At 47.6% G+C, this 60,948-nt stretch overlaps 6 protein-coding genes across 15 annotated transcripts; 4 read left to right on the forward strand and 2 right to left on the reverse strand.

Moving 5' to 3' along the window:
* Positions 1-6,589: 6,589 nt before the first annotated feature.
* On the reverse strand, positions 6,590-12,009 carry lrrc57 (leucine rich repeat containing 57). Of its 3 annotated transcripts, XM_026152777.1 has the most exons (7): positions 11,584-11,786; positions 11,411-11,476; positions 10,064-10,324; positions 8,087-8,222; positions 7,569-7,837; positions 7,099-7,284; positions 6,590-7,014 (listed from the first exon to the last, which is right to left on the reverse strand). In XM_026152777.1, exons 3-7 carry the CDS (start codon positions 10,145-10,147, stop codon positions 6,973-6,975), a joined length of 717 nt encoding a protein of 238 aa, XP_026008562.1. In that variant the 5' UTR covers positions 10,148-10,324; positions 11,411-11,476; positions 11,584-11,786; the 3' UTR covers positions 6,590-6,972. The 3 variants fall into 3 exon arrangements, with proteins under 3 accessions (XP_026008562.1, XP_026008560.1, XP_026008561.1); XM_026152775.1 differs by lacking the exons at positions 11,411-11,476; positions 11,584-11,786 and adding an exon at positions 11,796-12,009; XM_026152776.1 differs by having other exon boundaries at positions 11,411-11,786.
* Positions 12,010-12,732: 723 nt separating this feature from the next.
* haus2 (HAUS augmin like complex subunit 2) lies at positions 12,733-19,660 on the forward strand. The gene is made up of 7 exons (XM_026151287.1): positions 12,733-12,838; positions 13,125-13,211; positions 16,901-16,999; positions 18,439-18,508; positions 18,626-18,758; positions 18,828-18,936; positions 19,478-19,660. The coding sequence occupies exons 2-7, from the start codon at positions 13,125-13,127 to the stop codon at positions 19,589-19,591; spliced, it is 612 nt and encodes a 203-aa protein (XP_026007072.1). The 5' UTR covers positions 12,733-12,838; the 3' UTR covers positions 19,592-19,660.
* A 645-nt stretch (positions 19,661-20,305) lies between these two features.
* On the forward strand, positions 20,306-25,690 carry srp54 (signal recognition particle 54). Of its 2 annotated transcripts, none has more exons than XM_026151286.1 (17): positions 20,306-20,420; positions 21,941-22,034; positions 22,446-22,543; positions 22,613-22,704; positions 22,784-22,868; positions 22,969-23,073; positions 23,167-23,233; positions 23,306-23,363; positions 23,477-23,627; positions 23,749-23,897; positions 23,978-24,078; positions 24,258-24,344; positions 24,422-24,495; positions 24,614-24,722; positions 24,816-24,986; positions 25,118-25,213; positions 25,364-25,690. In XM_026151286.1, the coding sequence occupies exons 3-17, from the start codon at positions 22,466-22,468 to the stop codon at positions 25,453-25,455; spliced, it is 1,515 nt and encodes a 504-aa protein (XP_026007071.1). In that variant the 5' UTR covers positions 20,306-20,420; positions 21,941-22,034; positions 22,446-22,465; the 3' UTR covers positions 25,456-25,690. The 2 variants fall into 2 exon arrangements, with proteins under 2 accessions (XP_026007071.1, XP_026007070.1); XM_026151285.1 differs by having other exon boundaries at positions 21,941-22,030.
* Positions 25,691-25,751: 61 nt separating this feature from the next.
* On the forward strand, positions 25,752-39,016 carry sec23a (Sec23 homolog A, coat complex II component). 3 transcript variants are annotated; one of them, XM_026151283.1, is made up of 20 exons: positions 25,752-26,311; positions 27,697-27,964; positions 28,055-28,112; positions 28,190-28,276; positions 28,353-28,589; positions 28,681-28,757; positions 28,845-28,989; positions 29,081-29,239; positions 29,375-29,490; positions 29,593-29,716; positions 29,810-29,890; positions 32,253-32,342; positions 36,531-36,637; positions 36,719-36,872; positions 36,950-37,027; positions 37,113-37,274; positions 37,426-37,512; positions 37,884-38,039; positions 38,245-38,310; positions 38,398-39,016. In XM_026151283.1, exons 2-20 carry the CDS (start codon positions 27,744-27,746, stop codon positions 38,485-38,487), a joined length of 2,295 nt encoding a protein of 764 aa, XP_026007068.1. In that variant the 5' UTR covers positions 25,752-26,311; positions 27,697-27,743; the 3' UTR covers positions 38,488-39,016. The 3 variants fall into 3 exon arrangements, with proteins under 3 accessions (XP_026007068.1, XP_026007069.1, XP_026007067.1); XM_026151284.1 differs by having other exon boundaries at positions 27,711-27,964; XM_026151282.1 differs by lacking the exon at positions 25,752-26,311 and having other exon boundaries at positions 26,323-27,964.
* On the reverse strand, positions 32,636-36,520 carry LOC113011669 (histamine H2 receptor). Its single transcript, XM_026151288.1, has 3 exons — positions 34,778-36,520; positions 33,554-33,707; positions 32,636-33,425 (listed from the first exon to the last, which is right to left on the reverse strand). The coding sequence occupies exons 1-3, from the start codon at positions 35,472-35,474 to the stop codon at positions 33,236-33,238; spliced, it is 1,041 nt and encodes a 346-aa protein (XP_026007073.1). The 5' UTR covers positions 35,475-36,520; the 3' UTR covers positions 32,636-33,235.
* An 8,070-nt stretch (positions 39,017-47,086) lies between the features above and the next one.
* tyro3 (TYRO3 protein tyrosine kinase) lies at positions 47,087-60,395 on the forward strand. 5 transcript variants are annotated; one of them, XM_026152411.1, is made up of 19 exons: positions 47,087-47,358; positions 48,696-48,882; positions 49,633-49,733; positions 49,811-49,981; positions 52,821-52,907; positions 52,999-53,114; positions 53,203-53,392; positions 53,850-53,992; positions 54,072-54,210; positions 54,300-54,423; positions 54,643-54,737; positions 54,849-54,944; positions 55,385-55,465; positions 55,548-55,640; positions 55,720-55,841; positions 55,919-56,028; positions 56,293-56,452; positions 58,730-58,866; positions 59,001-60,395. In XM_026152411.1, the coding sequence occupies exons 1-19, from the start codon at positions 47,295-47,297 to the stop codon at positions 59,422-59,424; spliced, it is 2,640 nt and encodes an 879-aa protein (XP_026008196.1). In that variant the 5' UTR covers positions 47,087-47,294; the 3' UTR covers positions 59,425-60,395. The 5 variants fall into 5 exon arrangements, with proteins under 5 accessions (XP_026008196.1, XP_026008198.1, XP_026008197.1 ...); XM_026152413.1 differs by having other exon boundaries at positions 53,203-53,383; XM_026152412.1 differs by having other exon boundaries at positions 48,699-48,882.
* The last annotated feature ends 553 nt before the right edge of the window (positions 60,396-60,948 follow it).

Here is a 60,948-nt window from a genome sequence, read left to right on the forward strand (position 1 = left end):
CATTGACCCAGCTTGGGCAGCGACAGCCGGATACAGTCCTCAGCTGGCTTCTTAATCTCCAGGGGTCCAGAGTCGGCCGGGGGCTGGGACCCAGCCTCTGGGGAGGCCCTGGAGTGTGTCACAGTCTCTGGGCTGGCCAGCTTTTGAGGACTGATTACAATATTATATGGTGTGTCTCTCTGCTTGACATGAACAGGTGAAAAATAGTTCTTTCCGGGTTGGATGGACTTAACTTGTTGTGCAGGAGGAGTTGGTGACAACGATGGCTGAATAGGTGATAATAAGGCGGATGAGTCTCTTGTCAACTGAGCTATTGACTGAGCTATGGATTGTAACCAAGTGTCTAATAGGTCTGGCTGTGACTGTAATGGGGGTGACGGTTGAGTGGCTAACTGAGCTAGTGGCTGCTGGGCAGCTAACTGAGCTACCGGCAGGGCAGCCGACTCAAAAAACACAGCCCCGGAATAAACAGACACACAGTCCAAAACAGAAAAAGGGTCCTTTTCACTCACCACAGCTGGCAGTTCCAAAGTCCTAGTCTTCGGCTGTGGGGTGATGCGCCGACGGCGCGATCGTCGCTTCCTCCCGGGCAAAACCTCCGGCGGGCCGGGCAAAACCTCCGGCGGGCCGGGCAAAACCTCCGGCGGGCCGGGCAAAACCTCCGGCGGGCCGGGCAAAATCTTCGCCGCCGGGCTGAGTTGGGAAGCGGTAGCGGCTGGTGGGTGAAGGTGCAGTTCGTTGAGTATGAAGTCCTGTGCGAGTGGGTGAAGAGAGTCTAGCAGCCAGGAGTGAGCAGAGATGAGCTGCTGTAGCCTGGCTTCTACAGCGCGGAGACACTCTTCCCCCTCATGCTCGAGCCATAGGTTAACCAACCTGGAAACAGAGCCAATTAGTTCCTTCCGAAGCTCCTCGGGAGGTGCGGATGCCGCTGGGTCCATGTTTGGTCGGCTCGTACTGTCACGGCTGGTGGAATGAGCCGTGTGGTGTGGAGGAAAGGGAGGACCCAAAATGCAGCAGTGACTGATGATACGAGTGATGTTTATTTACAAAGTGACAATGGCAGAAACAGGCAGTGAGGCATGACAAAACGACTGAAGAAACCTAAACTGGGAGAACTAAATGACAAACCTGAGACCATACAAAAGGGGTGCGGGGCAGAGACAGGAACACCATAGAACGCAGACGAGCCGACAACAAACACAGACCGACACCCACTATATATACACACACACACACACAAGGTAATCGGGTAATCGCACACAGGAGGGAAGAACAGCTGATCTGAATACACATGATGACTGGAGGACACAAGCTGAACACAATGACAACAGACACAGACTTTCAGAACAAAACAGGAAATCTAGAACCCGAACCGGACACAAGGGGGGAGGACACAGAATAACTAGAACAGAGGGAAATAATCACAAAACACAAAACGCTGGGTCAACGACCCAGGACCATGACAGAAACAGAGTAGAAATATTCTTTATTGTCCCTCATTGGGGAAATTGGCATGTTGTGAAGCGCTCCGACTGTTCCGGGAGAGCAGAAAAGTCCATTTACACAGAAGGAACGAATAAAGAACGAGAACGAACTGGCCAAACTTACAACATGAAAAAATGAATACTTATGAATAGCTTAGTCTGGGCCAAAGAAATGTGAAGCTTTTCTAAAGCGCTTAAAAGCAACAATAACTACTTACAGAAAATGGAAAAACTGCAAATACCAGCAGGATGTAAACAACTTATTGTGTTTGATGGTTATAAAGTCTAACAGGTACTGAGAGGAAGGACCTGCAGCGTGAGCGTCAGGCGTGGGGTGGAGACACTGCCCGACCCCCTGCACTGGGTTGACGGGGCATCCAAGGACAGAGCCGGCCTTCTTATCCAACCGCTTCCTCTCAGCTGTAGACGAGCTGCTGTTCCAACAGACAACACCACGAAGGTAAAAAAAAAAAAAAAAAAAGGTCTTCAGGAGCGCCCACTGCAGTCCAAAGATCTCAGTATCCTCAGCAGGTAGAGTCCACTCAACACTTCCTGTAACGAGCATCAGTGTTTTACTCCAGTCCAGTTTGTTGTTCAGGTGAACACCCAGGTACTTATTAGAGTCCACTATCTCAGTGTCAGTTCCCGGGATGTTCCCCGGTGTGGGTGTGGTGGGTGTGCAGAAATCCACCGTCACTAATAAAGCACATTATCAAACAAACAGGCTCGTTATAAAAAGCTTCTGGTGATCTATGAAGTGAACAGCTGATAAATGTTAAAGTCATATAGCTGCTTGCTAACACAAACATGCAATCAGCCAATCGCAGAGCAGCAGCTCAGTGTCACTCCTGTAAGAACAGGAACTGAGGCTGAGGTTCACACAGGCTGTGTCCCAATCCGGCGACCGCACGCTTGAAGTACACGCACTTCGTGGACTACGTATGGCGCGTACTACGAAGTGCGGAAGTGAGAGGCTTGTGAAATGGGTCTGGCCTGCGTCACGCTACTCAGGTTGCCTAGCAACCATGATACTAACAGCTGGAAACGTTTCATACAGCTTTGTGTGACAGAAATGAAGGAGAACAAAATGTTTTGTTGTTCGTTCATTTTTTTTATGACATCACTTTGATTAGTTGAGTATCTGAGGCTGAGACCACAGGACTGTGAAACATGATAGTTGGGCTTCATTTCTGTACTGAACAGTCATTTAAGATTAGTTAGTAAATAACAATTAGCTAATGTTGTTCATGAGACTAAAATCATCTCACTGTGGTAATGTAAATATAATATGGCCAATATTATAGTTATTGTCAGATTATGATATATTACAGCAGTGAACATGAACTCTGTGCCAAATACTGAGCTTCAGTAAAGATTCAAGTTGCAGCTATTTATATTTCCTGTCACCTTAAATCTTCACTCAAAGACACTCAAGTATCTTTGACAGTGTATCTATAGATGTATTATATATAAGAGACAAATGTCGTTCCTTCAGTATGCTGGCATTACTGAATTTGGCTCAATGCTTACATATATGTGTAAAAAGAAAATGTACGAGCTGTGATAACTGTGTCTGATAGAATGAAGAGTAGACTGATATATGAAATATTCCTTTATTGGGTGAGAAAATCAGACCATGTCATAACTGCTTTAAGTCATACAGAATAGATATCAGAGCCTTAAACAGGCTGACTTCTGCTAAATGGGTCAAACTGGGCAGAAAGTATCCGAACACATAACATCCTTATAGAATGTGATGTAACACTATAGATCAACTTACCTCAGAATATATAAAGCATATAAACAATTACAGCAATATGTATGTGAGGACTCAGGGCTGTGTGTCGGACAGGGTCGTCTGCAGCACGCGGGCCCCACAGGGAACGGTTCTGGCACCGTTCCTCTTCACCATCTACACTGCAGACTTCTCCCACAACTCCACCCAGTGCTTCCTGCAGAAGTTCTCTGACGACTCTGCAATGATGGTCCACTCCAGAGTTCTCCAGCTTGTCCTTCAGGACCATGGGAAGAATGGTGTTGAAGGCACTGGAGAAATCAAAGAACATGATTCTCACAGTGCTCCCAGCGGTCTCGAGGTGAGAGAGGGAACGCTGCATGAGGTGAATGACAAGTTTAATGTTCAGAAACCTAAAGTATGTATCAGCAGCAGAATGGAGCTAAAAATAAATGTTTGTTTCAGTTCTATGAAGCTTTGAGTATTTTGGATTAGTAGCACTGCTGTGTTTGTTGCATGCGGAGAGTTCCGCCGTTTAAATAATGCCACGGAGAATGACCGTTACCCCATCCCCCACATTCAGGATTTTTCTGCCAATCTCGCCGGAATGTCGATTTTTTCTAAAATTGACTTGGTGCGGGGGTATCACCAGGTTCCCGTGCGCGCCGAAGACGTTCCTAAAACCGCTGTCATTACCCCCTTCGGCTTGTTCGAGTTTTTGCGCATGCCGTTTGGCCTGAAAGGTGCCGTCCAGACCTTTCAGCGGCTGATGGATTCCGTTTTGCGTGGGCTGCCATTCGTTTTTGTTTATCTGGACGATATATTGGTGGCCAGCTGCTCAGTGAGCCAGCACGAGTCCCATCTGCGCCAGGTTTTCCAGCGTTTGGCAGCGCACGGCCTGATCATCAACCCTTCCAAGTGCCAGTTTGGGTTGCCTGTTCTGGATTTCCTCGGGCACCGCATTTCCGCTGAAGGTGTGGTTCCGTTGCCCGACAGAGTCCAGGCCGTTTCGGCTTTTCCGCGTCCCACGTCGGTTAAAGCGTTGCAGGAGTTCTTGGGGATGATAAATTTTTACAGCCGCTTTCTCCCCAGAGCTACCCACCTGCTACAGCCACTCTATGCTGCCTTGAAAGGTAAAACAGCCAAAGATCCGGTTGACTGGCTGCCGGAACACGTCTGTGCGTTTTCCGCAGCCAAGTCTGCGCTGGCTGACGCCGCCCTGCTGGCCCACCCGCTTCCGTCGGCGGAGATCGCGTTGACCACCGACGCCTCTGACGTGGCAGTGGGTGGGGTGTTGGAACAGCGGGTTTCAGATCTCTGGCAACCGCTCGCCTTTTTCAGTCGTACGCTCCGGGATGCTGAACGCAAGTACAGTGTTTTTGACAGGGAATTGCTGGCCCTGCACCTCGCGACACGACATTTTCATTTTTTCCTTGAGGGTCGCAACTTTACTGCGTACGTTGACCACAAACCTTTGACGTTTGCGATGTCCAAGGTCTCTGACCCATGGAGCGCACGCCAGCAGCGCCAGTTGGCAGTCATTTCAGAGTTTACCACAGACATTCAGCATGTGGCTGGTAAGTCCAATCACGTCGCTGACTGTCTCTCACGTGTGTTGGTTTCTCCGGTGTATGTCGGCATTGACTACGCTGCCATGGCCGCCGAGCAACGTGCTGACCCGGACGTCCTTGCCCTTCAGTCAACAAAAACGGGCCTCGTGCTGGAGGACACCCCGGTGTGGGACGGCGGTCCGCACCTTCTTTGCGACGTTTCCACCGGCCACCCCTGCCCGGTGGTTCCCCTTTCGTGGCGTCGTCGTGTTTTTGACTTGGTGCATGCCCTCTCTCATCCCGGCGCCCGGGCTTCGGTCAAGCTGGTCAGCGTCAGGTTTGTTTGGCTGGGTCTTCGCAAGACGGTGAAAGAATGGGCGGCGGTTTGTTCAGTTCAGCCGTTCCAGCCGTTTGCTTAAGCCCCGGGTCCTGGACTAGTTCTGCTGGGTGTTCGGGGGGGGGGGCGCATGTGTGGTGGACCACTAGAGGGCTCCACTCACACCCAGTGTATAGGAAGTATGTCCCTGTGTTTTGTGGCGCGATATGCGCAGTTGATGTTGGAGACGAATAAAGAAGGAGTGAGAACTGAGAGCTCTGTGTCGTTGATGCTTACCTCCACAAGCTCAGTATTTGACACAGAGTTCAGGCTCACTGCTGTAATATATCATAATAATCTGACAATAACTATAATATTGGCCATATTATATTTACATTACCACAGTGAGATGACTTTAGTCTCATGAACAACATTAGCTAATTGTTATTTACTAGCTAATCTTAAATGACTGTTCAGCACAGGAATGAAGCCCAACAATCATGTTTTACAGTCCTGTGGTCTCAGCCTCAGATACTCAACTAATCAAAGTGATGTCATAAAACATGAACGAACAACAAAACATTTTGTTCTCCTTCATTTCTGTCACACCAGCTGTTAGTATCATGGTTGCTAGGCAACCTGGCCAGCGCGACGAAGGCCAGACCCATTTCCGCGAAGTGCGCGTACTAGGAAGCGCTGCGGTCGCTGGATTGGGACACAGCCTGCCTGCCCATCTCATCCTCTGATGTGTCAAAGCTCAGATGGCCCCCTCAGTCACGGATCTCAGCCCAGCAGGATGTGGAGGAACGGGAGAGCCGTATTATTGATGCGGCAGCTCTCTGATGATGTCTGCAAGCAATGTTTCTACCAGTTTCTGGTGCAGGACACACCCGTTCTCTTTAACGGCGCAGCGACCCATTTGGGATCCCCTTTCCGGCGTATTGCTCGCGCTTCATAAGCTCGCATGCTTGGTGGGACGTCACCCTTTAACTGAGTTTTTATTAAAAGGAAGTGAAATTCTCCATCAGTAATAATAAAAGGTGTTTCTTTACCAAAGAATTTTCTCAGGTGGACCCGGGCGTCTGGTGGGAAGGAGAACCAATCAGCACGCAGGAAAAGAGAAGTTTGACTGCTTCCTAAATATGGGACGAGAGATGTTCATCTGACAGCTGGCACAGGCTGAGCAGTCATTAGCGCGGAGCTTAAACCACAGAGGGATTAACAGCCTTCTGCGTGTTAGTCTTCAGCATTTAAATAGACAGAAGAAGAAGACTTAAGATGAACTTCCTGCCGCGCACCGCACCTCAAAAATCAAACTTTACTGACTTTTCCATTACTGTCAGATCAGCTGGGCCAGTTAACATGAAAGGATCATTCTGTTTATTATTGATCATCTGATTAGGTCCTTCATTAGTAGTTTATATTGATTACAGCTGAGGAAACGGCTACTCAGACACAGAAAACATCTGGAAACTTCCAGCTGTTAACTCTTCACACACACACGTTTTGTTTTAGACGTCTTTAATAGCTGTTAATAATTAATAATCAATCAACCGGCTGCTGACATTTTACAAAGCATGTTTCTACAAGGTTAACTAAACACTTGCACTGTTTTCTCTGTCCATGACTGAGTGAACAATAAAGTTTGATGCAGTCAAACATGGCACCGGTCCTCTTCTTCAGTGTCGTGAAACCTGTCCTGTCTCCATGGTGCTCTGGAGGTTTGGATTTCTGGGGGGCGCTGTGAGGAGTCCCGGCTGCTGTAGTCTGGTTTCTAGCAGCAGCAGAAGCAGCAGCTGTGGGAAGTGCAGGGGTAAGAGGGGCGGAGCTTCAGCCGAGCCCACCTCCAGGTGAACCTCACAGATCCAGACTCTGCATTGAGGGTTCTCAGGCAAACTTCTTCTTTGTGGCCGTGAAACGCTCCATGTACTGAGGAGGAAACAGAGCGTCATCAGAGACCGCAGGAGGACTCGCAGCCTTGGACTCGATCTGGTCTCAGACCGCAGCACTGACCTGATCGTATCCCTCCAGGTCCCGGAGTTTCTTCACCTCAAACAGGTTTCCCTCCACCGAGAACAGGGACACCTGGGACTCGTTCAGGATGGACTGAGGGATGGAGGAGAGCTCCAGGCAGTTCTCCTCCAGGCGGAGGACCTTCAGACGGGGACAGCGGGAGACCTCCGCCGACACCACCGAGATCTGGACCGAGAATAGAGGACCGGGTTAGTACAGAGGAACAACACCAGACCCGGGCTGGGATTATCAGAACCTCCTTGGAAGTCTGTGGGATAGAAAGCTGTGGGAGACGTCATGGAGTGACCGATCAGTAATTATTGATAACTGATTGATTAAGCACCTTTGGAGAACTGTTGTTGTGGTGCTTTATAAGTAAAACTGATCTTTAATACTGGGTGAATTGACAGCACAGGGTCAGCCCTTCCAGGCTTTCCTCCTGGTTCTGGTTCTTTGGTGGACTTACAGACCTGGTTCTGGTTGAGGTTGATCTCGATGACCTGCAGCTCGGACACCTCTGCAGGGACGTTCTGGATCTTGTTTCGGGACAGATCCAGCAAGTCCAGCTGCCTCAACGTTCCGAGTCCGGAGGGGAACTCTGAAATCTGGTTCCCGGCCAGGCTGAGGGTCCGCAGGGCTTTGAGCTGGCCCAGAGTGGGGGGCAGCTGCTGGATCCGGTTTCCATTCAGACTCAGGGTCTCCAGCTTCTTCAGCTTCCCGATCTCAGAGGGAATCCCAGCTGAAAACAGAACCACAACACAACCGGGTCTCACAGGTCTGAGCATCGGGGTGGATCCGGTTTGTTCTGCAGCTAAACCGGATCTAAAGACATACAATCTGGGGATTTTTAAGTCGTTCCAACCCTAAATTAAACTAAAAAAAGCATCCAAAGAGAACAAATCAAATGCTGAAACAATAATGTGGTTGCTTTTTGCTTAGCTTTAAAACACAGGTGTAAAGGTATAACTGCTGCGGGTCGAACACTCACCGAGCCGGTTAGAGTTCAGCGTCAGACTCTTGAGCTGGGGGAAGTTTCCGATGGTGGCAGAAAGGACCTCTATCTTGTTCCCGGACAGATCCACCGTCCTCAGGTTGGCCGTGAGCCTCTGCAGCTCCTCTGGAAACTGAAAGCAGACCGAGACCAGGACAGGCAACTCAGGACAAGCGGGACAGGCGACTCGGGACGCTGTCTGTTTTGTATAGGTTAAGCTTGGTATGATCAGGCCCTGGGGTGTCACACTCTAATGGTGGCGAGTGTAGGGCTGCTCGATTATGGCAAAAATGATAATCGCGATTATTTTCACTGAAATTGAGATCTCGATTATTTGACGATATTTATTTAACAATAACAATGTATTGAATAATGACTTTAAAGATTGTCAAAAAATAATATAAAATAGTGTGCAAATACTGACAACAGTGCAAATGTTTGCAATATAAAAAATGAATGAAAAATGTAAACATCTATGTTTAGTGAACTTTGCAGTGTTGCTCTGTGGTGCAGCTACTACACCATAGCAAAGTTTACACACTGTGTCTACTTGATCCACGTCTGACTCCGCGAACCCATAATGTTTCCACACCACTGAAGTTTTCTTTACCTCTCTTTTCAACCAACGGCAGTCACTCTCCTCTCCAAATAACTTCTGCTTAGCTTTCCGAGCTTCCCTCGGGTCCTCTTAATTGTTGTGAGGCGTGTTCGAAATGCAGAGAGGTGCGCTCGATTTGCCACACGGAGCAGCGCAAGAGTAAAGCACGAGGGAGGGGCTAATAATCGGCTCAGTCATTTTTAATGATCGTTGAAAGCCCAGATCGTAATCGTGATTAAAATTCGATTAATTGAGCAGCCCTAGGCGAGTGTACGCCTACATGCTGCAGCTCTGAGCTCTCCAGTTCTGTGTGGTTTTTTTTCTTTGTCATTTTGTGTTTTTTGCTTTGTGATTTAGACAAAAACAAATGAGGAGGTGCCAGATAGCGATCCACAAGATGGACGAAATCGAACCGCAGCTGGCCACCAACAGACTTGTCTGAAACTGCTGTGTATCGATCATAACGGAAACACGGCTCCCGATGCTATCATCCAGCTACTGGACTGGACTCTCCATCATCAGGACCACATAAAGAGTCAGGAAAGAACCAAGCGGAGGACTCTGCATCGTCACACATAACAACTGGTGGACACACAGCTGAGTCCTCGACAGCTTCAGTTGCCCGGACTTATCCTCTGTCAAGTCGGCTGCAGAGCTTTTACAATAGTACACATAGCTCCTGTTGCTAAGGTCAGCATGGCTCTAAGCTGCACAGTACCAACGGATGCAGATACATCCGGATCGGGCCGTCATCATTGCTGGTGATTTTAACAACTGTTTAAAGACGGTTCCTGACTTCTCACAGTAGGTGGAAAGTGCCACCAAAGGGAAAAACACAGCAGGCCATCTTCTTCTGACCATGTGGACAGGATCCAGGATTCCTGACTCCCAGGAACCCACACAGGAGCATCTCCTGGACTGCCCACACCACCACCACGGTGAAGAAAGCTCAGCAGGCCCGCACTTCCTGAGGAGAAACAGGTTACAGTCGAATCCTTCAACCACTCCGCCATAGAAGGCCTGCTGTCATTGTATCACAAGCTCCTCATACACGCACAAAAATAGACTCCAACATAAAGACTGCACAAAAAAGTTACAGACCCAGCTCCCACCCCTTCAGCAAATCGCAGATAAACACCATCTGGGCAGGTGTAGAAAAGGTGATCACCTGCTGATTTATTCGTTTTTATACATGTGTGAACACGTTTCTGTGTGTGTTTGTTCTGCATCCCGGCGATACCACTCCAGTTTCATGCAATGACAGTAAAGGCTCTGAACTGAAAGGAGAACTGTCCAATCACAGGCTGCCCGGACTGAGACGTCTGACGCGTCAAACGGGTGTTTAAATCTTTCTGTGCATGTGTGAGTCAACTCACCTCCTGCAGACCTTTCCCCGTCAGCTGAAACACTCCCGTCTTCTGGGAGGTTTCAAGGTGAGACTTCAGCGCGCTGTTCCCCATCTGCACCCGCAGCCAGGTACCAGCCCTCCACTTGCAGGGCCACCCGAAGTCCTTCCAGACAGGCTGATGGATCAGCTGACAGCCGTATCAGCGCTCCTCCTCGTCAGCAGGTATTGATGAGATCAGACAGTGAATCCCTGCAGGTGAACAGTCTCTCAGGTGTCCTCGCTCACAGACCTGTGAACATGTTTGTGTTTATTTATTTTTATTTTTTTGCCTTAGATACCGAAATAGTATTTTAATTTACATCCGAGTCATAAAGAGAGAATATTTACAACTATAGAAGCAATTGAAACAATCACATAATCCGAAATAAGAAAAACAAACAAAACCAACAAACCTACAAACAAAAAAAACAAAAAAAAAAACCCAAAAAACCGGATGTGTTGGTAGGGGGTGATCCTATAAATATATACTCTCATACATCACAGTTATTGGTTTGTAAAAATAAAATCTGGCCTATGAGGCGTGATATATTTGACCCAGTTTTCCCAGTATGATGTAAATTTCTCCAGCTTGTGGTTAACAGAAGCTGTTATCTTTTCCATGTTATAGATTTCCATTGTGAATGTTTGTGTTTATTAGTGAGATTTGAACAGAGGCAGCGTGCAGATGTTTCACTCTGAAACTGAAGACTGAAGAACAAAGTGAATATTCAGAGAAAAGCTCTGCATGGGCTGCTGCTGAGCTCACAGACGTGCTTTGTCTCCACGTCCCGCAGCATCATGCCAACGTAAGGCTCCGAGTTTGGCTTGAAAACCCTGATTCTTTTCTCTAAGCGACCCGTCCTGACCTGAGCTGAGGGAAACAGTATCAATATCCACCTGTGCTGGGCGGCGTAGGATTTAAACTTTTTCCCATGTTGATGCACAGATGAACAGATCAAACACTCCCTGTGGATTAAAGGTGTTTTATAACAGAGAAGGCCTGCAATAACTCATTCACGTTAAAAATCCTCAGCTAACTAACATACAAACCATTAGCATCGTTAATAACTGCACTTCACCAAGCACCACGCTGACTCTGGCAGGCAGGCTTCCCTAAATTTACAACATTAATCTTCTAAATTTGCCGCTTTATCCCAATTTGACCATCAGTGGTCCTGACCCAGCTTTGTCAATAATGAGTGTGAGGGAAGAAACCGGACTTATCATTGGCTTTCTACAGCACACCCCAGTAATGTGTAAAATGCATTAGTGTTGAAGCCTGAGCTCAGTAAACGCACTTGTGGGAAAACCTCCTCCTCTGTAGTGTTAAACACACCTGGAGTTCTCCACGGTCACCACAGGGGCCGCCAAATCCCCCAAACTGAGGCGTTCCAGATCAATGCTGTGGCAGCAGAGAGGGGCTTCAGCTTTAAGGTGGACTTTAAGAGGTATTTAAGGTGGTCAATTTCTTGCAGCGGGGCAACCTGATGCACACCCACACTCACACACCTGTCTCTCTAAAGCAGGCTAACGCTCACCCTTCAGCTGTCACAGGAGGTAAAGGTGAGTCACGTGTTCACCTGAGACCTGAGAGGTGACACACTCACCGTCAGCAGCCTAATCGGCCCCAGTCTCTCCTCACTGTAAACACACTGTAAACATTGATGCCACCGCCACCCTGCTAACAGTTGAGATAACCGGAAACGGCTCTGTTTACATACCGACACAATGTCGCCCTTTGACCCCAGTGTGCAAGTGTCGCGTGTCCAGGTGCTGTGCTTAAATTTATCCGATAAAAGGACAAAAAATAAAGATCAGTAGAAAAGTGAAGCTCGGAAGCCGCCCTGACTCTGCGCTCCTGCTTCTTCTTCTTCTTCTCTAATGAAAGTCCCGCTCAGGGCTGCAACGCCGCCACCTGGTGACAGACGTCACTGAAATCCTGAACGACTTTCTTCTTGTCATGTGACCTCAGCAGGGTGTGACGTCAGATTTTGGTCCATGATTAGGCAGAAAGAGACGTTAGTTAGTTCCATCCAACATGTACATTTCAAGATTCTGCGACATTGATAGAAAATGTACCTTTTGTATAACTGAACTTGAAAGTGTTACTCATTTGTTTTATGGCTGTTCATATAGTGCTACATTTTGGAGAGAGCTTGAAAATTATATACTGTGCAAGACAACATACGAAATCAAAATTGAAGAGAAAAACATTATCACTTATTTTGAAACTAAAGGAAAAAAATATGTGCCATTGTCAATCTTTATATCTTGTTAGGGAAATTCCATATACATAAATGTAAATTTCAAAACTCAACCCCATCATTTAATTTGTTTTTGATTGAAATTGAATATTATTTAAAATCTCTTAAATTAACTTCCAATAAAAAAGGTTTATCATTGATTGAAATTCATTCAGAAATGTTTAACAAATGAGCTGTCACGACTTTCAAGTACTAAATTATGAAGTCTGTCACATCCCCCCCCCCCTTTTTTTCCCCTTTATTTATTTGTCCTTCTTATTTCATTGTACTGTATATTGTTACTTTTATTTGCCTTGTATGTCTACTGTTCACGCTGAACTGGAATGACTGGCTGTTCACTTTGTAATTTCAATAAAGTTTGAGAAAAAAAAAGATCTCTCTGGATCCTGAGGGGTCGCTGTTGCGGTCAGCAGCCGCCAAACGTTTTCGCTGAAGAAGAGAAACAGCAAAAACAAACGGTCGGGCGGGCAGCGGTGAGGTTCGGTTCTTCGGTTTTAACGGTAAGAAAAAGCTGGTAACCGACACTAGACTGTGTTTAACCGACCGCCAGAGGCAGCTGAACGGTGCCGGTGTGTCCGTTAAAAAAAGCCTTTTAAAGCTGCTTCAAAGTCCGTTTAAAAATGTGGAGATTTAGTTTGATGGCGCTTGCCTTCACACGCAGAGCTGTGAGCTGGAACCCAACAGGGTTCTGGTTCGGATAGATCCGGTTTCAGGTTTGAACACCTGGTCCAGGTGAATATCAGAGTCTGAGGCTGGTGTGGTTCAGGTGACGTTCCTGTCTTTCAGATGCATCAGTGGGATTTGTCTCCGTTCTCCGTGACTCCAGCTGCCAGCCTGCTTTCTAAGTGTGTCTCCGTGGGAGCACTGTCTCAGGTAAGGACACGAACAAGTGTTTAGGAGGCTGAGGCGGTCTGTCAGAGCAGCTTTACACTAGGGCTGCACGATTTTTTGGCTTAGAATTGAGATCACGATTCTCTTTTCCAGTATAAATATTTATTGCACTTATTAACTGCACATCAACTTCGTAACAGTTGAGACCGAACATAAAAACAATAAATAAACATTAAAAATAACAAATGTCTCACGTTTTGTTGTCGCCGCTAAATGTTGTACTGCTTGAAATTCCGTCTCCACCGTTGCTCGACGCTGCGTGTATAGAGCAGGTAGTGCAACAATAGAAAAATAGTTGCGGGACGGCACTGTGTAGCGTTTGTCTAGGGTGTTGATCATTTTCCTAAATCCCTCGTTTTGCACAGTGTTGATGGGAGCCATATCTTTGGTCAGGTCATAAGTAATAGCCTCCGTAATTTCTTTGTGCCTGCGGGAGTTCGACGGGTATAGGGAAGCGCTGTATAAGGTTCCCGTTATTGATGTTTGGGTGGTTGACCGGTGTTCCAGATCTACTGGCGTTTAGATCAACTGGCGTTGGTCGAACAGATGTGTGGCAGTCTTGCGTTTCAGTAGCTCCTACCGACAAACCAGCAAAAAAAAACGCCAAATGTGTCATCTGTGACACTTGTGAGGTTATCTCAAACACACTCCGTCAGTCTTGATGCTGTTGAACAACAAAATGTATAAAAATGTGGCGAGTTTACCTGGTGATATCCTCGTGCGCGACGCGATCGCGAAAACAGCAAACAAGTAACACCACGCCAATGTTGTTCACAGGACAGCAAGAGTAAACGATCGGGAGACTCTTGTCGTCGTCATCGTTCCCCTCGCACGGTTTATTTCTCCGAATTCAGCGTTTTTGCTTCACAACTACAGCGAGCAGTTTACTTTGTGCGCTAACATGGAGTCGAGTCAACCAGCGCCACCTCTGGCCAAGTGCCACAGCCTACAGCCAGATCAACCTGTGACACACATCTGCACCACGTTTGAATCAGTGTCATGCACATTTGTACCTTTCAATTGTGTCTGTTTGTGCGTCATGCAAATAAACCTTTGAAATGAATGAAACGATATCATATATTCCTTATTGGCCTACATTTGTACAAAATTCCAAATTATATACACAAAGTCATAGACATCACCACTCCAATTGGTCATCATGATTTTGATATTCTCTTTTTCCATAACAATGAAATACACCTTGGACAAATATGACACATCAATATTTCATTAGTGTTGTAACATCACATCCTGTAAGCATCGTTTGTCTGTGTCTGTTCCCTGGAAATTAATATTTCCAGCCAATATAGGCAATTCATCAACATGGCTGGAGTTATATACAGTCTGTATAAGTGTGGTTAATCTAATGAACATTTGTAAGGAGATGGCAGTTACTGTGAATTCACAGCAGTTACACAGTGATTAGTAATAAACAGAGCCAGTGAGAGTGAGTGGATTTAAGAAAGTCAGTGACTCAGGTGTGTTGCTTGGTTTGTCATCTGTTTGTGAGACTGGAGGAGACGTAGAAATCCTTTGTTTTAAATCTTAGTTAGGAAGATTCCTGTTTGAAAACAAGCACTTTCTGTGAGGAATGCAAGAAGTACATCTGCAGAAAGCACACAGTTACATTCTGTCCATCATGTGGACAAAATTGAAAATGTTGAGCATTGAAAAACTGAGAACGTTGGGCAAGTTCAAAATACGTGTTTGTAAGAACGAAAAACCAAATTGTTCCTACAATAGTTATGGAAAGTCTAACTGTTGTATGTCTGTGTTCTACATGTTTATCTGATGGGAAAAAAAGTTGCTATTGTTTTATTGCAGTTTTTGGATAATTCTGAGTGGATTTACACAGTATGGATCTAAATGACCTGCAACAAAATCAATGTCAATTGTTTGTTCTTCAACATAATACAAGGGTTAATTTCCAAAACTTGCTTATGATCTTCAATTTGTAGCAGATCCACTATCACACAGCAGCTGGAGCAGTCTCCAATGGAGGTCAGTCCACTACTACCATAGCCTACTACTAGATTAACTTGTGACACATCTGCACCTGCTGCTATGATCACATTGAGTAGAGGCTGAGTGGCTGCACTTACCCCTGGTACATCCAAATCTGCCCACAAACATGTTGACAGGTGCAATGGCAGCAATGTGGATTGTCAACACTAAAAACAATCAGTAAGCAAAGACAACAGGGATCACTTTTTTCTGTTTATTTAGCACCCACAACATTTGTCCACAACACTGTGTGGTACCACTTTCCACAGAAGGTGCATTCAATCTGCAAGATTGAATGAGATTGTCAGGGTCATTGTCTGACTGTTTATTACTAATCACCTGCAGTACATTCACAGTAACTGCCATCTCCTTACAAATGTTTATTAGATTAACCACACTTATACAGACTGTATATAACAACCAACTCTGAAATGTTCGTTTGCAGAGGAAAGACACAGGCAGACTATGCTAACGACATGTGATGTTACAACACTAATGAAATATTGATGTGTCATATTTGTCCAAGGTGTATTTCATTGTTATGGAAAAAGAGAATATCAAAATCATGATGACCAATTGGAGTGGTGATTTCTATGACTTTGTGTATATAATTTGGGATTTTGAACAAATGTAGGCCAATAAGGAATATATGATATCGTTTCATTCTTTTCAAAGGTTTATTTGCATGACGCACAAACAGACACAATTGAAAGGTACAAATGTGCATGACACTGATTCAAACGTGGTGCAGATGTGTGTCACAGGTTGATCTGGCTGTAGGCTGTGGCACTTGGCCAGAGGTGGCGCTGGTTGACCCGACTCCATGTTAGTGCACAAAGTAAACTGCTCGCTTTAGTTGTGAAGCAAAAACGCTGAATTCGGAGAAATAAACCGTGCGAGGGGAACGATGACGACGACAAGAGTCTCCCGATCGTTTACTCTTGCTGTCCTGTGAACAACATCGGCGTGGTGTTACTTGTTTGCTGTTTTTGCGATCGCGTCGCGCATGAGGATATCACCAGGTAAACTCGCCACATTTTTAAACATTTTGTTGTTCAACAGCATCAAGACTGACGGAGTGTGTTTGAGACAACCTCACAAGTGTCACAGGTGACACATTTGGCGTTTTTTTGCTGGTTTGTCGGTAGCAGCTCCTGAAACGCAAGACTGCCACACATCTGTTCGACCAACGCCAGTTGATCTAAACGCCAGTAGATCTGGAACACCGGGACGGATTTTCTCCTGTCACTCTCTCGTCATCCCTGACGTGCTCTCCGTTGTTTTTTCCCTGCTAATTTTAGCATCACACGGCACCGCTTCTGTATCACGTGGTATAAGGCTCCGCCCTTGTCATTTGTTGAGCAGGAAGAGTGAGCGCTTGTTTTCATGCAGATTACGTCCCGGATCAAAATGCGGTACAATCGTCGTCGTCTTTTTTTTTTGTTTTGTTTTTTTTAATCGTTGTCATTTGAAAATGAGATGCACATAAGTATGAATCGAGATCGCGATTTTCTAACGATTAATCGTGCAGCCCTACTTTACACGGTTCAGAGGTGTCTGAGGACAGGTTCAGATCTGAGTGAGAGTTGACCTGTGTGATCCGGTTCTGATCCAGACTAAAGCTTGTGAGTAAAATCTGAATCTGCTTCTGTCCCACCTGTCCTCAGGAGGAAATAGACTCCGCCTCCAATGGTACAGGCCCCGTCTTTTCCTCTCATCTGCAGGAGGCTGAAGACCAAATCAGAATGCAGAAGCAGCTGGATGAGGTATGTGCATGCAGCTGTCTCGGGGATGTGCTGGGACGTTATGTCAGAGTGCAGAGCCCCGCCTGCTTCGATGCCTGAGCCGGATGTCGGCCAGATCGGATTTTTTAATTTTCTCAGGAGAAACGTTGTTTTGCTCTCCTGCCTGCAGCTCAGAGTGAATGATGTCATTCCTGAGGGATTCCTGAGGGATGACATCATCCCCTCTAAGCTGACTGCAGTCTGTCACGCTCTGTCACCGTGAGAGACAGCCTCTGATTTGGGCCTAGTGCTGATGATGAGCACAGTCGTCATGTTTTTAAAGGCAGACTAAGAACCTCCACGGAGCAGCTTCGTGGATCCTGGTGTCTCTGATTGGCTGCTCACGGCGCCTTCACTTTGTTGTTTTCCTTTTCTAGTCGTGGTTAGCTAATTAAACTTTGGATTGTGTATCTTCTGCATTTTCTGAAGAAACTGCAGTGTGGATGCTGATAGCTGAATGTTAAGTTAAAAATGTTAAATAAACTGAAAAATACAGAATTTTTCACCTGAAAACAAAAGTTCAGAACTGCTGAAAGCTGACGATCACAGAGAAGAAAAAGTTGAAAAGTAGCCGAACATGTTTAAAATGTGCATTTGAAAAAGCCGAGTAATGACAAAAGAAAATTTAGAGTCAGAAAACATCTGAACGAATGTTAAAAGTTCAAAAAGTTTGAATCTGTTTGTTTTGAGAGTAAGTTGAATGAAAATTTGAAGATTCTCCCATTGAAATAGATTGTAAACTTTTGTTAAATAAAGTTGAATAATTAAACAAATATAAATGTTAAAGATGAGAAAAATACAAGTACACATGGTGGTTGAATGGTTTTTCTAAGTTGAGCGGCGTGAAGGAGATAGACGGCGAAAAACGTATGGAAGATGAAAAGTAGAAGAACAATACCGTGGATGCTTAATCAGCATCCACACTAATTACTAACTAGTCCCCTAACGTGCTGTAAGTCCCTCCTCTTGGCTTTGTAACTATTCCTACATTTCTGCAGCTTTCAGACTCATTCACAGGTTAATGAAACCAGTAGCTAGTTTTGTATCTTGTAACTAGTCCTGTGCATCACAGCGGGTCTATGCTAGCATCTCCACAGCAGCAGTATCGCTTTATTAATAGATTCCTGTTTTGTACGTTGGCGTGCTCGGTGTGTCATTTATGAACACGTCTCACCAAACGCTTCCCATCGCAGAAACTCTGATTTGAGCACTGACGTCTTAAGCGCGTCGACTGCGGGCGGTGACAGGTGTGCGCTCGCTGTGGGTCCGGTCAGGAGAATGAGATGCTGTTGTGTGAATGAAACAGCTTTACCTGCAGGAGCTGTGTTAAAAAGACAGTGACTGCACCGGGGCTAGAAGTCATGTGACTGTGTCAGCTCACGTAAAGGTGTTTGTTTCCTGTTTGCTTCCTGTTCGTGCAGATGCGGCTGCGGCTGGAGCTGCTGCAGGTCGACGAGCAAAGCGCCGATGTCGCCCACAGCTTCCACCTCGGTGAGTCCAGGTGACGTCATCATCACATTCGAGGGGTCGATGTTTTTAAACCAACCTTCACTCCAGACCTTATTCTGAGCCACGCCCCCTCTGATCAGGTGCTTTTGTGTCCTGCAGCTCAGAGGTTCCAGATGCTGCAGATGCTCGGGGATCATATGCAGGAACTGCTGAGAGAGCAGAACAGTCTGAGGCAGCGACTCATGAAGCCGCTGGCTTGCACCAACCTGCCCGTGCACGCTCACCTGCACAGGTAATGCCTGATGCTCAGTGTGATTAAAGTGGTCCGTGGCACTCTGTAACGGTCTGTGGTGTGTTTCAGGTTCATGGTGGAGTCCCTGAAGCTGATGATGGACTTCATTGAGACTCTGGAGGAGAAGCTAAGCGCTGCCGACAGCAGGACCGCAGCCAGAGACCGTCTCGCTCTGCTGGTCAGTCACACGAACTCACTGGTTTGGGGATGGCAGTAGGCCACGCGGTACGCAGACAAACTAAAGCCGTGTGCCACTGTTCATTTGATACACCTGAGAGAATCTGTGTGTACCAGACTCCATTCACAAAAACAGGAAATTTACCTGAGAGAACAGGTGAGCTAGTGTCACCCTGAGGTCTGAACTCATTAGTTTGGATCATCACAGTCGAATGCAAACGTTTGTTTTCTGTGAGCTAAAAACCGATGTTTTATGAATGGAGTCTGGTGGGTTTGACATCAGCAATGTGGGGTATTGTACAGAAATGGGTCAGAGACGGGAGGCGGGGCTTGACTGAAAAAACTCTTTGTGCGATGCAGCATCAAGCTTTATTGATAAAAACAAATTAGTATTGTTGACTGGGCTCTTCTCTTGGCTCCGCCCTTGGCCACCTCCCTGTTCATGGTCATTTCCTGTCAGTCTCTCACACACTGAATAGCATCCTCCGATTGGCTGCAGAGTTCATCCCAGCTCAACTGTTACCCCTCTCTCTCTCTCTCAGGACTCCTCGCTCGCCCAGCTGCTGATCCAGGCCTCAGAGATGGAGACTTTGTCCAGTCAAATTCTTCAGTGGAAGTCAGTTGATGGATGCAAGCTGGTGACCTCTGACCCCTAACCTTCATCATGTGTTGCACTTTGAATTTATTCTAGTAAACGTTTGCAATAAAATCTTTCACATTTTCCATATGCAGTTTCTGATTGGTTATTCAACACAGAAACAAGGTAACCTTTGACCTCTGCCTTGGTTTCAAAATGAGAGCTGAAACTCTGAGCATGCAGGAAGGTGTGGGAGGATCTGATCGGTTGTAACTGAAATGCATGTTTAAGCTGTGTGAGGTCATTGGGTGTGGGCATGTGATCTTCCTACCTAAAAACAAACAAACAAACAAACAAAAAAAAAACGTGAGGGGGCTGAAGTTTCTCAAAGAGCCTGCACTGATGCTGCATAGGTAAAAGTGGACAGGTGAGGCATTTGTGGTGCAGACAGGTGTGTTCAGAGGGCTGCACTGATGAAATCATGATGCAATGATGAGATCATGGAACAGGCTCAGGTGGTTATCCACAGAGCCCCGCCCCCTCCTGTACACGTTTTTAAGTGTGGTTTCTGTCCGTCGTGGGAGCTGCTCACAGATCAGCTGATTTAAACCTTTAACGTCCATGTGGCTCGGTGTTACGCGATGACGCCACTACAGCTGCATTCATTTTAATCAATTTTAAACTAAACCATTATGGAAAAACTTCTAATAGACAACAAATTAAAGGGAAATGAAACATCTGATGTTCTGAATAAAGTTGTTGTTTTTTTTTGTTTTTTTTTTTTAAATAAAGCCTGAGTGCTTCCGGTTGGGCTGGTGGAATGACGCGGTGTTTCCGGTGTTTTGGATAACGCGCCTGTGGTGGAGTCTTGGTCCTGCTGCCGTTTAACGAGCACACTCACGGACACGGTAAGACCCGCACCTCTCTCCGCTCCCGCGAGGCTCGGTTCTCCGTACCGGGCCCGCTGCCACGGCCGGAAGTACGTCTCTATCCGCGTGAGCGCACCGAGCTAACAGAGCTAATGCTAGCCGCTCGGTCCGTGCTAACTGTAAACAGCTGACGTGTTATTCGATAAACAGGCGATCGATCCGCGCGACTATCGATCACGTGATGAGGAGCTGATCGATGTTCTGATCAGTTCTGTGTGATCGGACAGGCCGAAGGGGTGAGAGGCACCGGTGAGGGCCCGGGGTCCCGCTCGGGTCATCCAGACCTCCACCTGAGTCCAGAGAGCCGACGTGAGGGGCCAAACGGGTCACCGAGAAGCTCCATGGAGGGGTTTCCTTTAATTTGTCACCTCCTGGCTCAAGCGTGAACATGTGTTCAGCTTCACATCTGATTGATCGGTGGCTCCAGGCAGCTCCTTTCAGATATCGGAACACAAAGAAAGGATCGACCCCAAAATCACAGATCGTGCGTCCGTGTACTGAACCAGGTGTGAGGACAGCCAGAGAGCTATGCAGGGGGCTGTTTTCCGCTCTTAGTGCCGGAGTCTCAGAGTTGCTGAGATGATGAAGCCCTCCATCAGCTGTTAGAAGCCATGAGACAGAAGCATTGATTGGACAGGCTGGGCAGCGTCCACGATGATGACATCTCGACCATCTCAAATTTAGCTGCAAATCTTGTGCTCCAGAGTTTGAACGTTTATGAGTGCTTCAAATATCAAAAACTTTCCAGGATGTTTTTAAAAACTTCCAGCAGGTTTCTTCACAACTGTCCTCACGGCTCATTCTCACCATCAGCATGAACAGCATCTGTAACCTGGGAGTTTGGCAGTTTCCAGATGTTTCTATAATTATCACTTAAAGCAGGGGTGTCAAACTGCAGGCCTCGAGGGCCGGTCTCCTGAAACTTTTCCATGTGTCCCTGCTGCAACACACCTGAATAACATTAGTAACAAGACTCTATAGAGCTGCATGCTGAGGTGGCAACCCCACCTCCACTCAAGTGAAGTAGTGCTTGGAAAAATGTACGTCTAAAAGTACTTTAAATGCATCGTGTTCATTCATGAGCGCCTGTCAGGTCTTGCTAATGACCTACTTGTGTCATTCAGGCGTGTTGCAGCAGGGACAGCGGCCCTGAGGACTGGAGTTCGACACCTGTGGCCTACAGCATTATTCTGTTAAATATGTGCATCATTTTCATTTTGAGAGCTGCTGCAGGAGTCTGAGGATTCACTTTAAATCATTTCATGCATTCAGATACATTTAACAAAATCCACAGCTCGTTCAGGGTGAGCGGGCGCAAAGGTCGAACTCAGAGCCAGTCTGAAGTGAGCAGAAACGATATGAACGAACGATCTGAAGTTTTGCAGTGTCTGATTTTTACAGTGAGCTTCGGGCGCTGGTTCAGATTTCAGAGTGGATGGTCTTCATCAAGGATAAATCTCTCAAATCTGAACAACTTTTATTTTCTCTCCTCTGGACAGGAAGAGTGAGGCTGCCACCACCACCTGTCAGCTGACTTGCTGAGCACGCTCAGTAGGAGGGGTACCCTCCACAAAACTCTGATTAACACAGTAAGTAAGTGACTTGATGCATGCTCAATCATCCAGGTGAGGAAGTCCCAAAAAGTTGATTCTGTTCATGTGGACGTAGCAGCCGATCCCTACTCCCCATGAATGGTACTGATGGTCACCGATCAATCAGTAGTCATGACAATTCAGGATGATCATTAACATGATTAATGATCATAAACTGACTTCACAGCCTGTTGTTGGTCAGTGGTGCAGATGTGCTGTTTATAAGGTTGGAAACTGACGAAGTCACCTGATGATGATGAAACGTTTCTCCCACTGAAAACATCCTGATGAACAGAATCAAGTTTTTGGGAGTAAGTGTGTAAATGTCACTGACTCCTCTGCAAGTAAACCGAGATAAGAAGTGGCAGCGTGCCGCACACAAGCACGCCGTGACCACACTTTTTATTTTCAGGTCTAACTTGGACCGCCATCATGGTGCTCGCCGACCTGGGGAGGAAGATCACCTCGGCGCTGAGGTCACTCAGCAACGCCACCATCATCAATGAAGAGGTGAGTGGGTCGAATCTGAGCGCCCAGCTGACACCGCCATGGTCTGTGACTCACCATATGTGTTTCCAGGTGCTGAACGCCATGCTGAAGGAGGTGTGCGCCGCTCTGCTGGAGGCCGACGTCAACATCAAGCTGGTCAAACAGCTGAGAGAGAACGTCAAGTGAGTGTGATCGTCCTGATCCCGGCGTCCGAGTGTCCCGTCCAGGTGTGCTGAACTCTGCTTGTTTTTGTCCCTGCAGGTCTGCCATAGACCTGGAGGAGATGGCATCGGGTCTGAACAAGAGGAGGATGATCCAGCACGCCGTCTTCAAGGAGCTCGTCAAGGTCAGATCGTCTCGCTGCCAATGCTCGATCAGGTTAAACACCAACAGGAAGTTGTTGAGTCTAACCATGCAGTGTGTGTGTGTGTGTGTCATGTGACCAGCTGGTGGACCCCGGCGTGAAGGCGTGGACCCCCACTAAAGGCAAGAACAATGTCATCATGTTTGTCGGTCTGCAGGGCAGCGGAAAAACTACGACCTGCTCCAAGGTGACCCACACTCACCTGTCATAGACCCCCCCCCCCCTTACACAGGCCCCGCCTCCTGCTGTGTTCTCACTGTGATTGGTGTGTTTCCTGCAGCTGGCATATTACTACCAGAGGAAAGGCTGGAAGACCTGCCTGATTTGCGCCGACACTTTCAGAGCAGGTTAGCGTCACTTCGTAGACTCACTTCCTGTCAGTCACATGACCGCCATCATCATCTCCTCTCCTCTCTCAGGTGCCTTCGATCAGCTCAAACAGAATGCCACCAAAGCCAGGATCCCCTTCTACGGCAGGTGAGTCTCGGACAGGCGGCGTCCCTGGTGTTACCTCTGGGTGATGAGTTCAGGGATCTGCCGAACGTGTGTGTGGTGCATTCACGTACCTCCTGACTGTCCGTGCTCCTCAGTTACACAGAGATGGACCCGGTGGTGATCGCCTCAGAGGGCGTGGAGAAGTTCAAAGCAGAGAACTTTGAGATCATCATCGTGGACACAAGCGGACGACACAAACAGGAGGACTCGCTGTTCGAGGAGATGCTGCAGGTCTCCAATGCTGTGGTGAGTCCCTGAACGCACCACCTCAGGTGCAGTCCTGCTAAGTAGAGCAACAGGAAGTGTTTGTGTGTGAAGGTGCCTGCCTGTTCTGGACTCAGGTGTGTCCCTGGTCCTGTTTCCGTAGCAACCCGACAACATCGTGTACGTGATGGACGCCTCGATCGGGCAGGCCTGCGAGTCCCAGGCCAAAGCCTTCAAAGACAAAGTGGACGTGGCGTCGGTCATCGTCACCAAACTGGACGGGCACGCCAAAGGAGGAGGAGCTCTGAGCGCGTAAGCCTAGCGTCCTGTGCTGCATGATGCTGTCATACGACTGTTACGGTTTACCTTCTTCTTCTGCTGTTTCCTGGCAGTGTGGCGGCCACACGCAGTCCCATCATCTTCATCGGAACGGGCGAGCACATCGACGACTTCGAGCCATTTAAGACGCAGCCGTTCATCAGCAAGCTGCTCGGTAAGCACGCGCCAGGGGGAGGGGCATATGCACGGACGCACGCTGAGCGGCTGTCATTGGTGGACTAACTGATTACAGTTAGTCCACTTTTTTTTTTATTTTTTTTTTTAATTTGACTGATTCTGGATATTTGAACTGAGCCGTTTCCATGGAAACCTGTCGACTCCTCTTCCTGTCAGGAATGGGTGACATCGAGGGCCTGATCGACCGAGTGAATGAGCTGAAGCTGGATGACAACGAGGAGCTGATCGACAAGCTGAAACACGGTGAGACGGCGAGCACGCCACCCACACTGCACTCTGGGTAACCTCACTAATCTTAACCTTTGACCTCTGACCCGCAGGCCAGTTCACCCTCAGAGACATGTACGAGCAGTTCCAGAACATCATGAAGATGGGCCCCTTTGGACAGATCATGGTACACACTCACCTGAAACTCACCTGAAACTCACCCGAGGCTGAGAGACGGCTTGATGACTGTGTGTGTGTGTGTGTGTGTGTGTGTGTGTGTGTGTGTGTGTGTGTGATGCGTTCAGGGTATGATTCCAGGCTTCGGGACAGACTTCATGAGTAAAGGCAACGAGCAGGAGTCGATGGCTCGACTGAAGAAACTGATGACCATCATGGACAGCATGAATGACCAGGGTAACACGCGCGCGCGCACACACACACACACACACACACACAGCTGGTCCTGATGGATGACCCGATGTCTCTCCACTCTCTTGGGTTCTGCAGAGCTGGACAGCAAAGATGGAGCGAAGCTCTTTAGCAAGCAGCCCAACAGGATCCAGAGGGTGGCCCGGGGATCAGGGGTCGCCACCAGAGATGTCCAGGAACTCCTCACCCAGTACACCAAGTTCGCCCAGATGGTCAAGAAGATGGGAGGCATCAAAGGACTCTTCAAAGGTACCGACACCTGCTGAGGGGGTCTGAGAAGGTTTTCAGGAACATGTGAGAGGTCAAAGGGAACTGAGCGGGTCTGCAGGTGTACAGCGTCCTGCCACTGACGTGTTTATGGCGTGCTCGCTGTGTTTCAGGAGGAGACATGTCCAAGAACGTGAACCCGTCTCAGATGGCCAAATTGAACCAGCAGATGGCCAAAATGATGGACCCCAGAGTCCTGCACCACATGGGTAAGACCAGAACCCAGACCCAAACACAGGTTTGCTCGCCTGCAAGCGTCCTGGAGAGTAACACCTGTGTGTGTGTGTGTGTGTGCGTGTGTGTGTGTGTGTGTGTGTGTGTGTGTGTGTGTGTGTGTGTGTGTGCGCGCTCGCACGCAGGCGGGATGGCGGGACTCCAGTCGATGATGCGTCAGTTTCAGCAGGGCGCCGCGGGCAACATGAAAGGCATGATGGGATTCAACAACATGTGACCACCAACCAATCTGCTGCCTTATCTACAGGCTCCGCCTCCAGACAGTCGGAGGGGTGGGGCTTAGAGTTACCTGTTCTCTGCTGCTTTCAAAGAGAGGGGGAGAGGATGTTTCATTAATTTAAATGTGTAGGATGAAAATGGAGTGTCATGATTGGACGAGCTAATGATGATGATGATGAAGATTAGTGATGTATTTTTGGTGTTTAATAAACGTTTGTATTTACACCATTTTACACCTGCTGTGTTTTGTTTGTTTGTTTGTTTTTTCACACAAGTAGTAAAGTCTGGGATTTTCAGAATAAAATCGTACTGTTTGCTTTGAGTAAAGCTGTAAAATAAATAAAGTGAGTTGTAAAAGTTTTCAGTAGAAAATAAAATGTGAGGTAAAAGTTTGAGTTTATTCCAGGAACTTTTAATTCAGTGAGAACAGGAAGTGTGTGGGCTGTTCTTCAGCCTGTTTAATGATGATTAATAAAAATATGAAGACTGAACAGAGACGTGACTGAAAACGGTATCAGAATTCAGGTAATAACAGGTAATAAATAACGGGTAATAAACAGAAGAGTGGCATCTGGTTTGGGTGTGAAGAGTGCAGACCCTGAGAGGTTAGAGCGGCTCCTCCCGGGCTGTGGGTCAGAGTTTCTCAGGTTTCAAGTTAAAGGTTGTCACAGTGAGATGAAACGGATGAGTCCTCCGGGCTGGAGCTTCATTGCGCCGCCCCTCTCGGGTCTGGTTCCGGGATTTCTGTCGGAGTGAACCCTCTGCCTGCGTTTTTCCTCTCTGGGTCTTGACGTGGCGGCCGCCATATTGTTTTGCTGTGTTGTCAGTGGAGAGCGGCGGCAGCTTCAGCAGCGGTGAGTCTCGTTTACCTGGAGCACGGACTCACCTGGGCCTGGCAGAGCTCCAACCTCAGCTGGCCTCTGTCCAGCCACCTGTGCTCGCGTCCCGTAACTGTCACCCGTGTGACGTCAGTGTCGCAGTTAGCCGTTAGCTTGAGTTAGCTGCTGTGTGATGTTGAGAAAACGGGGCTGACTTGGTGTTTGAGTCCTCGGGTTCGGCTCCAGGTGTGCCGACGCCAGCAGCTACCTGTGCCACACGGCTCCTGCTGTCACACACCTGCAGGTGTCCCACAGGTAGCTGCTGACGTCAGTTTTTTTTTTAAGTGTCGCAGGCGCAGCATCTCTGACCTGCTGGACTTTAAATCCTGCAAAGGTCGCGCAGAGTCGGTGGGTGCCGGTGAGGTCACGTGTTTAAGAGTGGCACTGTCTTGATGATGATGATGATGATGATTCTGGGATGAAGCCTCAGATTCAGGTGTGACGTTAGAAACTCTCCCATAGTGAGACCAGAGCATCCAGCAGGACCACAGGGACCCGCAGCCCGCCCACCAGACTGTTCGGTTTTTGTAGGATTTTGTGTTCGGCTCGTTTTCGCGGGTCTCTGCTGGAGCAGCAGCTGGGTGTTCATTTCTCGGAGTTTCCTGCGAAGTTCGGCCTGAGCTGGACTCCATTGTGAGCATCGGGGCTGGTAGCTCAGTGTGCATTTTCTGCAGTTTTTACAAGAAATGAAGGCTTTCTGGAGCTTTTTCAGTTTAAGAGTGAAGTCTCACTGACCTTTGACCCCATATCAGCCTGTTTGTGTCAGCATCAACCAGACTAGGGAGAAACTTTTTTTCTGATTTTAATTCTTTCTGTTGGTTCGTTCTTATTATTGTTATTGTTGTTGTTGTTTGTGCTTTATGAAGGTTTAGCAGTGACTCGTTTTTCTGCAACGTGTTCAAAGAACATAAAATCATTTCAACGTCACCATAAAAATCCATCTCGCAGGTTCAGGCACTGCCTGCTGTTTTTCTCTTTTAGTAACTGCTCACCTGGAGCTGTGCCTGTCTTTGGGTGTGATTTTTCTTACCTTTGAGACTCACCTGTGTTTATGTCTAGAAAGTAGAACCAGTGAGAATGTTGGTTGGGGGGACAAGTAAAATTGCTACCTGGTCGCATATAAACATGGACACCTGTTTGAGATAAACACCAGGATGACATCGCCTCTCACAGGTGTGTCAGTCTGGTGAGAGATAAAGCCTCACCTTTGAAACGGTGACGCAGGTGTTTGCACGAAAACATCACTTCAATCCGAACCAACGTAACTTTAGAAGAAAGTGGGCGGGGCTTATTCCCACGCTGCCAATATCACTGCACTACCCTCACACTGCCCACCCCCCACCCTCTCCTCCTCTCATCAGCTTATACCCAACAGTGTGACCCCCCCCTCCCACTTCCTGGTGGTTCCATGACGACCTTTCCAGAGTACATCGCTCAGAATGAGGAGCGCGACGGCGTCCGTTTCAGCTGGAACGTGTGGCCGTCGAGCCGGCTGGAGGCGACCCGGATGGTGGTGCCGGTGGCGGCTTTGTTCACTCCGCTGAAGGAGAGGACCGACCTGCCCCCGATCCAGTACGAGCCGGTTCTCTGTAGTCGCGCCACCTGCCGCGCTGTACTCAACCCACTCTGGTACGCATCACAGCCTCCAACACTCACCTGTCCGCCCACCCTTTACCTGTGTGCCCCGCACTCATCTGTCTGTGTGTTTGTAACTTTCAGCCAGGTGGACTACAGAGCCAAGCTGTGGGCCTGTAACTTCTGCTACCAGAGGAACCAGGTGAGTGCCGCAAGCCCCGCCTACCTGTCAGGTGTTCCGGGTGTCACGGGTGGAGTCTGACCTTGTCTCTGTCTCAGTTTCCTCCGTCCTACGCCGGGATCTCTGAGGTGAACCAGCCTGCCGAGCTGCTGCCTCTGTTCTCCACCATCGAGTATGTGGTTCAGGTGAGTCCTGAGGACAGGTGAGACAGGTAACGACCGTGCCGTCAGGTGTGTGAGCCGCTGTGCTCTTTGTCCCCAGAGGGGCCCTCAGATGCCGCTGGTGTTCCTGTATGTGGTGGACACCTGCATGGAGGACGAGGACCTGCAGGCGCTGAAGGAGTCTCTGCAGATGTCGCTGTCTCTGCTCCCGCCCACCGCGCTCGTCGGACTCATCACCTTCGGACGCATGGTTCAGGTGCACGAGCTCGGCTGCGAGGGTATCTCCAAGAGCTACGTCTTTAGGGGGACCAAGGATCTGAACGCCAAACAGCTGCAGGTACGTCACCTGCATGTCCCTCTGGGGTGGGGCTGGGGGCTTCCCGAGCGTCAGAACTCAGGTGAGTTAACAACACCTGTGCTTCCTGTAGGAGATGCTGGGTCTCACCAAACCTTCGGCCGCTCAGGGACGAGGGCCGCAGGCGGCGCCACAGCAGTCATTCAACAGGTGAGCCTCCTGTGAGCCTGAGTGGGTGTGGTTTAAGTAAAGGTGCTGTCACAGCAGCGGCATTCCTCACTGTGAATTTTCCTGCAGGTTTCTGCAGCCGGTGCAGAAGATTGACATGAACCTCACCGACCTGCTGGGGGAGCTGCAGCGCGACCCCTGGCCTGTGACGCAGGGCAAGAGACCGCTGCGCTCACTGGGTGTTGCCATGTCCATCGCCGTGGGGCTTCTGGAGGTGAGGGGGCGGGGCTTTAGGCAGACAGAACATGGCGTGGATGTCTCAAAGACTTTGATCATCGGTTTTGTTTGTGTTCTTTTACCCACAGTGCACCTTTCCCAATACTGGCGCACGCATCATGACCTTCATAGGCGGCCCGGCGACGCAGGGGCCCGGCATGGTGGTGGGAGACGAGCTGAAGACGCCGATCAGGTCCTGGCACGACATCGAGAAGGACAACACCAAGTTCATGAAGAAGGCCACCAAAGTGAGTGCACGCCATTTACAGACCATGTGACCCGTTTTTTTTACCTGATTATTTTCATCATTACTTTATCGTTCTTTAAGACTTTTAATGGTTGTTGTGAGCTTTGCTCTCGTTGTTCTGATCGCTGGCTCACAGCACTACGAGTCTCTGGCCAATCGAGCGTCCAGCAACGGTCACATCATCGACATCTACGCCTGTGCCCTAGATCAGACCGGCCTGCTGGAGATGAAGTGCTGCACCAACTACACCGGGTACACACACACACACACTCACTCCTGAACCCTGTCAAAGGCTGGTGGGCTGTGTAGGCTCTGTGGTCGTATTCGTGCGTGACGTGTGTCTCTGCGTCGCAGCGGTTACATGGTGATGGCCGACTCCTTCAACACGTCTCTGTTCAAGCAGACCTTCCAGAGGGTTTTCACCAAAGATGTCCAGGGATCCTTTAAGATGGCCTTCGCCGCCACGCTGGAGATCAAGGTATGAAGGAAAAGCACAGAAGAACAGGGAGGCGCCGCCCCCAGCACATCTCTATCACAGGTTAATGACCCCTGCTGTGTTTTTCCCATGCAGACGTCCAGAGAGATCAAAGTGTCCGGTGCCATTGGCCCCTGCGTGTCTCTGAACGCTAAAGGACCCTGCGTCTCCGAGAACGTACGTGAAGCTAAGACAGCGCCATTAACGATGCCCCCTGCAGGCAGAGACAAAGGGGGTGTCCAAATTCATGGGCTGCATCCTCCTGAGGCCGCATTTGTAGACCGATTACGTTACAGTGACGCGATGAAGGCTGTCCAAATTCGTAGACTCCTCCGAATGCAGCCGACAAATGCGTCCTCCTTTTCCCCGAATTTGAAGGATGGGTCGGGTGTGTCCTTCGTGGCCTACCATATCCCAGAATTCATAGCATGGCCCAGCCAAACTCCAGTTTTCAACAATGGCGGTCGCTACTAAGTTTTTAATATTACTCTTACTAATCTTTCTGGGTCACAAAATAAACTTTTAACATATGGTAAATGGCCTGCATTTGTATAGCACTTTTCTAGTCCATAGGACCCCAAAGCGCTTTACACTACATTCAGTCATCCACCCATTCACACACACATTCACACACTGGCGATAGCAAGCTACATTGTAGCCACAGCTGCCCTGGGGCGCACTGACAGAGGCGAGGCTGCCGGACACAGGCGCCACCGGGCCCTCTGACCACCACCAGTTATATATTTTCAGGCGAGAAAGTAGCTGTGTAAACATCAAATATCTGTTCGGTTTATCAAGACATCACATATTTGCAAAAGTGCTCAGACGTTTTCGGAGACGTCTGTTACCCACCAGCTTGATAGCTAGCCGGGAGCTCGAGGGTCACTAGAGCCGCCAAGAACGGCACAACACATAATTTTCAGATCACTGCGGTCTTTTGCTACTCGGGTTAAACGTAATGTATAAGTCACTTAGACAACCTAAAAATGTTATTCTTTGGCTTTTTTCAGTGTTTTGTTTGTTCGTGAGTAAATCGGTTTGGCTGAGATTAAAGTTATTAGATTAGATTAGATAAAATAAAACTTTATTAATCCCCCGGGTGGGTTCCTCCTTGGTTTTCACACAGCTGAATAAACATCAAACAGAAAACTGATTAAACAGAAGTGTGAGACAGTCGAGAATTTACAATAGTGTCCTGTTATATTTTAGTTCAATTCAATTCAATTTTATTTATATAGCACCAAATCACAACAGCAGTCGCCTCAAGGCACTTTATATTGTACAGTAGATCCTACAATAATAGGAACAGGAAGAAAACCCAGCAATCATATGACCCCCTATGAGCAAGCACTTTGGCGACAGTGGGAAGGAAAAACTCCCTTTTAACAGGAAGAAACCGGCAGAACCAGGCTCAGGAAGGGGCGGGGCCATCTGCTGTGACCGGTTGGGGTGAGAGAAGGAAGACAGGATAAAGACATACTGTGGAAGAGAGACAGAGGTTAATAACAGATATGATTCAATGCAGAGAGATAGCAAGGAGCAGACGGCTGAGTTTATTAAACTCCACCGAGACAGCGGTGATGCTAATCTGAAGGCTAGACCGTCCAATTTCACAGCCGTTTACTTCCGGCCTACCCGACCTTCTGAGGACCCGGCCTTCGCGTTCTACATGGGCCGGGTCCTCAGGAGGATGCAGCCCATGAATTTGGACACGACCATAAAGTACACTAACACCGCCCCGTGCAGGCAGAGACAGGAAGTACGCTAACACCGCCCCGTGCAGGCAGAGACAGGAAGTACACTAACACTGCCCCCTGCAGGCAGAGACAGGAAGTACACTAACACTGCCCCGTGCAGGCAGAGACAGGAAGTACACTAACACTGCCCCCTGCAGGCAGAGACAGGAAGTACACTAACACTGCCCCCTGCAGGCAGAGACAGGAAGTACACTAACACTCCCCCGTGCAGGCAGAGACAGGAAGTACACTAACACTGCCCCGTGCAGGCAGAGACAGGAAGTACGCTAACACTGCCCCGTGCAGGCAGAGACAGGAAGTACACTAACACCGCCCCGTGCAGGCAGAGACAGGAAGTACACTAACACTGCCCCCTGCAGGCAGAGACAGGAAGTACACTAACACTCCCCCGTGCAGGCAGAGACAGGAAGTACACTAACACTGCCCCCTGCAGGCAGAGAGAGGTAGTACACTAACACTCCCCCGTGCAGGCAGAGACAGGAAGTACACTAACACTGTCCGCTGCAGACAGAGACAGGAAGTACACTAACACTGCCCCCTGCAGGCAGAGACAGGAAGTACGCTAACACTGCCCCCTGCAGGCAGAGACAGGAAGTACACTAACACTGCCCCCTGCAGGCAGAGACAGGAAGTACACAACACCGCCGCCTCAGAATCTTACTGCTCATATAAATGCTGATTGTGTGTTTTTGTCAGGTACAGGTGAACCCTCAGGTGGGTGTAATTCCTGTGTCCGGCCTGCAGGGGCAGAATTGCTTAGACTGTGACTGTTTGTGTTCCAGGAGATCGGCACGGGAGGAACCTGTCAGTGGAAGGTCTGCGGACTGGATCCGAGTACCACGCTGGCGCTTTACTTTGAGGTCGTCAACCAGGTATAAACACCTGACCTCTGACCTTTGATTCTGTCACTGTCACCATGAAGCTACTGAATTATTGATATCCACCAATTAAAAGAAAGTTCAGTGATCTGCAGTGATGTCATGGTACAGGATGATGTCATAGATCCTGCTGTTGAGAAAATAAGAGCTCAAGCTGACAAAATAAAAGCCCCACTGATGTTTTGATAGTAAAATGTTGGTGTTTAAAACAACAATTAGACCAGTGATCATCTGTTTGTAGTTTATTTTTTTAGTTTTTATTTATTCGCTCTAATTATTTTAAAAGTAATATCATTTTATTTTTGCTGTTTAGCGGGACAGCTTTCAAAATGAAAACGGCAAAAAACTAAAGCAGCCAAACTGACAGTCTTTCTAAGAGGATGCTCAGTCATAATAAGCAGGAAATGAGTTTGAATTTGAAGTGCACACATCAGGGCGGAGATGCTGACTTCCAGGCTCCGCCGAGTTTGTCCATCATCCTCGATCCTGCTGGGCTGCACAAGCCGCTCGTCACTCCCAGAGTCTCCGGCTGTTTCTCAGCTCTGTTCACGTGCAGCACGGCGTCCAGCTCAGAGTTTAAACGCTCAGTGTAACTGAGCCCATGGAACAGTTTGACCTTCGTCCTCCGTCTACTCTGTGCTGATGTGGTCACGTCAGCATAAACACACCTCCGCTGAAATGGAGCTGAAAGAGCTCGGACTGTTTGTGACTCTGAGTGGATCAGGAAATGTTTCGTGTTGTGAGACTGCGGGAGATCATCAGCTGAACATCAGTGTGCGGTCTTCGAACACAACGTCACGTCAGAACTCGTCCACGCTGAAGAAGAAGATGAGAAGTATGGCCTACATTTCCCAGAGTGCACAGGTCCAGTGATGGTGATGGGAGGGTCATGGTCTTGTTAGTGTTTTGGGAGAAGATGGAGGCTGTGTTGCGGTCATACTTGTTGTTGTTGTTGTTGTGCTAGGGCGATTGGTCGCAGGTAGATGGAGGGCGGAGCTCTGGGAGTGGGACTCCAGGAACATCCCGGCACAAGGAACGAACCTGCGGAAACTTCGGCACACCGCCGCCCTGTACCTGCTGGAGTCACAGAGAGACAGACAGGAAGTGACGTTCCTGTTCACTATGACATCATGAGCGCGTCATAGTGACGTTTCATTACTGCTTCAAAACTGATCGGAGCCTTCGATAAAGAAAGTCTGACTCACGTCTGCGTCATGCAGGTGATCCACGGGTTGAGCGCGGCGCTGGTCAGAACCAGCCAGGAGGAGAGGGCGGCGGTCACGGACGGACTCTGCTGACCGCTCAGCGTCTCGTACAGACACACAGAGATGTAGGGCAGCCAGCAGACCAGCAAACACACTGCCAGGAGACAGGAAACAGAGTCACATGACTTCATCAGCAGCCCCTCTATGAGTGAGCTGGTGTTTGGAGACTAGTTATCTGTGGACTAGTTAAAGAGGCGTAGGGACTAGAGAACGGCCTTGAAGTTGCAGATCTGTCTACCAATCTGAAGGTGGGCGGTTCAATCCCTGGCCGCTCCAGGCTGGAGACACTCTCTGCATGAACAGGTGGACGTGGCGTGTAGAGTGGATGAGTGCTGTGTTAGAGCCAGTAGCCATTCACTCGTAGCGCTCTCATTGACCTTATGGCGAAAACATTAACCTGGTTTATCGGTCACTCAGACCGTCTGCAGCCGGCTGTGGTGACCTTTGACCCTGTCTGTGTTTATGACCTCAGTGTTTGTCCCTATAATGAGAGTAATGGCAGTGAGTCACAAAGATAAACATGGACGCTGATCCTCAAAGACGGCCGCTGTGACGTCGAGGTTTTAGTTTAGAGGGTAAACGGCTGCGGCCCCGTGGTCACATGGTCCTGCTGTTTGGTTTGAGATTATGAGGACATTGGATCTGCCCGGCTTTACGAACGGGGAAATGTTTTCTGTCGAAGGAACAAAATAATTTCATGCATCAGACTGTTTCCCGTTAGGCAGGATGTTCAGTCCCAGTGGAGAAATACTGGAACTCCATATGAAATCACTGGTAATTACTGGGACTGTTGCACCAATTAAAGAATCTAGAGGACAAGTTTCAGACTACTTACTGAAGTTTAAGAGACTGCAGAGATTTTTAGACTAGCTGTAGATTTTGAGCGTTTAACAGGAGTTGGAGATTAGTTAGTAACATCTGTGTACTGAAGTTTGTTTACTAGCCTGAGCATTACTTTCACACAGCTGTAAGTTTGTAGCTGATTTGAGGAGTTGTGGAGATGTTTGTGGGCTAGTTACAGAGGTTGGAAACTAGTCGTCGGACCTCTGTGTGGGGGAAACTTGGAGTAAAACTCAGAGGACGAAGTTTTCATAAAGAACGTGAGTCGGTGAAGTGGAGGGGTAACCCATGTCCCTGCAACGTCAAGGAACAGCTTGAGCTCACCTGAGGTGGTGACCATGACGATGGAGCTCCTCAGGTAGTTGTTGGCAGGAACGTAGAAACAGTGCAGCTCGTTGCACATGAAGGTTCCCCTCCTGGCCTGCTTCCTGGCCACGTACACGATGTATCCGTACAGCGAGCACATGGTGAGGATCGGCGCTACGATGCCCGCCCCCATCCACAGCAGCACGAAGTACCTGTTCTCCGGGGTGAAGCTCGGGCAGCAGAGGAACCGTGACTCGCTGTAGGCGTAGCTGCCGAAACCCAGCAGTGGCATGGTGGCGTTGGCCAGGCAGAACAGCCAGACTGCGATCAGCACCGCCCGGCTCCGCCCCGCCGTCCAGATGCTGTGGAAGCTGAGTGCAAAGCAGATCTCCGTGAACTTGTAGATGGTAGCCCAGGCAAGCGAGTGCAGGGAGGCGGTCTGCAGTAGGAGGAAGATGAAGCCGCCGCCCTGACAGACGTCGGCCTCACTGGAGTGTCTGACAGGCTGGGAGAGGCTGTTGTACGCACTGAAGGGGATGGCGGAGAGTCCGAGAGCGAGGTCGCTAAGGCTAAAGCTCAGGGTGAGGCCCAGCGTGTCGGACCGCAGCTCCTTGTTCAGCAGGAGCACCAGTAGGAGGAGGAGGTTCCCACAGGTGGATGCCACGCTCGTCAGCAGCATGAGAGCGGCGTACAGCGTGCTCAAAATGTCCGCCATCTTCACATGGACTCGCAGGACAGGAACGTGCACCGTGCCGAAGTGATCCAATCACCTGCAGGCTCTCTGATCAGCTGATCGATCAGCTGTTGGTTTCTTCTGAAACGAGGAGCAGAGGACAAGCAGCTTCAGCAGGCTGTCGCAGCTGCTGAGAGCCCGCCGTCACCACGGAGACTGCTGGGATTACCTGAGGCTCTGTGAGTCACACCTGAGCTGCAGTTGAAAACAGAGAGAGCGCCTTTCAAGGACGTTTCCACCAATCAAAAACAAGAGCCAAGACCAGAAGAAGAGTCCACCTGAACCTGCAGCTGACCGGACCAATCGGGAGGAAGAACCATGCCGTCACCTTCATCGATTGATTATCAGCGCGGTCTGTGGTCTTCAGAGGTTAAAGGTCACACTGATGTTGGCTGGAGTTGATCAGTCGGTGTGTGTGACTCTGATCGCAGTCCAACGAGTCTGATCGGCTCAGTCTGAGCGGGGGAGGGTGGACCGCAGGGGGCGTGTTCTCCTGGGGGGGTGTTGCCATGGCGCACCTGTTTGACACCTGCTGTGACGATGATGAGCACACACACACACACACACACACACACTTACCTGCTGGCTGTAAAGTAAACAAGATGAACATCCAATATCCTGTGTGTGTGTGTGTGTGTGTGTGTGTGTGTGTGTGTGTGTGTGTGTGTGTGTGTCAGTCACGCAGCTTGACTCAGGTAATAACAGGTGTGCAGGTGTGTAATCACCCTCACCACCTGCTGAACCTCAGACCGCTGAGGAGCTCAGGCCGGGGTTGGGTGTGAAGCAGCCAATCATAGGTCAGCTTTGTTAAAGAAAGTGACCTCTGAGTCACGTCTGGAGGCAGAAAACGAGCGTCAAACACAGAAACACACCTGAGCAGGTGCTACGGAAATAAACAGTCCAAGGGGTCGTGACCCTGACAGCGAGGTCTCAGGGGCGGGATAAATGCTGGAGGCGGGGTTAACGTTCTATGATGTTGATACCTGATTAACCTGACCTCTGACCTCTAACTTGCCTGTTTGCGGTCACTTCCTGCAGCACAACGCGCCGATCCCTCAGGGCGGCCGCGGGGCGATCCAGTTTGTCACGCAGTACCAGCACTCGTCAGGCCAGCGACGCATCCGGGTCACCACCACCGCCAGGAAGTACGAACACACCTGCCTCCACCCCATCACTACACACACACACACACCTGAATTAATCCCGGTCCCTTCTCTTCCCCTCAGCTGGGCCGATGCTCAGACGCAGATTCAAAGCATCGCGGCGTCCTTTGACCAGGAGGCGGCGGCCATCCTCATGGCGAGGTTGGCAGTGTACCGGGCAGAGACGGAGGAGGGGCCGGACGTGCTCAGGTGGTTAGACAGACAGCTGATCAGACTGGTAGGAGAACACACCTGCAGAGTGAGCGCCACGATTGATCCGAACAGGAAGCAATTGATACCTGTGTTTGTGTTCAGTGTCAGAAGTTTGGCGATTACCACAAAGACGACCCGAACTCCTTCCGGTTCTCCGAGACCTTCTCCCTGTATCCCCAGGTGACCCGACTCCCGTAACGCTCTGCGCAGACACACCTGTGACACGCACCGGGACACAGGGCTGACGTGTGTTTGTGTGTTTCAGTTCATGTTCCACCTGCGGCGTTCGCCGTTCCTGCAGGTGTTCAACAACAGTCCTGACGAGAGCTCGTATTACCGACACCACTTCAACCGGCAGGACCTGACGCAGGCGCTCATCATGATCCAGCCGGTGCTCTACGCCTACTCCTTCAACGGCCCGCCTGAGGTACCTGTACACCTGTGTGCACACAGTGCAGAGTAAGCAGCTGGATGTGCAGGTGTTTCATGTTTCAGAATCTGAAGCTCTCATTGGGAACCAAACTGTGAGTTATTGATCACTGATCGATTAACTGATCAGACTGTGTGTGTGTTTCTAGCCCGTCCTGTTGGACAGCAGCAGCATCCTGCCCGACCGAATCCTTCTGATGGACACGTTCTTCCAGATCCTCATCTACCACGGAGAGGTACACCCGACACCACCAATCACACCCCAGCACCGCGTGACATCACAGCTGTCTAAGCCAATCAGGGTCCAGTAATTTAATTAGGATAGAGCCACAATTATCATTCAGATGGTTTCTTTAAACGTGATCCAGCTGTTTCCATCACAGATGTGACGCTGAGCTGAGTTCCCACCTGATTTCAGTCCAACTCTCAAACCTGAACGTGCTTCAATCAGCTGTTTGCAGTTTTACCTGCTGAGCTCGTTCATATCCTCTCGTTAACTCAACAATTCACCTCACATGAGCTCAAAACACACAAATCTTTAAAGAACCATGATAATGAGCTGACCCGTGCAGGTGTACAGTTGTGTCTCACTGCGTCTCTCTGTTAGACTGTGGCTCAGTGGAGGAAGGCCGGCTATCAGGACATGCCCGAGTACGAGAACTTCAAACACCTGCTTCAGGCTCCAGTGGACGACGCCCAGGAGCTGTTGCACACGCGCTTCCCCATGCCGAGATACATCGACACGGAGCACGGCGGCAGCCAGGTGAGGGCGCAGGCACACACCTGAGAAACACATCAGCTTTATTTACATCACCTCAGATCACGAGGCGTGACATCAGCACAGCGGCAATGTGACATCATCAACAATTTCCCGGTGCAAACTCTCGTTTTTGCACCTGTGCCCACACCTATACACACCTGTAGACATGATCAGCAGGTGAAAGGTTTTCTTCTTCTGCTGTTTTCAGGCTCGCTTCCTGCTCTCCAAAGTGAACCCCTCCCAGACCCACAACAACATGTACACCTGGGGGCAGGTAAGACTTTAACCTGTAATCTTTAACCTTTAAATGTGGACCAATCAGACGCTGTGTTTACACAAGTCCGCCCCCCCCCCACCGCAGGAGTCCGGTGCTCCGATCCTGACAGACGACGTCAGCCTGCAGGTGTTCATGGACCACCTGAAGAAGCTCGCTGTCTCCAGCGCCGCCTGAGTGTGCCATTGGCTCACCTGTCCTCATCTGTTTGCTTTTTATTTGTTTTCTTGCTGCCTGTGTTTCCATGGCAACAGTTCACAAGCACCATCAACCAATCAGCAGCAGGTTTAGAGTTGTAACCTCACAGTGTAGAGATGCTATTGTTAATTGGCCTTTTTAAAAAAAATTAAGTTGCATTTGATTGGTTGATCCTCTCAGACAGCGGCAGTGATAGCTTTCAAAATAAAAGCCACTGTGTAGTTTTAGTCTGTGAAGCTTTTATTGTGAAACAACAGCAGGAAGTGGTGGCCGTCGGGAGTTTTTCCCCCCTAAAAGGTTTCAAATTGATTTTAAAATTTTAACATGTGATTTTTTTTAAATTTAGGAACAGGAAACAGGAAGTGAGGTGTTTTGTTTTTTTTAGAAAGCATGGGATGTCACTGAGCGCGCGAAGCTGTCTGCTTGTGTTTGAACACTAACCGAGAACGAGCGCAGAGGTTCACCTTGCCACTGTTCTCGTCTTTCTAATAAAATCTGCAGAATTTTACAGAGTTTGTCTTCTTCTGAAACGTGAAGCTCTGATGTCATCAGAGACGCAGCACCTATGCATGTGTGACTGAGCCCAGTGTTTTATAAAGCACTGTCTGACACCCTGCAGACGGTCTGTTTGTAACTGTAATCGGCTGTAGACAAGATGATCACAGGACTGAGGTCGCCTCCACCTCTGCTCAGACACCATCAGTCATCCCAGCAAATAGCACCACCCCATATTTAAAAATCCACTTTAGGGTCACACTTTTCCTTTAAAGTGTGAAAAGGAAAAGAAACCTAACAGACCCTCGAGGAGCTTCTGCTGTCAGTCGAACAGAGTCCGAGTTTTACCCTGAATTAACCTGAGTGACCCGCCTCACCATCTGAGCATTCCCACTCACACAGGTAAAAACAATAAGCCAAGCTGTGGGGTCCTCAACATGTGCCACACCCACAGAAACAGACACCTCTGCTAAAACGCTGCAGGTGAGCAGGTGGAGTGGAGCTCAGCACTGTCTCAATTCAGGGGCTGCGTCCTCCTAAGGACCCGGCCTTCACAGTCTACGTGGGCCGGGTCTTCCAAAGACCGAGAAGGCCGGAAGTGAGAGGCTGTGAGATGGGACGGTCTAGCCTTCAGATTTGAGCCACCAGTGGAGTTTAATAAACTCTGCCGTCTGCTCCTTGCTATCTAAAATATAACAGGACACTGGAGTAAACTCTCAGGCATCTCACACTTCTGTTTAATCAGTTTTCTGTTTGATGTTTATTCAGCTGTGTGAAAAAAAAATTGGCTGGACCGTGCTATGAATTCTGGGATAAGGTGGGCCACGAAGGACACACCCGACCCATCCTTCAAATTCTGGAAAAAGGAGGATGCATTTGGCTGTATTAGGAGGAGTCCACAGCCTTCGTCATGTTGTCGTTGTTATCGGCAACGACAACAAATGCGGCCTCCGGAGGATGCAGCCTTGGAATTGGGACACAGCCACTGTCTGGGTCTGAGCTTCCTTTACTCAGGAGAGGAGACACAGCAGCATCCTTCTTGAAAGGAGGGGAGAGGTAAGTATAGTAAATTTGTGGTCCTCCTACCTAAACGTGGGACACACATACATACACAGAGGTCTGCTGCTGTGTTTCATAACTGAATCTGACTTCAGATCAGCGGAAAGATGAACAAATGTTTAAAATAAAATCTAAATAAAAAGTTTTTTTATTATTTGTGAAAATGAAACTTAAACTTTGATAATTGTTTACTACCGTTTTTATTCCAAAGTATCCGAGTACTCTTAATCAGGAGGCAGAGGATGAAACTACCTGAACTATGAATCCCACCAGCAGGTGGCGGTCATGCGCAGTGAGTAGACACACAATCCACGTGTCAGTCCAAACGAAACGGCATGAGACTGGAATCACATTTATCCAGTGATGGGATACGTTTGACGTTTAGCGTGTTTGGGGTGTGTAGTTAGTGTGTAGTGTTGTGGATAGTTTTGTGTTGTGTGTCAGAACAATGAGGCGACTGTTGTCTCCAGGTAGAAACAGGAGTGATACACCTGCTGCTGTCAGACCTGCAGGTATCAGGCTGTGATGTTCTCCTTTGGAGTGGCACAAATAATTTGTCTTATTAAATGCAGAACAGCTGATTGTTCTGTAAACAGTTTCAAGTGGTTATAAAAAAAGGGTAAAAGGTAAATTGCTGCAAATAACTTTGTTTGCAAAACTTGTGCATATGATTTTAAAACTGACAAATATTTGCATTTAAAGTTATGAAATATGATTCAACGAACTCTCAGATTTTATGTTTTTTGTCTGATTCTAGATCAATGTTGTTAATACAGTTTGTCAAAATGAAAACATGACTGTAAATTCAGACATGTGAGGTTGTGCTGAAAAGGATGAGACCAAACACGGCAAATAAACAGTTTTTAAAGGTGAAATGTGGAGGAAACATCAAAGTGGTTAAAATGGCCAATTATACCCTGGACCTCAGAGGGTTAAACGTTTATTTTAAGTAACACAATAGTTACTTTTCAAGTAATTAATTGCTTTTAGAATCTTGTAACTCAGTTACTAACTCAGTTACTTTTTTGAAGAAGTAACTAGTAACTATAACATATGGAGCGCCAGGACTGCCATAATGAATTAATTAAATACACCATTAAATAATTAATTAAATGTGGCAATAATTAATTAAAATTGGAATTAATTAATTAAATAGTTATGATACATGTAATTAATTAATTATTGACACATTTAATTAATTATTGACACATTTAATTAATTATTTAATGATATATTTATTTATTTCATTTTGGCAGTCCTGGTGCCTGGCTCTCATCATGAAATAATTTTATCTGTCAGCCTCACCCATCAAACTCAGGGGGCGGGGTTAACGCTGATCGAGTCAAAACCATTGCTTTGGCCTGGTGGCCATTGTTTCTAGCACACAACAACCGGCATGTGGAAGCTAACAGAACTGAACTTTGAAAAACCCTGTTTGTGTGTCACCAAATACCGTTTTAATATTTTTTTAGCCGAGAACGTAGTGGTTTAATCTTCATGTGTCGGTTTGTCAAGATACAGCCTCTTTGCAAAAGTGCTTCGATGATTTCGGAGATGTCTGCCCAGTCTCACGGCAAAGCGTGGGATAGACCCGTTGCCTCGCAAGCAATCCCACCGACAAAGCGCAGGCCCCGGTACACAGCTGTAGTAACCCCCGCTGACTTCTTTTACTGAGGTTATATTTATCAGTGTTTTATTTCCTGAAGTTCTTATGTGTCCTACGTGTTTCAGCCGCCAATTCTGAATTATAACTAACATTAAAAACATGTTTAAGGAGGAGAGAGAGAGCAAATAAATCTGTTTAACATCTGATCTTTGGGTTTTTGTTCAGTAATCAGCGTGACCTGTGTATAAACACATAAAAGAGATAACGTTGGTGTTTCTGTCATGTAGTAACTGCTGGCTTTAACTGTACAAAGGTTGTTCGACACTATGAAACACATACAGACTTCATGATGTTCGGCTAATATTTTTATTGTGAATATTAATCATGCTGACCTCGCTCTGTACACCACGCAGCGAGGTCAGCATATCCACGATATCCTCAGCTCCATGAGTTAACACAAAGTTTCCCAGCTGACTATCTAACTGCCAACTATTCCAGAGACGTGAAAATATACAGCATAAAGAAAAGTGTAAGAGACTCAGCAGCAGATTAGAATAACAGTTATACATTTAATAAATCACCAAATGAATCCAAGAAACGAGCAAACCTGTTCCGACAATTTGAATTTGTATTCCCTCAGCTGCAGACTCGCTGCTGTTTAAATGTTTGAAAAGGAAGATTAGATATAAAAAACGTCAAACATAGACTCAGTCTGCCTTCACATTTGATATGAGGCCAGCACGTATAGTGGCTGTGTCCTGTTTTAAGATCATACATGTAAAATTGTCGTCTGACCTCCGTTGATCCAGCCGCTCAGAGTCCGTGGTTACCATGGTTACTGCATAAGCAGCTATAATGTTAACAGCTGGCACTGAGGAAACCTCCCGGCAGCATGGGTGTTTATGTTTTTCATCGCAAAAGAACTGTCTGAATGGTTAACTGAAGTTAACTTGGATAAATTATAGTTAAGGAGTATCACAGATAACACCTACGTGAGCTGTGCGACTGTTCACCACCACACTGAAATCAGCAGGCTGTTACTGAAATACACGTGCTATATCATAAACTATGATATAAATAGGGAGGTCCTATTAACATGTTTAGTTTTAAAGGACACCTTCCTGCCTTTAGTCTCCTTCATGAGCAGTATTAGTTTTCTTCTAACATCCAGAAGTCTGCACCATGTGTTTCATAGTTTGTAACAAGCCTTTGACAGGTAAACATAACATGACCGAAAAAGCAAAAAAAAAGCAAAAAAAAAAAAGAGAGAGAGAGAGAGAGAGAGAGAGAGAGAGAGAGAGAGAGAGAGAATTGACATAAGAAGAGAAAATGCTCTCAATTATGGAGACAGGCAAATGGTTCATTTATGTTTGATGTGTGTTTATTCCTCCCTAAATATCGTCGGTGAAGTTTGCCATGCACGTCAGATTTTCCTGCGCATTTTTATACCTCTGCCAACAGAGAGAGAAAAAAAATCACATTCTAACAGACAGCTGGTGCTTAGAATACAGTTGAATAACTATTAAAAAACAGATGATATTTAGATGATAATTCAGTCTAACACATGTGCCAGTGAACCATTAAACGTCTGTGAAACTATGCAGTTATGAAACGTAACTTTAACCTCAGCCAAACCGATTTGCTCAGTTGTAAATAAAACAGCGAAGTAAACGTGACCCGACAGACAGAACCTGAGTGAATGAAGTCCAGCGTTTAACCACTGAGAGCTAAAACTCAGCTGAGGTTTGAAAGCTGTGTGCCGGTGATTGGACATCAGCCGCTGATGAAGCTGTTCGCCTATAAAGTGCTCTGTAAGGAAACAAGCTCCAGCAGCTCTGCGCTCGGGGAAAATACTATATTTACTTATCTTGTGCAGAAAAATGCGCTGACATTGCTTATATCGAGCACCGGCTGCCCAGTTAAATTGTGACTATCACCAGGTAACGTAGGCGTGTTTCTTGAATTAGCAGCAGGTGTTAAACAGCTGACAGATGAGGAGGAGGATGCATGCAGGTAAACTGAGGGTCTGTTGAGCTGATCGCTGGTTTCGTGAGAAAAATGTCAGCTCGTTCTTTATGTTACAGAAGCACAGAGACACAAGACCAGGCGGAAAGAGACGATCGTTCGGTGAAAATGAGAATCTGCGAATGCAACATGTGGAACACGGAGAGTGGAATATGTAAACAAACCGGTTAACGTAACCCCCTGGGTGCACTCTGCATGCTAACTGTTAGCAGAGCTAGTGAAATCTCTGAAAACATCTGAGCACTTTTGCAAACATGTTCTATGTTGACAACCTGACCAGACATACGTCGCGACATTCGCGGCTAAAACACTGTTAAAAGTGTAGCTGGTGACAGAAAAACGGGGTATTTTAAAACTACACCACCACCATTGCTGCCTGTGATTTGATCTGCATTCTGGGATACCTGGCTGCCCCAAGTCTACACAAGCAATCGATTATCTAGGATCGACCTGTTTTGACTTACTTTGCACGGCAACCAATCAAATGTTAGAGAAGCTGCATGGGCAGCGTTAACCCCGCCCCCTGAGTTTGATGGGTGAGGCTGACAGATAAAATTATTTCATGATGAGAGCCAGGCGCCAGGACTGCCAAAATGAAATAAATAAATATATCATTAAATAATTAATTAAATGTGTCAACAATTAATTAAATGTGTCAACAATTAATTAAAATGTGAAATACATAAATAATTAATTAAATGTGTCAATAATTAATTAATTACATGTGTTATAACTATTTATTTAATTAATTAATTCCAATTTTAATTAATTATTGACACATTAAATTAATTATTTAATGGTTTATTTAATTAATTCATTATGGCAGTCCTGGCGCTCCATAGAAACAGACCAAGTCTGGGGTTCGCAAACCAGATGAAAACAGAAACGTCCACAAACATTAAACCACAATACAACACATGAAACACATATTTATATTTGTCCTATAACTAATTCAATAACACATAGATGTCAACCACACTATTTAAAGTAAAACTCTCCCCTAACTCACACTTTGGTTCGCTCCAGGAGCTCACGAGCAGGTGATTGGGCTGCAAAGGAAAACACCAGGGAGGCGAGTACTGTTAGCACACTGCTCTTAAAACACAAAGAATTTTGGTTACAGACCAATGATAGAACTCAGGTTCTTCTTCCTGACACAAGTATGATGTCCACTCACTCTGTGTATTCACTTAGGCTACGTTCACTCTGCAGGTCTTAATGCTCAATTCCGATTTTTGGATCAAATCCGATTTTTTTTTTTTATCTGCTCGTTCACACTACAAAAAAATGCGACAGCAAATGCGCTCTAGTGTGAACGCTCAAAGCGGCCCGCATGCGCAAAACAAGACGTCACACACAGCGCGCTCTGTTTAGACCCAGAGCAACAGTATGTTTGCTGATGGCCTTAATATAAAGACTTCGGACTTTACGTTTCCCAATTTTTGCTTTAAGGTATAAAGTTATTTTGTTATCTACATACGTCCTAATAATGATCCTTATTGCTGTTTTAGAGGAGCGGTGCTTCAAAGGATAGCTGCAGATTTCTGTCAGAATCTGCAGGTTATACAGTACAAATAAAATGTTCACGTTTCTCCAACGTTGTCTTCCCAACAGTTTCACTGACATCTACACTGGATGGCCAGGAAGCGTTCGCGATGTCTTCTCGGCGCTGATAATCGGCGTCTGTCTTGTGTCAGTGACGTAAAAGACGGATTTAATGCTACATGACCATCAAACAGCAGCCGCTTTATAAAACATCAGATATGTATCGGATTCAGGACCACATACGAAAGTGACCCAGATCGGATTTGAAAATATCGGATTTGTGCCGTTCACACTGTCACACCATGATCGGATATGGGTCGCAGAGGGTCACAAAAGTCGGATTGGATGCGCTTTCGCCTGCAGTGTGAACGTAGCCATAGATACCAGCTAATGACCTAATAAAGAATCACTACCACAAATGTGTTTCTTTTTTTATTTAGTTGTTAAAATATCAATCACTCAAATGAATACAAATACAGGTGCGTGATCGAACCCCTGGCCTCCGTTACACACCTGTATCATCTGAGCTTGTATATGAGGAGCAGGATTTTAAACTCAGGATTTAACAGGGAGCCTCAGTAAATCAGTAACAGTCATCCCAGCAACACTTCTCACCCTCCACTGAGGACAACTGCTTATCCAGACTCGTTACTTCCCCCAGGGAGCAACTGCATTAAAGAAAAGTAAGTCATTATATTACTTTGGTGCTACCGTGTCCATCTCTTCACGTCCACACTCCTACAGCTGCTCCACTATTGCCCTGCCCCTGCACACCACCCAAAACCAGCTGAGTACGTACAGATAACTGAAGAGCCTGTAACTGTAATGTGATTACCTAATCCATGCAGTAATCACATTACTGAAAACAGTAATGTGATTACTGTGATGTGTTCTGTTCCAACACTGTATGAGTAATGAAATTAAATTAAATGAATGTGAAACTGAAGTCACTATTTTTTTTAACAGGAGAATAAAATTTGGATGAAAAAGTAAAACTAATGAAACTAAATGGAAATAAAATTAGTAAAATTAAAAGTGACATGAAAACTTTTCCAAAGGAAATTGAAATAATTTAGCAACTATGATGTCAAAGAAAACGGTAAAAAAAAAAAACCTGAAGCAAAAATATTGCAATGAACTGTCAAAATCAATCGACTGAAACACACTGATCATTGATTAAAGCCGTTATTCCAAAGTATCCGAGTACTCCGCATCAGGCGGAAACTACCTGAACTCTGATGTCACACCAGCAGGTGGCGGTCATGCGCAGTAAAAAAACAAAACCCCACACACACCACCGGTATCATCTGTGAAACAACTGAAAGTCAGCTGCACTTCCGGTTTGAATCCCACTGATATGATTAAATATAATGACGCCCATACATATTTACTAGAAAAGAAATAAAGAAAACAACAACGAAACAAATGGAAAAATGTGTCATAATAAAAATGTTAAAAGAAATATAAGAAAACATGGAATGGGCTGAAACAAAGTAAAACAAAAATTATTTATAGATTAAAAGCAGAAAATATGAACCAAACTGAAGAAAAAGTAATTCTGGTGTTTTTAAATAACATCTGTAAGAATAATGCAAAAAAAGGTGTGTTTAACAGAGTTATTGTAGTGCCTAATTAGTTTTTATTCCGTTTTGACTCAGTTTTCAGTCACTTTTAATTTTAGTTCATTTTTATTTAATCATAATAACACTGCTATTTAATGAAACTGATTATTTATTTTAGTTAATTAGAATGTGTTTTTATTTTCATATTTAGTTTTATTTAACTATAATAACCCTGCTATTTAATGATAATGAAATTTTAGTTTAGCGTGTAACTTTTATTGTGAAGGCGCATCCGGCCCGCGCGACCTCGCGCTGGGTAAATTGGCGGGTCGGAGTTTGTGGGAAAACAAACGGAGGAGAAGTTTTCCCGGAGTGTCGAGCTATTCTCCTTTGTTTTCATGATCTTCATCAGTCACTCCTCCTCCTCTTGGTCCGCTGGGCAGTGAGGCTCCCGTGACGGACAGACCGAGCCGGAGGAAGAGGAGGATGCGGAGATGAAGCTGCTGCTGTGGATCGTCGTGTTATCCCTGCGGAGCCCCGCGGGGAGCTGTGGGAGCGGTGAGTGTCCCGGGGGTCGTGGGCAGTTAGCACAGGAGCTAATGCGACCGCTTTACATCCGCCGAACTCCGCCCGAAAATTGTCAGATTTAAAGATTTTACCGCCTGTCAGACACTCACAGGGTTAGGCTCACCTGACGCTCCGAGGTGATGGAGCCTCTCAGTAAATCGGCAACGCGAGTCACACCAAGCAGCGTTTATCTGAAGCTGGTTCGCTTTTTTTCTAACGTACAGACCCCTGCTCTGACCCGAACCCGTGACAACTTCACATTTTAACCGAGTTCTTTCTGGTTTGTTGCGTTCGCGACGATTTACCTTCAGGCTCGTGACAAACTAAAGAGGTCATGCCATGAAGTCATTTACAGCACGTGGAGCAGCTCGCAGACACATTATATCGGGCAGTTCTTAAATGGAGTTTGGTGTGGGGACTCGTAAACAGAGGTCAGGGGGGCAAAGTGCAGCTTTCCGGGCTGATACTGAAGCCGTGGGCTTCGGGAAGCTTTTATGGTCCCCGAGTCATGATGTGAAGCTGTCAGTCATTTTATTCAGGACCCACGTCACTGCGGGTGTGTTGCAACTCACCTGTAAACATGCGCGCGCACACACTGCAGAATAACCAGAGTTCCTCAGGTTAAATCATCAGACTTCTCAGCACAGCTCTGAGTTCATGTCCTCAGGTTTCAAGTAAAAAATAATCTAAACTCTTTTATTGATATCACGTCTAAATCCCGAAGTTTCAGGATCACATGAACACCTGTAGCGCCTCACCTGTTTGTGTGTCAGACTGAACCACAGAGTTAGTCTGCTCACAGGGGCGGAGCATTGATTAGTATTGGTTATTGGTATTTTTACTGATGCTTCGCCCAGTGCACCATTACGTCATCCTTCCAGGAAGTGATGACTGCTGCCTTGTGATGTCATCAGTGCATAGAAAGGCTTTCACCTGGCTGCTCTCTGATTGGATCTGATGTTTGATTGGGTTTCAGTCAGACTTTCAAAATAAAAGCAGTTGAACTGTTTGAGCTCCTGTATTTTCATGAACCCTTTAAATGTTCAGATTATTGATCAGTGATCGGGGAGAGACTGAAGGAAGATAAAATAATAGATTCTCAGGCAGCTTCTGAATGAAGTTCTTATGGAGGACGTCAGTGATGATGAGGCTGTTCCAGAAAGTTCAGAGAAGTGTGTTAAGTTTGAGATGAAACACTGCTGCGTGGAAAACACACACACACACACAGATCTGCTGATGAAAACGTGTTAAACTTTCAGTATGACAAAAGAAATGATTCAGACTGAAGAGCTTGGGTGAATGGATCAAGCCGACTCCTCCTACTCCAGCAGGTGTGGTGTTCACAAAGCATCCGTCCAATCAGACGGTGTCTCAGGGGAACGAGGTGCGGCTGGGCTGTGCAGTAGAAGGCGTGACGGAGCCGGAGATCACCTGGATGAAGGATGGCGAGAAGCTGTACAGCACAGATCAGGTGTTCCTCACACTGGGAGAGCAGCACTGGGAGACATCACACAGGTGCAGAACACTCAGTCGATCAATGTTTTTCTACTAACGTTTCGTTTGATTTCCTGAAAGTGCTTTTCAGACTGGGGGGCGGGGCTGCCAGAGTGCTGTGATGTCATCGTACTGTCAAACCACGTTTGTCTCTTCGTTTAATTATCAGCCAGCGGCGCTCACTCCGCGGCTGCTTCCTGCTGACTCAGCCGGAGGTTATTCCTTCAGTGTGAAGCATCACAGTCTCCCTTCTAAAAGGGAAGAAACACAATATTAAAGTTTTTAGGCTAAATCCACTGTAAGAAAGCAGCTTTGAACTCTATCTCCTTCCAACACCACCTCCTCCATCTGTGTCGCTCCTTTAAAAGGTGAAATGAAAAGCCCACTGACATCTGGCGGAGGCGATCCTAGGTTTGATTCCAGGCTGCAGGTGTTCGGACTCCAGACTGAGCGCTTCCTCCTCCGTGATCTAACAGGACGCCCAAAGAGGAAAAAGTGGGCATGCTGCTGAAATTCAGCACCTGGCCTGATGATGGCGCTGTGGCTGTTTCAGTGACTAAACAAAGACTCAATGGGCCTGATTTGCTTATCGTCACAGTAACACCAACCACTCCACCCTCTGGTCCAAATTTGGTCCCTTCCTGCTACGTGAGGTGCAGATGTTTGAAGCAGAGCCCTCAGTTTGTGGATCCAAAGCTCTCATGAACCTTGCTCTGTGCTGGGCCGGTGCTGTGTGACTGTTATTGGGTCTGATGTTGTGGTCTGTTTCAGTGTGAAGTCGGTCCAGCAGCAGGATGCGGGTCAGTACTGGTGTGAGGTGGAGTTCCACGGCCTGACCTTCTCCTCTGAGCGAGCCTGGATTACAGTGGAAGGTGAGGACCCTGAACATGGTCGCCTCCTCCTCACGTTTCCCATCATGCTCCAGGTTCACCTCCTCTTCTTCCTGCAGGAGTTCCTCACTTCACCCAGGAGCCTCAGGATGTGGCGATGTTCGCCGGCACACCCTTCAACCTGACCTGTGCCGCCATCGGCCCCCCCGAGCCCGTGGAGGTGCTGTGGTGGCTGGGAGGAGTCCAGGAGGGGGAGCCCAGACCCTCACCTTCCATCCTTCACGTCCCAGGTCAGAGAAAAATGACATCCAGGTGCATCATGGGAAAGGTCCTCAAGTATCAACCAGCCTGTGGGAGGAGCTACAGTGTGCCATTTAAATTCAGAAACGTTATTACTGAAACGATAAAACACACACACCTGTTTGATAAATGAGTCAGACACAGCTTTATGACCCCATTATTCAGCAGTTAACGACACGCCAATGCACGCACACACACACACACACACACACACACACACACACACACACACACACACACACACACACACACACAAGCTGGATTTAATCCACAGGTCGGTTTAACTGGAGCCAGATCACGCCGTGTTTCTCCAGATTAAAGTTCTCCCACACAGCCTCAGCTGATTCATACCTAAAATATCTCTGATATTCAGAGTGTGTGGTGTGTGTGTGTGTGTGTGTGTGTGTGGGGGGGGTGTTTGCAGTGGGAGAAACGTCATCAGCTGACCTCTTCAGTTTACAAACAGCACATGTGCTGTGATTCAGGCTACATCCACACTGGCCCGGATGGATTTGAAAATGGCATTTTTGTCTGAAAGCGCTCCGCCTCCACACTATCAGTCGTTTTCACAGAGTTGTGCGTCCACATTGAAACGGTCGAAAATGCCTACGTTCCAGTCCTGCGCATGCGTGAAACGCAAGAAGACTCGACCTGCCTCATTTCTCTCTGCCGCCTATTTACTTTCCGGCTCTTTGAAGTGTCGCGGCAAAATGTCGAGGAAAAGCAGCGAGTTTGTTAAATGGACTCGCAATGAGGTGGAGTCGTTGCTGCGAGTAACACAAAGGTACAAAGTTGCAAAAGCGAGTGAAAAGAATGTGAAGAACAGCTCTCTGGAGCACGTGCAGACTGATGTTCATCTTTAACAGGGCTGTCAGAGCAGCTGCTGTATAACGCCATCTTAGTTTAATTGGTCACATGACTGCATCACATGACTAACGTGTCATTGTTTTCAAAAAGTCTCAGTTTTCCACACTGTGACACGAAAGCACCGTTTTCAAAACGCTGCGTTGTCCTTGAGCCAAAACGCCGTCTCAGTGTGGACAGGAGGCCAAAACTGAGAGAAAATGATGCGTTTTCAAACGAAAACGTGTTAGTGTGGACGTAGCCTGATACTCGCACCACTGACTCACGATAGGCTGGGACAGACCTTCCCAAAGTGTGGGGCCCGCCCCCTAGGGGGGCGCAGAGCCATTGCAAGGGGGGGCGCGGCATGAAAAGGGAAAAAAAACACAACACAACGCTTGGGCACAGCTAGCACGGGACACCCACACAAACGCAAAGCAGGAGATGAAGCATCGCTGAATATGTTTCCAAACCAGCTTCATTCTAAGCCAAAGACTAGAAAATATGGTGAAGCAAATCTGCCCTTTGGCTTCACCTGCACAGGTGCTGAGGTAGGTCTCCCTGCATTATTGGTTTTCCCTGCATCGGGAGCAGCGCTGGGCTGTTCAAATCACAGACAAACAGGATCCCACATTCTTGATTTTTAGTTCACAAACACTTCTTGTAATGACTAACTACTCCTGACATTTTGGAGATGTTAGCTCTTTACACAGTAAAGTTACAGCAGGTTACAAATAACATCAGGCTGATCCTGCCACAATTTGTTCCCCCGGTTCAAATCATGGACTAACAGGATCCCACAGCTGTTTATTTTTTTGAACACATTTTGCACAGAGAGGCATTTTTGGAAAATGTATTGATGCAATGTTGAATATTATTACACAGGAAAAAACAACTACATGTAAAATAATCACACCGTGACGCCTCTGCCTTTGTGAATGGAGGGACAGTAACAGTGTGTGTATGTAAGCTGTAAAACCTGCAGACAGAGACAAAATACTGTTTATCTGCTATTCTGCAATTCCTCTCATGTAAGCAATAATGTGGTGCACAGCTGACGTGAAAAAAGGCACATACCTTTGACGTTGTGTGACGAACTCTGTATTCCTCGTCCACACGGAAACGCAAAAAATGAGTTTTAAAAAAAAATGTGCGCGAGCGAGGGGGGGCGCGAACATTTTTCTGTAAAACAAAGGGGGGCCCAGCGAAAAAGTTTGGGAACCACTGGGCTGGGAGGTCAGTTTATGATCACTAATATGCAAACTGATTTATCACTGATCAGTGTCCATGAGTCCCATTCACAGAGAGTTGAATGGCTGCAATCACAGCATGTAAGATGGTGACAGATGGAGCCTTAGGCCCCTCCTCCATTCAGAGATAGTCTTTCCCTTTTCACGTAAATGGCCTCCTTGACTCCGCCCTCAAACCAGCGTTCCTCCCTGTCCAGGATGTTACATCCTCATCACTGAAAGAGTGTCCACTGGCCTGTAGGTGTGAACAGACTGCAAAGTCCTGGCCTGATGAGGTGGCTCTTCTGTGTTGGTCCATCCTCTTCACCAGAGGTTGTTTGGTTTCCCCGATGTATAAATCCTGCCAATCCTCCTGCACTTAACTGCGTACACTATGTTACTCTGTGTCGGGGGACCCGATCCTTGGGGTGGACCAGTGTTTAGGATTTAAAATCCACAGAGATGCGGTGTTTAGAGAAAAAGTGTTTCAGCTGGCACGCACGGGATCACTGAGGGTTTTCAGGCAGGCAGCAGTTGTCCTTCTATCCTGGATAAACACATTTACTAAGGGCCTTCTGGATGTGCTGCTCTCCTGCTGTCAGCTCACGCCCAGTGTTCTCACACTCAGCTTCAGTGTAAATGGAAGCTTTACACACGCGCACACACAGTTTCTTGTGTCATCTGTGTTAAACTACATCACCCATAATGCGCCTGGAGCTCCTCTGTGTGTGCGATTAATGTGTGTGTGTGCGCGCAGGTGTGAACAGCAGCATCAAGTTTTACTGTGAAGCGAAGAATGCCAGGGGCGTCTCCGTGTCCAGAACTGGAACCGCTCACATCAAAGGTGAGGCCACACCCACACAGGTGTACGCTGAGCTGTGATTGCATGGCTATGTGTGGGCGTGGCTTGTAAACAGTGTGCCTTTGTGTCTCAGAGCTGCCAGAGGCTCCGGTCAGCCTGCAAATCGTTGGGATGGTGGATAACAACGTAACGTTGTCATGGAAACCGGGAGTCACTGGTCACTCTGAACTGTCCACCTGCATCGTCCAGGTAATGCACACCTTACCCTCATACCTCACCTGTAGGCCTCAAAAAGGTCCTCACTCCCCCCCCCCCCCCCCCCCCCCCTCTGAACCAGGTGTCGAGGCGCTCCACCCGCAGGTGGGACCTCCCACAGCGGGAGGTCCAGGTTCCTCCTTACCTCCACACTCTGACTGGTCTGAGGAGTCACGCCAACTACAGCACCAGGGTCTCCTGTGTGAACGAGGTGGGGGCGTCGCCCTTCTCACCCTGGCTGCACTTTCACACACCTGAAGCAGGTAAGACAGGTGCGCTGACCGTTACCTGCAGCAAACATGTGACCGTGTCATGTGACCAGCTGGTGTCTTACTACCTCACAGTTTAGTCAGTAAACACGAGCTACAGCTGTGTGTGTGTGTGTGTGTGTGTGTGTGTGTGTGTGTGTGTATTTGGGAAGATTCCAGTCCTCGGCGTACAATCAGCTTTTGTTTGTGTCCTAAATCCAGTGTGAGGCCTGCAGCAGGGCCAGCGGCGCCTCCTGCAGGCGGAGCTCACACTGGGCCCTTTGAGCCACAGTGACCCACATTCAGCTGCAGGCCTGAGCAGCTGAGCACAGAGACAAACACCCAGTAAAACACGGCAGGAGAATAGAAACCAATAGAATCGATAGAACCAGAGGAATCAGTTGATGTGCGGTCCGAGTTTTTGTTGGCTCGTATGTGCTTTTATGTACATGTGACTGTGAGTCTGTGTGTCCCGCCTCAGTGCCCTCCGCGGCCCCCAGGAATCTGACATTTGACCTCTCGGAGCAGCAGCTGTTTCTGAAGTGGGCGGAGCTTCAGGTGGACGAGCTGCAGGGTCGACTGTTGGCCTACAAGGTGCAGTGGACTGTGGGAGGAGAGGCTCAGGTGAGACAGTCGTACCTGTCTCTCCAATGTGATTGGAGGTAGAAGGTGACGGTGATGATGTCATTATCTCTGCCTGCAGGAGCCACTCCTCTTTAAGGAGAACTCCGCCCACCTCTCTGGAGGTGGTCGTTTCTTTAACGCGTCCTTCCAGGTGGCGGCCTGCACGGCGGTGGGCTGTGGGCCGTGGAGCTCCCCGGTGCTGCTGCTGCCCCCTTCAGGTACTCTCAGACATGACATCAGCTCTGATGTCACCGCGGGGTGTTTGAAGGACATTGATGGATTGATTGTTGCCTGGCTGCTCTCTCAGCGCAGGTCCGGGTCCCGCGGAGCCACATGTGGGTCGGTCTGCTGCTCGGCCTCCTGGTCGCCACCATCGTCGGGCTGCTGCTGGCTGTCGTCGCTCAGCGCCGCGGGAAGGAGATGCAGTTTGGGTACGAACGTGTTCACGCACACCACTGACCTTACTGCAGCACGCCTTCCTGCGTCCACAGACGCGCTGCAGCAGTTTATTTATCCACAGCTGAAAGTAGTCCCAAACAGACGCAACATGTGAACTTTTAAAGATGTTTCTGTACGTTTCCACGTGTGAACCAATGAGCTGCCAGCATCAGGCCTGTGGCTGTTTCTCTCATGTGTTTTCATGCTTCCAGCTCGGCCTTCAAGTCTCCGGGTGCAGAGACCTCAGTGTCCTTCACAGCAGCGCGGTCCTTCAACAGGAACGTGACGGACCTGCAGGAGTCCACCTGTGAGTGTGAGCACGCTCAGTGTGTTTGTTGATCGACACGATGTTGAGTCAAGTGACAGACGATGAACACGGGAATGTGTATCAGACCTCGTTGCCTGTGTCTCCCCCCAGTGGACGGTCTCTGCATCAACGACGAGCTGAAGAATAAACTGAAGGACGTTTTGATTTCTGAGCGGCGGCTGACGCTCGGACACATGCTGGGAAAAGGTATCGCTATGACAACAAATGAGACGTGTAAACAGGAACTGTCAGCAAACTCCTCACCTTCTCTTGTAATCAGAGCGGCAAACACTAATTTATGAATTGATGTGGGTTGTTTTGTTTTTTTTAAATGAAACTAAATCACATGATTCGCGCTGATGTCACCTGACCTTTTATATAGATGGGTGACAGTCAGGTGGTGGGAACACGACAGAAACACCTGTATAACCTCAGCTCTGTGTGTGTGTGTACAAAATACAACAGAGTGCTGAGTGTGAGGAAACTCCAAGAGTCAGGAGGTCACAAGCACACACACAAAATGTTTAAAAATATCAATATTCATTGAACGTGTCAGAAAATAATTTGTAGAATATGTTAAAACATAAATAAAAGTGCAATAAAATAACAAATGCAAACAGAAAATCACGGTGTGTTTACCTGTGCAGGTGAGTTCGGCTCAGTGCGTGAGGCCTTCCTGAAGACTGAGGACTCGTCTGTCCAGAAGGTGGCGGTCAAAGTACTGAAATGTGAGTTGTACTCTTCTTCTTCTTCTTCTCCTTCTTTAAGCAGCCGATGTGTTGAATAACCAGATCACGTGACTTCCTCCAGCTGACATCACCTCGTCAGGTGACATCGAGCAGTGTCTGAAGGAGGCGGCCTACATGAAGGACTTCCACCATCCCAACGTCATCCAGCTCATCGGTAACCCCGCCCACCACACAGTGGTTAACCGGAGGTCAAAGGTCAGGCAGCGTGATTAATGTGCCGATCTGTCCAATAGGAGTGAGCCTCCACCGGCGTCCCGGCCAGCGGCTGCCGATCCCGATGGTGGTTCTGCCGTTCATGAAGCACGGAGACCTGCACACCTTCCTGCTGCTGTCCAGGCTGGGAGACGAGCCGTTTGTAAGACACGCCCTGATCGATAGCTGATCAATAACCGCGCTATGCTTTGATCAATAACCAATGTGCCTCTGCATTAGGACCTGTCTCTGCACACGCTGGTCCGGTTCATGTTGGACATCTCGCAGGGAATGGAGTATCTGAGCAGCAAGAACATCATCCACAGAGACCTCGCCGCCAGAAACTGCATGTCAGTCCGCCAATCGCAGCCAACCAGTCGATCAATGATCTGATTCGCTTCAGATAGTCGTTGTTGTTGTGAGTTTAAATGAGGAGGAGGAGTGGCAGCAATCTTCCACTCCAGCCAAACGTTGAGAGTCTGCTGTTGCTGGTGCTCTGTCATGTGTGTCACATTCAGCGCGTCTACATGGAAGTGAAACTTTAAAGATGAAGGATAAAACTGAGTGTAGGGGGCGCTGTGCCGGCCTTAGCGAGCTCTGTGTGTGTGTTTCAGGCTGAACGAGGACATGACTGTGTGTGTGGCAGACTTCGGCCTCTCTAAGAAGATCTACAGTGGCGATTATTACCGTCAGGGCTCCGTCTCCAAACTGCCCGTCAAGTGGATCGCTCTGGAGAGTCTGGCTGACAACGTGTACACCACGCAGAGCGATGTGGTACGCACGCACACACCTGGGACACACAGACGTCTGTGACGTAGCTGTCCCAGATTACAGATCCTGATTCAGAGCAGAGGACATTTCAGGCTCTTTTCTTTTTTAGTTTCTGCTGATAGTCACGTTCAGACAGCCTGAAAACGATGCCTGGCGGCAGCTCGACACTGTGATTCATAAAAATCCATCCTGACAGATCCATGAGCTGACATGTCTCAGCACTTATTGTAAGTTTGCTGATCAAGCAGAAGGCGAGTGCTGATGCGAGCACGCAGGGACGCTTTGTTCTCTGCAAATGGTAAAAATGGTAAATGGCCTGCATTTGTATAGCGCTTTTCTAGTCCTTAAGGACCCCAAAGCGCTTTACACTACATTCAGTCATTCACCCATTCACACACACATTCACACACTGGCGATAGCAAGCTACATTGTAGCCACAGCTGCCCTGGGGCGCACTGACAGAGGCGAGGCTGCCGGACACTGGTGCCACCGGGCCCTCTGACCACCACCAGTAGGCAAACACGGGGTTAGTATCTTGCCCAAGGATATTTGGCATGCAGCTAGGAGGCAGCCTGAGATCAAACCACCGACCTTCAGATTAGTGGCTGACCTGCTCTGCCACCTGAGCTACAGCCACCCCACTGTAAAGACGATATGACCTGAGAGGAGGTGCCGCTGAGTTTGTGGCATCAGTGAACCTGCAGCAGCTTAACGCTGAGACGGGTTTAAACTAGAGATGGACCGATCCGATGTTACGTATTGGTCCGATACTGACGTAAATTACTGGATCGGATATCGGAAAGAAATAAAAAATGTAATCCGATCCGTTAAATATCAAAAAAGCACCTCACAAAACTTGCAACATGGCGTAACTCAGCACGTCGCAGCAGTGTGCTCACGTGATAGAGCAGCTGTGTGTATTTGTAGCCTCAAACCAGCATTTCATCTCTGAGGAACTTTTCCCAGAGAGAAGTAAAGCAAGTGTGTAAGTTCATCTCTGAATGTTTGTAAAGCATTCCAGCCTTAAGCTTAACAACCGATATATGGAGCGACTGCCTCTCCCTCTCCTGTTGCTACTTCAATCATGAAACTGATCAATGATCAGCTGATCGGCTTTTCTGTCGTGACTCCGTCTCTCTGGTTTGTTTTTGGCCCACTTTGCACCAGACAGAGGAAACCAGCGGCTGAACAACAGCAGCACGTTTAAGCTTGATCAGCTGTTGTTAGAATTTATTTAATATTACTTTCTACTCGAGGATCTTTTTCTACGTAGCTGACGGCTGGTAACTGTGCAGGGGCGGATCTAGCAAAGTTTAGCCAGGGGGGCCGATAGGGCATTAACAGGGAAAAGGGGGCACAAAGAAATACTTTTCTTTCTTGTTCTCATTTAAAATGTCTAGCTTTTAATAAATAATTATCTGAATCTTACACCCAAAGTTTTAATCTGATGTAAAATATATATAAGTCAATTACTGTATATAGTAACTGTTAAGTCTAATATACCCTAGTAAGCTATAGTACTTTTTCCTTTGGGAAGGTACCATCTGTGCAGTCTGCAGTTCTGTTGTAGAAAGATGTTGAATCTATTTAATTATTCTTGAAAAATAATTTATTTCTGTGCATTTTTTTTTCACACTGCATCAAATTAGAGTTGATTATGTCGATTAAGCATCAGGAGGTGGAGGGTGGTTCCCTATTTTTTTTGCTGGGAGTTTGCAGCCCTATTAGTTAGGTTGCTTAATATTTCTGCTAAGTACTCTTTAAAATACCAGAATAGGGAGGATGGAGCAGGTTTAAGTTTATTAGATTGATCAGTATTGCTGAACTTTGAAATATTTTGGGTGCTGTGTGTTTTTTACAGAACAGAATAACAGAATAGCTTTAGTGTTGTTGTTTATTTAAACCTGAGTATGAACTTATACAAAATGCAGCAAGATATTAAGAAAACAGTTTGATTAAAAAACACTATATCGGATTTATATCAGTATCGGACATAAAAAAGTGGTATCGTGCCATCTCTAGTTTAAACACACCTGTGCAGGTGGTTTCTGCTGTCACCTCATCACAGCTGTAGTGCTCGTTACTGCCATCTGCTGATGAGGAGTGAAGCTGTGACATAAACACTACCTTACGTCAGCAGACCAGCTCTTTGTCACATGATTAGATTGTCATGGAAACAAACTAAAGGAACATGTTAGGAGTAAAATAATGACTTTAAAAGTTTCAGGTGTGTGCACTCAGCGAATGATGACCTTCTGTGTGTGTGTGTGTGTGTGTCAGTGGGCGTTTGGCGTGACGATGTGGGAGATCATGACTCGCGGTCAGACTCCGTATCCTGGCGTGGAAAATTCGGAGATCTACGAGTTCCTGATCAAAGGAGAACGTCTGAAGAAGCCGGCCGACTGCAGAGACGACATGTGAGTGTGTACACAACGACACAAACAACATACTGAAGAAACAACAACACAGAGAACGAAACCCCTTTCAAAATAAAGCTGATCACGTCAGCTGTGTGCACTCTTTAACCTCTTTCTTCTTCTGTGGTTGTCAGATATGAGATCATGCACAGCTGCTGGAGTCCTGTCCCTAAATGTCGGCCCAGCTTCCAGCAGCTGGTCGGCCAGCTGGAGGCGCTGTGGGTCAGCCTGTTGCCCGCCTCCCCTCAGAAGGAGCCGTTATTCTACGTCAACCTGGAGGGCGACAATGGCGAGCATGGGGAAGGAGCCCGGGCCCAAGGGCCTGAGGAGGCGGCGGCGGCTTCAAACTGGGGCGTCCCATGGCAGCGGCAGGTGGAGCACGAGGAGAAAGACTGGCTGATTGGGTCTGGGGCGGCGTTTGCCATCGGTGGTGACTACAGGTACATCACCGGCCCCTGTGGAGTCTCCGAGGAGGAGGCAGGGGGAAGGTGGCCCACAGACACGTTACAGGAGGAGGCGAGGGACGAAGATGACGACGACGTCGTCATCAACGTGTGACACAGACTGGCCAATCTCAGCGCTCCTCCGTCAGCTGATCAGACTCACTTTAAGGCACGGAGCAGCGGGCGGGTGGAGACGCACTGAGGGACAATCACGACCACTCCTCCCACTACGTTTCAGAACAAAGAGTCAAAGGATCCATTAAGGAGTCGATCAGCAGGTGAATCGGTAACGGAGGGAGATGCTGTTAGTCACCGAGAGGAAACAGAAGGGGGCGCCGAAACGCCTCACATTCATTTCATTAATAAACGTTTTATTTTCAGATCAGTAAATCAATAATTCACGTTTTATTGATCGATCAGCAGCCGCTTCTTTGTTCGATGATTAATCACTTGCTGTTAATTAATCGATTAATCAGCCTGGATATTTTCTTTGCAGCTTGTGTTTTAGAGGACATTACCATTTAGGTCTGGAGCTGTGCTTTTATTTTGAAAGACTGGGGGTTTCCTGAACACACCTGTGACCCTTACATGGGCCGGGAACCTCCAGTTGGACAACCCTGCACTGAACCTGTATTAACAGGGAAACATTTCAGGTTTGACCTTCCTGCTGAAGCTCCTCTCACAAAGCATTTTTCTGAAGCGCTTTGATTTTAGTTTATGATGTGTTGAGAAATTATGGGATGTGTGAAAGCTGCTGGACGTGTCCTGTGAGGCCTCTGTGACCTACATGTGCCTTCTATTGGTTTCTTCTTCACGGTGTGTCCCACCCTCTGTCAGTGTCTCTCTGCTGCCCCCGGTGGTGGCTGTTGCTGTAACAGTGAAGCTGTGTTTTGTTATTACTGAATTAACTTGAAGTTTTAATGGTGACAGACTTAACTGATTTATTGATTTGTTGATCCTGGTTTGCGTTCGTGTCTGCAGTGTCTTGTGTTGCTATGACGACACTCTTACCTCTGTGTGTGATGTCTCACTGACTTCAGGTCTGTAAGAAAGTGATAATTAAATAAAGTGTTTCCTGTTTTCTGCGCTTTGTCTTCTGATCTGAGGTCAGATTGAAAACAGCCGTGGTCAGTAAAAATCAGCGTCCAGCTCTGTGAAATCATTTCAGTTTCATCGTTTACTGCCCTTTTTCAAATTCAAAAATAATCAGACAAATATTTATCGACAGGTTTGCAGCTCTTCAAATAAAATGGATCAAAATAAAATCTTTACTAAGGAATAAATGTACTAAAATACGGGGTAAAGATCAAGTCAGGTATTTAAAATGTAAAACGAAAAAATGAGGTAAAAGAGACAGGAAGTGATGTCACACCACAGGGCGGGTTTGTTTCTTCCACATGATTCTTCGTACTTTACTTACCGCATGCCCATCAATAACAGCTGACAGTCATTTCACACCTCTAAACAGACTCGTATTCAGCCGTAACACCTCGAGCTGTGTCAGTGAGCCGGTGATGTCTTAACCTGAGTCTGTGGTCTCTGCTAGGGCTGTGCGATATGACCAAAATCTCATATCCCGATATAAGAATTATATCGTCCGATAACGATATAAATCACAAAAAATAAATTCAGCTCGACT

This window comes from Astatotilapia calliptera, chromosome 19, assembly GCF_900246225.1.
Source record: "Astatotilapia calliptera chromosome 19, fAstCal1.2, whole genome shotgun sequence".
NCBI lineage: Eukaryota > Metazoa > Chordata > Actinopteri > Cichliformes > Cichlidae > Astatotilapia > Astatotilapia calliptera.

Bases quoted from the DNA above. Each gene is read 5' to 3' on its own strand.
- lrrc57 (XM_026152775.1), bottom strand. From the start codon at position 10,147: ATGGGGAACAGCGCGCTGAAGTCTCACCTTGAAACCTCCCAGAAGACG. The intron at 7,838-8,086 runs GTGAGTGTTCGA...TTCTGTTTTCAG, and splicing joins GCTGAACTCTAACCGGCTCG to CTGGGATTCCCTCTGAGATC. The intron at 7,285-7,568 runs GTCTGTAAGTCC...TTCTCGGTCCAG, and splicing joins TCAACCTCAACCAGAACCAG to ATCTCGGTGGTGTCGGCGGA.
- haus2 (XM_026151287.1), top strand. From the start codon at position 13,125: ATGCATCAGTGGGATTTGTCTCCGTTCTCCGTGACTCCAGCTGCCAGC. The intron at 13,212-16,900 runs GTAAGGACACGA...ACCTGTCCTCAG, and splicing joins CCGTGGGAGCACTGTCTCAG to GAGGAAATAGACTCCGCCTC. The intron at 18,937-19,477 runs GTCAGTCACACG...TCTCTCTCTCAG, and splicing joins GAGACCGTCTCGCTCTGCTG to GACTCCTCGCTCGCCCAGCT.
- srp54 (XM_026151286.1), top strand. From the start codon at position 22,466: ATGGTGCTCGCCGACCTGGGGAGGAAGATCACCTCGGCGCTGAGGTCA. The intron at 23,898-23,977 runs GTAAGCCTAGCG...GTTTCCTGGCAG, and splicing joins GGAGGAGGAGCTCTGAGCGC to TGTGGCGGCCACACGCAGTC. The intron at 24,723-24,815 runs GTAACACGCGCG...TGGGTTCTGCAG, and splicing joins GGACAGCATGAATGACCAGG to AGCTGGACAGCAAAGATGGA.
- sec23a (XM_026151283.1), top strand. From the start codon at position 27,744: ATGACGACCTTTCCAGAGTACATCGCTCAGAATGAGGAGCGCGACGGC. The intron at 28,990-29,080 runs GTGAGGGGGCGG...TTTTACCCACAG, and splicing joins TCGCCGTGGGGCTTCTGGAG to TGCACCTTTCCCAATACTGG. The intron at 37,028-37,112 runs GTGACCCGACTC...TGTGTGTTTCAG, and splicing joins CCTTCTCCCTGTATCCCCAG to TTCATGTTCCACCTGCGGCG.
- LOC113011669 (XM_026151288.1), bottom strand. From the start codon at position 35,474: ATGGCGGACATTTTGAGCACGCTGTACGCCGCTCTCATGCTGCTGACG. The intron at 33,708-34,777 runs GTGAGCTCAAGC...GTCTCCTGGCAG, and splicing joins CGTCATGGTCACCACCTCAG to TGTGTTTGCTGGTCTGCTGG. The intron at 33,426-33,553 runs GTGAGTCAGACT...CTGTGACTCCAG, and splicing joins ATCACCTGCATGACGCAGAC to CAGGTACAGGGCGGCGGTGT.
- tyro3 (XM_026152411.1), top strand. From the start codon at position 47,295: ATGAAGCTGCTGCTGTGGATCGTCGTGTTATCCCTGCGGAGCCCCGCG. The intron at 54,424-54,642 runs GTACGAACGTGT...TCATGCTTCCAG, and splicing joins GGGAAGGAGATGCAGTTTGG to CTCGGCCTTCAAGTCTCCGG. The intron at 55,641-55,719 runs GTAACCCCGCCC...TCTGTCCAATAG, and splicing joins CAACGTCATCCAGCTCATCG to GAGTGAGCCTCCACCGGCGT.